Consider the following 65,836-nt stretch of genomic DNA (forward strand, 5'->3'; position numbering starts at 1 on the left):
CATGGCCAGGAGGCTTCTTGGTCCACCAATTCCATGTCCGTGTCAGCAGCCCCAGCAAAAATCCCTGTCAGTTCCATAAATGTCGGACTTTTTTTTGTTTTGGTCCCAAAAGCCCTTACATCATGCAGTAAATTGTTTATGCTAGCCCCACATTACAAGATATCCGCCACAATTTTGGGTCATCTCAATGATTCTAGCAATCACAAAAGGTGTCCTGATTTCAGGCAGGTGTCCTCTTCCCAGATTATTGTGCGATGTGATGCACAGTTTAATGTTAATCTCCTGGATTTACCAGGGTGGTCCAGTTCTAATTATGCAACTGTTCGACTTGACAACCGTCTCCCCGCCATTTTGGAATGCAGGGCAGGTGCTGCCATCTATCGGCAACAAAAAGATTTTTTAAGTGAAATCTCTATGTGCAGGGCAGGTTCTGTGAATTCTCCATGTAATAAAGTTATAGCGTAATAAAAATTGCATAATTAGATCTGGACCACCCTATACTCGTAAGCCTTTGGGAGCCATCCCTCGATTTCAAATTGTAATTATTAAACCGTTTCAATATTTGTGACTCTAAATCCTAACATGGAGCTCTTTGTATGCAATTCATCTTGATGTCAAGTGAAAGCTGAGGGTGGGAGACAAGCAGAAGAACTTAAAACAATACATAGTAGTGAAGAAGACTTTTCTTTATTTTTAACTACAAAATCACGCACAAGCTATTGCAGTCAGTTGAACTTCACTTGTCTTCTGCTGGACGCCTCTGAATTGTTCAAAGGGTCATTACATGTCCAGTGACATTTTTACTTGCATTTGCTTCTCAACATGTCACTGTTCCCTGGCATCGTGTCTTACCTCAACACTTGTGGAAGAGTTAATCTGTAGATGGATGTAATCCTTGTGTGAATGCTCCAATAATCTCTGTAGTGTAATACATGGGGTTTCTCACGTTTTAAGCATTGGTACAATTTCTGAAATCTTCAGGCATAACTGAGCCATCCATTCCTTGTTTAAGCCCACAGAAGCTGGAACTCATGCCAGCAGCATCAGTCACAAGGAGTTAACCAACTGTGGTGGACCAGGTGCCAGTATTTCTTAAGAGCTGACTTTGTGTAGCCAACAGGAAGTGGTCTTTGGTCATGAGTGGACACAACAGGTTAGTATGAGATTGTGTGACCAGCAATGGTGGGAATGCCAAACAAATTTTTCATATGTGCTTCAGGGAACAAGTTCTCTTAGCAGCACCGACTGCTTAAAATGGTGGCTGAGCTCCTGTGTGCATGTCATTCAGCAAATGTCAGTCTTTTGAGTTGTAATCATAATGGCCAAACTGAGGTCACACCAAGCCCTTTTGCCATCGTTGACAGCCACACTACTCTTCCAAACAGCCAGTTATGTTTACCAAGTGGGTGTAGAACGTATTTGTCTTCCTACCACAAACACCTGTGTCACCCCAAGAGTTACAACACGCCCAAGTTGATTGGTTTGTATGGTCAACAGAACATTCTTTACATTTGAAGGACTATGATCAACTTAAGTAATGGCAACCTTTATACGTTATACAACCCTGTGACGGTGTGATTTATCTGCACTATTATGTGCTGACCTGGTCATATCACTTTAATAGAGGACAACCAAATCAACAAGCTGATGAAGAAGGCAGTCATGGAAGACCCTCTGAAGGTAGTAGTGGAATGCTGCATGTCCTCTCTGTTACACATCAGCACTGATGGCTTTCACCAATAAAATTATTCAGCAGAAGTGTGAAGAAACGCCACTGAGGTCATTCATACCAGCCACAATATGCCTTTATGGTGGCTGCCCTCGTGTCTTTAGCCAAGTCAGTTTTCTTTTTTTTGTAATTTTTATGTGTTTGATGGGTGGTGGTTGGTGTCATATTTCCTGAGCTTCTGTAGAAAGCTTTAGTATATCTAAAGTCTATGTAGCCATCTCTCCAGCTATGTACTATGTGGTGCCTTTCACATCCGATTAGAAAGGTAAATGGATAAATAAATGTGAAAGGCATTATATATCTGTCATATAGTGGGTCTCACTCTTTCTATTATATAGTGCCTTTCACATCTATCACTTATTATAAAATAAAAAGTGTGTTGTAAGTTTTAGTTGTAATACAGAAAATGATGGTAGCAGGTGGGGTGTGGATGCTTCCTGCACCCACAGTGAGCTTGAGTCTTCAGCCATGGAGAACTATGAACAGGTTTGTGCCTTCCTAATAGGCCAGATCTATGGTTTCCAGCTATAGATTTGTGAAAATAAAAATAGTTCAATATTTGGTGATGCAGCATTTGTGCAGTGTCCGTATCCTTCAAACCGTTTTGTCTTCTGTTTTCACCTTCAAGTCAAGGATGCAGCGTACTTTACGAGGTTCATAAACACTTTTATTTTTGGAGCTTGAGAAAAGAATTAAAAAAAAGGAAAAAACAGCAGTGTAGATAGAGTTCATAAAATTAAGGTGGGTAGCAGTCTGGCCATCCTACAGGTGGGGAGTCAGCGCACATTGTAGTGGATGCTCCCAGAAGTGGTTTGCAGGGCTTTCTCTTCACTAACAAAATGACAGTTCTCCAGGAGAACACCCGCCTTTGTTTTCTCCCACTCGGATCTATGATGGACTCTTCAGCAGGTTGACCAGAAGTTCAACCTTACAATCTTTAAAAAGTGTAACTAGGGATATGGAGTCTCTTCCTTTTTAATGCCATGTCCCCTTTCTACTGTTAGCTGTGGTGCAAAATAGACTTGGTGAAAATCCGCACTAAATTCAGGCACTCTGATACTCTAATACAACTATTAAAGAAAAAAAAGGCAACTGTGTGCTAAAGATGAAAACTTTCCATCCCTCGTTCTCATCTGCCATGAGACTCTTCCTATTTGCTAGCATCCCGAAGATGCGGTTTTTGAGCCTGTGAGAACAGCTTAGCCGTATACGATCTTGCAGTGGTAGCTAAGAAGAATACACGCCTCAAGGGATACAAAAAAATGAAAATGTATTTACAGGCACATCATTAGGTGTATTCCATCCAACAAAAGTGTAGAGTTAGGCGGAATATGGACAGAGGCTGTGGTGGATCTCCTTGTATTTCTCTGAACCACTGACCCCCATCCCTCCCTCGTTCCATGATGCATTGTTTCTGTTCATTCACACACTGGTCTCTTCTCTCCAAATTTGCGAGTGTGCTCCTCTGCATTCCTGATGAACTTTTTATGGTCCTTGGAAAATTCTTCTGCGAGGTCAGCCCTTAGAGGATGTTCAGGCTCCGGTTCATTTACCAAGGTAATTAAGGACTGGATCACTGCAAGAGAGAAAGCAGCCGTCACCATCCAGAAACCTGCGACTCCCAGAGCTACACGCAGACGACACTGAGGTGAGGACTGAAAGTCAGCAATACGTAAAAAAAATAAAACTAAATTATAAGGTACACACACTGAAGTCACCAATTAATAATCTTAACTCATGTTCAATTAACGTTATTCTATTTTTAACTGTATTTGTTTAGTGCAAATACACAAGTATACCCGTGTAGTGGCGTCGAATTGATAGTAAACTTTTGACTTCAGTACTAAAACCAGCATTCTTGCAGGAGTATCAGAATGATACCAAAGCAAATTATGGAGAACTTCTCCAGCCCCCCGTGCATGCAGAAAAAATGTGTCTTTACATGGAAAAAAGCTTTTGAAGTACAAAACTCGTGAGGAATGAATGAGGGGGAAAAGGTGGGTTCCAGAATCCCAGAAATCTCCTGAAGCTGAAAGATTCTGTTGTTCTGCTTTCTAACTGTACTTTCACCCAAGACTGCTTAGTTTGAACAACTAGGACCGCCTAAGGCGTGTGACCTGTACGTAACTTAGCAACTGAACAGCACTACCTGATCGTACAGATAGCTAATTACAAAGTATTATGGCTAGATATACCTCAGAGTGCCGGAGTTTCAGTTTCAAGTACTCGATGGCTATAGAAAAACAAGAACTGGATGGATCTGGTGAGAGCTGTGGAATTACTATGTTGCTCTCCTGGCCAGCAGATTTCTGTCAAAGGGGTATCTTGATATCAGCATCTTAATACAGAGTGAAGCTTATTAGCCTGCTTCTTTCAGTTCATCTTATAAAAAAAACAGAATTCTCTAAGGCCCAAATGAACTCTCTATTACAAGAGCAATACAACGTGTGGATAATAGGACTGCAGTGGCACTTAAGGACTCAACATTGTGATTTCTACATAAAGGTAGGTGCCAGCAACTTAACTTTTATGTTATCATTAGTTGTTGTCCAATTACAGTCAGCAATAATGTGATACACTCCCAATAGAGTCCAGCTGCAGTCAGGACAGTTTCAGCGACCTGAGACATTCTGAGGCCCTTGTCATCTCTTTTGACTCCACCCACTTCCACCACCCCCGTGTTTGCGGTACACTTTTGTGCTAAATGTACTATTATAGTAATGGTGGCAAACTGAACATGTGTGTAAAAAAAATATTTACTATAAAGCTTCACCGGGATAAACTGTCATGCTAATGTAATAAACGTCTCTTCGTACTTGCTGCGAGATAGCAAACCATCCCCAATGGGTACACAAAGCCGCTCGGCTAACAGAGATGGTCTTAGCTGGGCAACTCAAATGACTATACCTCTTTGTGCTTCTGAGGGTGATTGCGTCATTCCTCTGGAGTATAAACTCCACCACATTAAATACATCATTAATATAAATATTAAAATTTTGTACATCAGTAATGATATAACAGAGCGATGGACCACAAAGACAGTACTCTAAAGAGCTCCTAAACGTTCAGTATGTAGTATTGCATATTTTGACTGTTTACACAAATAATTGATTTATTCAATTCAGAGTCTATAATATGTTGTGTTAATCGTAACTGAGTGCAGCATATAATTTATTCTTCTTAGTCTTCTTCCTTAGCATTTCCCATTTTTATATGGGGTCAGCCTTCTGATTACCAGTGTAGATCCTTAGCCACCGAGCCACTACTCTGTTGAGTGCAGCATATAACTAACGTATTAAAAAGTGCAGTCTCACGAATGAGACATGGCAAACGCAGATATAAAACATATACAGTATTCCCTCCTCCATCGCGGGGGTTGCGTTCCACAGCCACCCGCGAAATAAGAAAATCCGCGAAGTAGAAACCATATGTTTATATGGTTATTTTTATATTGTCATGCTTGGGTCACAGATTTGCGCAGAAACACAGGAGGTTGTAGAGAGACAGGAACGTTATTCAAACACTGCAAACAAACATTTGTCTCTTTTTCAAAAGTTTAAACTGTGCTCCATGACAAGACAGAGATGACAGTTCCGTCTCACAATTAAAAGAATGCAAACATATCTTCCTCTTCAAGTCAGAAGCAGATGTCAGAGAGATAGAGAAAAAAAGCAAACAAATCAATAGGGCTGTTTAGCTTTTAAGTATGCGAAGCACCGCGGCACAAAGCTGTTGAAGGCGGCAGCTCACACCCCCTCAGTCAGGAGCAGAGAGAGAGAGAGTGACAGAGAAAAACAAACAAGCACAAATCAATACGTGCCCTTCGAGCTTTTAAGTATGCGAAGCACTGTGCAGCATGTCGCTTCAGGAATCAGCTTGCACAGAAGATAGCAACGTGAAGATAATCTTTCAGCATTTTTAGACGAGCGTCCGTATCGTCTAGGTGTGCGAACAGCCCCCCTGCTCAATCCCCCTACGTCAGGATCAGAGAAAGTCAGCACAAGACAGAGAGAGAGAAAAGTAAGTTGGGTAGCTTCTCAGCCATCTGCCAATAGCGTCCCTTGTATGAAATCAACTGGGCAAACCAACTGAGGAAGCATGTACCAGAAATTAAAAGATCCACTGTCCGCAGAAATCCGAGAACCAGCAAAAAATCCCCGATATATATTTAAATATGCTTACATATAAAATCCGCGATGGAGTGAAGCCGCGAAAGGCGAAGCGCGATATAGCGAGGGATTACTGTACTATAAAATACACAACGTTAAGATTTTTTGTTCAATTTGTTTCTAATATACGACTCCAAAACAACTGCTTCGGATGAAGAACTGAGAGACATCGATAGTTTAGAAGTATAAATGCTGAACATTTGAGTGCAGGAACTAAAGGGACTTGAGATCATCATGAGGGGCGTGTAATATAGACGTCAGGTCACCAGTGAAACGGGGAGTGGCTCCAGTAGGGGGCATCACTTTATGGACCTCATAGTGTCTGAAGTGCTTGGATCTGTCCGAGGCCTAAAACTGTCCTGACTGCAGCTGGACGCTTGGCACAGTGAACTGAATTGTTTCCTTGTGGATACAGTGCCCTGGGTTTAAATTCCTTGTCTGTGTGGAGTTTGAATGTTCTCCCCTTGATCAGAATAGTTTTCTTACAGATGCTCCAGTTGTCCTTTCCACATATTAAAGAGAAGCATGTAAAGTCAAAACAAATTTCCATTGAAGGTTAATAATGTGCACCTAGCTGATAACTCTAAACTTGCACTCTATTGTTTAGGAAGTACCTATAGAACTTTAAAAAGACTTCACCTCTAAGCAGATTTACGTTATGCTTGGTCCTGGTCTAATGTGTGCTCATTAAATGCTACCAAATATGAAAAGTTGCCTCTATGCTGTAAACTTTAGAAAGTTTGCTGACTCTGCATGTGCATTGTGTGGTGATGTCTTGCATGTTGATTAGCACAAGCATGTAAGACTTTTTCTGGACTGTGTACAATGACCTTATAAACCTACAAATGCACATATGTTTATGCATATGCCTCCTGAGGATGTCAGTCTCTGCTAGAATCTCAACATGTCTCACTGACATCTAAACTTGGATGAAGGAGCACCATCAACCTGGAAAAGGCAGAGTTCATGGTTATCCCAGCCAGTCTGTCTATTCAACATCATATCTTGATAAAACTCCTCTCATTATCACCAGCATCTACCAGGTAAATACGCAAACCTGGGGTGATGATTGATGGTCAGATATCCTTCACTGACCGCTTGCAACTGTCTCTCACTCGTGTTGATTCACTCTGTACAACATCTGCAATATCAAAACCATACCTGACAAAGTATGCGAGACAAATCCTGAACCAAGCATTGGTCTTGTCACGTCCTGACCACTACAACTCCTTACAGACAGGTGTACCTTCAAGCACTACCAATGTATTTACTGCAGATGAATGACAATATGGCAGCATGTCTAGTATTCAACCAGCCAAGATGGATGCATGTCACTGCTCTTTCCAGGTCACTCCACTGGTCACCACTTGCCGCAGCATGCATTAACTTCAAATCCATGATGCAGAAATAAACTGATGGACTGGCATACAGTACATGCATACAATGGCACTCTTATTTCCTATTTTCCTGCTCGCACACTCTGGTCTGTTAGTAAATGGTATCTGGTGACGCCACCCCTGTGTGGCATCAAATCTCAGTCCAGACTCTTTTCACGTGTAGCTTCTAGCTGGTGGAACATGCGGCCCACCTCCATCTGGACTGCAGACTCCCTCACTGAGTTTTAAGAAGCGTTTGATGACTCCCTTGTTCTATTAATGCATGTGTGACTGATAACGGTTTTCATTTGAGTTCTTAATAGCTAAGATAAGAGTAACTAGTCTTGTGTTGCCCGGTTTGGTTTATGTCTCTTCACTTGCAATGGTCAATTTTTGTAACCTTGTCCTGTTTAAAACTGTCTCCCAGACTGACGTTTACTTGATTGTGTTGACCTCTTGCGTGAGTTGCTTTGGATAAAATGTCTGCTAAGTGCAGAAATGTAAATGTATGCTTTGATGGTCTAATGCCCAGTCCAGGGTTCACGCTGGCATTGCACCTGATGCTGTTGGAGCAGACCCTGGGACCCTACAACTCTGAATTGAAGGTTGGAAAATATATCTGTAGGTAAGTATGTTTGTTATTGTAACCCTTATAATAAAAACACATTTCTAAAAATGTTCAAAAATCAATAATTAATTAAAAGATTAATCAATAAATTAATTTGGTAAGCCCTTCACTTTTAGATACCAGACGGACCATTATTTAATTAATTGTGTCCATCAGCAGTTCTTCACTATTATTTATGGGTACATTTGATGCATGATGTGTTTGTCACGACTGGTCTGCTGGAGTACTCAGATGTCTTAGTGTTTGTATGATCATGCTAGAACTGACACGTCTTTACTACATTCTCAGCTTGCTTTGTGGGGTGACAAAAATGGGAGTGATCCTTTTTAAAGTGCATTTATATTTATCAAATTGTACTTGCTGAATGAATGAATTTAGTGTTATCAAAAATTACTTTTTTGTCACTTACATACACATAAATATTCTGTCAGAATTAAGTGTGTTAATTAAAGGTTCAAGTGCTTCTTCCTCACAGATCTAGCACCCTTGGTTTGAATCCTCCGATTGGTGGAATTTCACGCTCTCCCTATGCATGCCTGGATTTTCCTCCCACATCTCAAAAGATGTCTTGAGTTTTTTAGCTGCCAATTCTAAACTGCCCGTGTGTGTGTGTGTGTGTGTGTGTATAAAAGTGGGATCTGCAATGGACCTGTGCCTCATTTTGTGAGGTTGGGCCCCAGTTCCTCTACAACCCTCAATTAGATTAATTACATTTAGAAATGTTGTATTTTTATTTTATTAAAACTATATGAAAAATGTTACAAAGTCTATAATGTGCATATCCTATTTTATTTGGGGTGTGGCATGGATTTATAAACTGTGCATTCTTTCCTGTGTGCTCCAATTTTGTGCCCAGGTCCTCTCCCATTGGACGATGCCTTGAACACTTCCCAAGAGGCATCGTTACTTTATGTTTTACTCTAAGATTCTTAGACTCTAATGTGGATAGTGAATCAACTAGCATGGGATGGAACCCAATGTCACAAAGTTGTATAGACGTAATTAGGAAACTCTTACAACCCATCAAATTTCCCCTTAACCGAAAAAGACCAGGCCCATGCTCCAGCCAGGACAAAATCCACTCCTGAATTGAAGGTTTGTCTGTAGTGTCACTTCCACAGTGCAGGTGTTGCGTTAACAAGGTGTGCATGATAACAGTATCATCAATCACTCCAAAGTCAAACTGACCAATCAAATGCTCTGAAGGACTGGGTACACAAGCCTTAGTGTTTTGATAGATAGACATGAAAGATGATAGATAGACAGATAGATAATAGACAGACATGAAAGGCGATAGATAGAAAGACATGAAAGGCACTATATGATAGATAGATAATATCCCTAAAATAAATGCTTTTTGTAAAAAAACGCCTTTTAAAATCAAGAAATTAGATGTCATGTGGGGTTATTTTCTCATCCTCCCGTTTCATATCATCCTAATATTCTGCCCCCTCTATCTTATTTGTTTCTGTTGGTCCCTATGAATGTGTCTTCATATTGTGGGGGACACCCACACATACACGCTTTTCAAATCGCTCTTCCTAACAGTTGTCTCCCTCTCACATATCAGGTTCTGTAATGGTTCCTAGCTGAGCTAGGTGGTCCCACTACCGCTTGTTAAAGAACGATTTCACTCTGGCCAAGGGTTCTGAAATGTTTGAACCGCACAACTGAGATGTGAAATCACACACGGTCTCTGTAGACGTTCCCAAATACTCACCTTGGTCAGTTTTTGTTGCTGGTTTCCAGTTCTCTGCACTTATGATAGGCAGACACACTTGTCCCTTTTCATCAATGTTTGGGTGGTAGATCTTTGTTTTAAAGGTAATTTTTGGAGGTTTGAAAGGGTACTCTGCTGGAAAGTTTATCTCAATCTTGAATGCCCCTTTGTCATAGGGAGGGCTGTCCTGAACATAGACGGGAAGAGAAATAGGAGACGTTGAAAACAGTGAACGTAGATATTATTCACATATATAAGGCAAAAAAATAAATAAATAAACATACTGGTACCAGTAGGCCTTGCCATGTTAGTAGGTTTGCATCATCAACAAATATATTTCGGAAACATCTCATTCCAGACTTCTTAATTTCTTCCAGTTCCTAGAGTAATGTAAAGCAAATAGTCAGTGACATTAGCACTGAGTTTCAATGGATAAAAAGACAAAAGGTTTTGATCTAACTCAGTAAGAGCACCTCAGGCTGGCAAATGCAACTTATCTCTCTTTTTCTTTTGGCAATTAAAATAAACATAATCTAATGTACCATATGTGATATTTAAACAGACTAGCTGTCCCCCGCGGCTCCGCCCGCAAAGCCTTAAAAAGAACATACTTTAAAAATCAATGAACTACAGGTATCGCTAGCTACTTGGGGGGCTGGGTGAGGGTACACTCCAACACAAGGCGAGAGGAGGCTGCCACGTGAATGAGGAGGGTCCCGCCAGGCTCCTCTCTCCTTATGTCACGTTTCCCCCTCCCCTCGGCCCACTGCATGTCTCTCAGGTTAGCACAAATAAATTGGTGCCGCAAGTAAACTGTGATACTTAGCACAATGAGAGAAGTTGCAAAAATAACCGGAATGTTCTAGCAAATCATATAAAAAAACCTGATATAAATCCGTTTAGTTCTCTCATGAAAAGCAGACAGACAGATGTTGGATTTTATATATATATATATATATATATATATATATAGATGATTTATTTTTTTACAGAACACCTCTGCTTCAAGACTGTGGGATTTTTCTCATAGCACTATATATGTGTGTGTATATATATATATATATATATATATATATATATATATATATATATATATATATATATATATCAGTAATATGAAGAAGTTTGGGAACTTCTCAGCCTGCATAATAATTGACTCTACTTTCAAAAATGAAGATAACCGTGGTATGTCTTTCATTTCCTAGGAACATCTGAGTACAGGGGTGTTTTCCGAACAAAGATTTTTAGTGAAGCAGTATTTAGTTGTATGAAATGAAATCAAATGTGGAAAACTGGTTGTGCAAAAATGTGGGTCCCCTTGTAATTTTGCTGATATGAATGCCTGTCACTGCTCAATGCTGATTACTTGCAACACCAAATTGGTTGGATGAGCTCGTTATGCCTTGAACTTCATAGACAGATGTGTCCAATCATGAAATATAAAGGTACTAGCAAAATACCCGCGCTTCGCAATGGAGAAGTAGTGTGTTAAAGAGGTTATGTAAACATATATATACATATATACATATATATACATATCTACATATACATATATATACACATATACACATCCACATATATATATATATATACACATATCAACATATATACACATACATATACACATACATACATATACATACATATATATATATACACACATACATACAGACACATATATATACATATCTACATATATATATACACATCTACATATATAGACATACATATATACATACATACATTCACACACATATATATATATATATATATATATATATATATATATATATATATATATATATAGCCAAATCCGAGCGCTTCGCAGCGGCTAAGTACTGCTTTTAAATTTTTTTTAAGAAGAAAAGAAAACCTTTTTAAATTGAGGGAAAATATACCAATAACAATTTGTTAAGGATCTGTTTTTTTGTGAAGCTGCCTTTACACAGCCTCTCCGTCTGTATGGCAGGGTGATGAGAAAGAAGCCCTTTCTGCACCCACACCACAAACAGAGTCACTTGTTGTATGCAAATGCTCATTTAGACAAGCCAGATTCATTTTGGAACAAAGTGCTTTAGACTGATGAGACAAAACTTGAGATACTTGGTCATAACAAAAAGCACTTTGCATGGCGGAAGAAGAACACCGCATTCCAAGAAAAACACCTGCTACCTACTGTCAAATTTGGTGGAGATTCCGTCATGCGGTGCTGCTGTGTGGCTAGTTCAGGGACTGGGGCCCTTGTTAAAGTCGAGGGTCAGATGAATTCAACCCAATATCAACAAATTCTTCAGGATAATGTTCAAGCATCAGTCACAAAGTTGAAGTTACGTAGGGTTTGGATATTCCAACAAGACAATGACCCAAAACACAATTGGAAATCTACAAAGGCATTCATGCAGAGGGAGAAGTACAATGTTCTGGAATGGCTGTCACTGTCCCCTGACTTGAATATCATCGAAAACTTAAGGGATGATTTGAAGCAGGCTGTCCATGCTCGGCAGCCATCAAATTGAACTAAACTGGAGAGATTTTGTATGAAGAATGGTCAACAATACCTCCATCCAGAATCCAGACACTCATCAAAGGCTATAGGAGGACAGCGTCTAGAGGCTGTTAGATTTACAAAAGGAGGCTCAACTAAGTATTCATGTCATATCTCTGTTGCGGGGCCCAAATTTATGCACCTGTCTAATTTTGTTATGATGCATATTGCATTTTTTCTGTTAATCCAATAAACTTAATGTCACTGCTGAAATACTACTGTTTCTATAAGGCATGTCATATATTAAAAGGAAGTTGCTACTTTGAAAGCTCAGTCAATGATAGATAAAAATCCAAAGAATTAAGTGGGCCTCCCAAACTTTTTCATATGACTGTATATCACATACACACACATAAACATATATATATATATATATATATATATATATATACACACACACACACACACATATACACATACCTTCTGTTTAATTACTTCTATTTACTTGATTCCTTACATGTTCTAGAATGGAAGGTTAGACTGAGAGGTGACAGTATGAGCCAGTTATAAGGACACATTGTGGTGTGCCTATGTGTGCCATGTAATGAGTTAGCATTCAATTTACAAATGGTTTCTTAACACCCTGTTTTTCAGCTTACTAGGGGAAATGGGGGGTCAACAGAGTGGAATGAATGCACAAGCTTGTGCTTTCCTATCTGATGCTATAGCCACTACAAATGTTATACTGAATTATCTATTTGACCTGCTCAATGCAATATCTTTTCAACAATGCTACTGACAAAACACTGGCTTAGAGCACTGTACAGACAGGAAAATTCAAAAACATCAATCAATTTATACTTCAGACAAACATATGAAAGAGCTATCCAAATTGCTGTGACCTCCACACAAAAATAAAAACCACTCACAGTATATAATGTACCATAAACTTTGAGATCTAAATCAAATGCTGCCATACATTATAGGATTTTAACTACCTCAGGGCACAAGCTGTTTTTACACTTATGATGTTGAAGGTGATATTTACCCACAAGCAGTTAAACCACAGTTTATAATTACAAATCAAACAATTCAGACCTGATTAAAGTGCAGATGCTAAAGGGTAGAAGCAAGCTTAGGTACCTTATGCCTGCACTAAAGAAGAAATGAAACCCACCTGAGGGTGATGCCTGCGATGCCAACTGTCCCACAACATTACGGTCCCCTGAATTGGAGGGGACAGTGTATAAAAAGTGTTATCATTTCTACATGGTGTGACCAAAATGTATGCAAATACCCTTAAAGTCTGCAATGTGCACTTTAATCACAATGTCTGAATTGTCTGATTTGTAATTTTAAACAGTGGAGCAGAGGAGTAAATCAAGGAAAAAAATCTTTTTTTGACCCAAACATTATGGAGGGCGCTGTATAGAACAAAACAAACAAAAACAAAAAAATGTTTTGGTTTCAGTTAAAAGAAGCAAAAATCTTTAATGGTGTAAGCCAGGGGTCCTCAATCACAGTCCTGGAGGGCCGCAGTGGCTGCAGGTTTTCCTTCCAAGTGCTTTACTACTAATTAGAAGGCCATCCTTGCTGACAATGAAACTTGGTATTTAACTACAGTAATCCCTCGCTATATCGCGCTTCGCCTTTCGCGGCTTCACTCCATCTTATATGTAAGCATATTTAAATATATATCGCTTATTTTTTGCTGGTTCGCGGATTTCTGCGGACAATGGGTCTTTTAATTTCTGGTACATGCTTCCTCAGTTGGTTTGCCCAGTTGATTTCATACAAGGGACGCTATTGGCAGATGGCTGAGAAGCTACCCAGCTTACTTTTCTCTCTCTCTTGCGCTGACTTTCTCTGATCCTGACGTAGGGGGATTGAGCAGGGGGGCTGTTCGCACACCTAGACGATACGGACGCTCGTCTAAAAATACTGAAAGATTATCTTCACGTTGCTATCTTTTGTGCAGCTGCTTCCTAAAACGACATGCTGCATGGTGCTTCGCATACTTAAAAGCTCGAAGGGCATGTATTGATTTTTGATTAAAAAACAAACTCTGTCTCTCTCTATCTCTCTCTCTCTCTACTCCTGACGGAGGGGGTGTGAGCTGCCACCTTCAACAGCTTTGTGCTGCGGTGCTTCGCATACTTAAAAGCCAAACAGCCCTATTAATTTGTTTGCTTTTCTCTATCTCTGTGACATGATCTGCTCCTGATGCGCACTCCTTTGAAGAGGAAGATACGTTTGCATTCTTTTAATTGTGAGACGGAACTGTCATCTCTGTCTTGTCATGGAGCACAGTTTAAACTTTTGAAAAAGAGACAAATGTTTGTTTGCAGTGTTTGAATAACGTTCCTGTCTCTCTACAACCTCCTGTGTTTCTGCGCAAATCTGTGACCCAAGCATGACAATATAAAAATAACCATATAAATATATGGTTTCTACTTCGCGGATTTTCTTATTTCGTGGGTGGCTCTGGAACGCAACCCCCGCGATCGAGGAGGGATTACTGTATTTGGCTTGTTGGTCCTTTCATTCATCTAAAAGACACTTTAGTTGCACTGTAGAGTTTCCTTCTATGAGAACATTGTCCATGTGTTTTGTGGACCAGAACAGATTTAAAAATCAATGCTCCTTCCAATTTCCTTCTCCTTTATTTCTAAATATTTGCAACACAGATACTACATGGTGCCTGTGCACAGGTTTAACTGGACAGCTGCTGGTTTATTGATTATCTGAATTTCATTACTAACTAATGTCTGTTTAAGAAAACAGGCAACAATTAAAACTTAAATGCAGCTGCTAAAAACTAAAATAGGCCATTAAATTAGCGATTCTGAATTGTAACAAGCAAGATAACAAAAATTTAGGCCAAAAAATGTATTGCTTTAGTAGTAAATAAATGGAAATGGAAAACTTGCAGCCACTGTGGACCTCCAGGACTGTAATTGAGGACCTCTGATCTACAATGTAATTAAAAGTTGTCTTTAATGAATGAAAGCACTAACAAGGCATAGAGTTAAATGCCAAATTTCATTATTAGCAAGGACAGAGTTCTAATTAGGGCCCTCCAGGGCCGTGATTGAGGACCCCTGGTGTAAGCCATCCTAATTTGGGGAGTATATAAGAAATGTAATACTTTACTTAATGAGACAGTACATAATAAAAAAGAATAGTTGTGTCAGATATTTGAAATATTAATATGTGTGCTTCAATTTAAATGTCTATAAAGTTTAAATATTCTCGATAATAATAGAAATTTGTCACTTTGTGTTTATGTCTGTGTCTTTTATTAGAGGCTGAGTGGAGCAGTGGCTTGCAGATTGTCCAGTTCAGCAAATTTGTAAGCACTAAAGGGGGTGCTTCATCTACTCCAGAGCTTTTACGGTTTCTTGGAGAATGCAATTTACAGGATATTTTCCCCAAATGTAGACGCTGCTTTCCGGCTTGATTGTCTGTCACAAATGCAAGTGGTGAGTGGTCTTTCTCCAAGATCAGGCTAGTGAAGAATAGACACAAATCCACAGTAGGGCATGAGCTACTGGATCATTTGACTCTGATGTCAACTGAGAGTGATCTGGTTTGGAGGTTCAATATTAGTGATTTCATCAAGGACTTTGCTGCAAAGAAATCCTGAAAGGTACAGTTTTGAAAAGCAAGAACATGTCTGTGTTAATATGCAGGATGACCTATGTAATATTTGACGTTCCTGCTTCTGTAGGCATTTACAATGGGGTTCTATAGTTGAGTATTCAAACCTAAGTTTGGGATGGTTACTTGTCATTTGTAAGGCAATGGCTAATTGAAGATGTATGCTTTGATACAGCACACTTTACCTCTCACAATTTCAGACAATAAGCCCATATTTTTTTTTCTGTTCTTCAGATTTTTTGCTATTCATTTTAAAGCAAAGACTGTCTAGCAGTCGTTAACTTTACTATGTGTGACTCTGAGATCTTTAAGTTCATGTGTATAGCACTCATAGTATTTTGTGTAGGTAGGGCCCTAAAAATATCTTCTAGCCCAAGGGCCCCCATCCTTCTAAATCTGGCTCCAACTACAGTGCATCCGGAAAGTATTCACAGCGCATCACTTTCTCCACATTTTGTTCAGTTACAGCCTTATTCCAAAATGGATTAAATTCATTTTTTTCCACAGAATTCTACACACAACACCCCATAATGACAATGTGAAAAAGGTTTACTTGAGGTTTTTGCAAATTTATTAAAAATAAAAAAGTTGAGAAAGCACATGTATGTAAGTATTCAAAGCCTTTGCCATGAAGCTCAAAATTGGGGGAGGTTACAGAAAAATTTCTGCTGCTTTGAAGGTCCCAATGAGCACAGTGGCCTCCATCATCCGTAAGTGGAAAAAGTTCGAAACCACCAGGACTCTTCCTAGAGCTGGCCGGCCATCTAAACTGAGCGATCGGGGGAGAAGGGCCTTAGTCAGGGAGGTGACCAAGAACCCGATGGTCACTCTGTCAGAGCTCCAGAGGTCCTCTGTGGAGAGAGGAGAGAGAACCTTACAGAAGGACAACCATCTCTGCAGCAATCCACCAATCAGGCCTGTATGGTACAGTGGCCAGACGGAAGCCACTCCTTAGTAAAAGGCACATGGCAGCCCGCCTGGAGTTTGCCAAAAGGCACCTGAAGGACTCTCAGACTCTTAAGAAAGAAAATTCTCTGGTCTGATGAGACAAAGATTGAACTCTTTGGTGTGAATGCCAGGCGTCACGTTTGGAGGAAACCAGGCACCGCTCATCACCAGGCCAATACCATCCCTACAGTGAAGCATGGTGGTGGTGGCAGCATCATGCTATGGGGATGTTTTTCAGTGGCAAGAACTGGGAGACTAGTCAGGACAAAGGGAAAGATGACTGCAGCAATGTACAGAGACATCCTGGATAAAAACCTGCTCCAGAGCGCTCTTGACCTCAGACTGGGGCGACGGTTCATCTTTCAGCAGGACAGGACAACTCTGTGAATGTCCTTGAGTGGCCCAGCCAGAGCCTAGACTTGAATCCGATTGAACATCTCTGGAGAGATCCTAAAATGGCTGTGCACAGTGCGCATCCAACCTGATGGAGCTTGAGAGGTGCTGCAAAGAGGAATGGGCGAAACTGGCCAAGGATAGGTGTGCCAAGCTTGTGGCATCATATTCAAAAAGACTTGAGCTGTAATTGCTGCCAAAGGTGCATTGAGTATTGAGCGAAGGCTGTGAATACTTATGTACATGGGATTACTCAGTTTTTTTATTTTTAATAAATTTGCAAAAACCTCAAGTAAATTTTTTTCACGTTGTCATTATGGGGTGTTGTGTGTAGAATTCTGAGGAAAAAAAACTAATTTAATCCATTTTGGAATAAGGCTGTAACATAACAAAATGTGGAAAAAGCTGTGAATACTTTCCAGATACACTGTACTACTAGTACTATTCTGTTACACACACACAAACACATTACACTCATCCTATCAAATAACACGCATCTGTACATTTATTAGAATTACTGTACTTACATTTTGTCAGTGAATGATTTTGAATAGTAAGTGTACGAATTAACCTGAGAATACTGAGAAAGGGAACTGGCATGAAGAAAGACAGGGCAGTTTAAAGAGCACCAACGCCTCTGCTGCCATTTGCTGAAGAACTTTTAACACACCTGTGCTCAGGTAGGAGACCTCAGGGCTCTCAAGAGCGCATGCGTTCCTCTCGTGTCTTTTCCCCGAGGACCAGAAATTCTTTCTCGCCCCTCGCATCCTTTTTAGCTCGGATGCTCACTGACTCGCAGTGCTGCATTGAGCTCACCGTTTTAATTCTGAACCGCGGTAAGGCGTGTCAACTCACACGGTGCATCAGTAACCCAACGCCACCTTTTCTCCGTACTCTTCAAATTGTATCCATCCTAAAATGTTATCGTGTGAGAAGTAAAACCCAAGGCGTCGTATCTACTAGAAATCGAAAGCGATAGTTCCAGAAGGCATGTCTATGGTTTCGTACTAAAGTTAAGGTTACGCGACACTATAGCCGCGCCGAGCATCCCCTGCTATTCTGTAAAATAGGTACAGCATATCTAAATGTCCTCGAGTTGTCAACCGTTTAAAACAATTTTCTGATTTCTCACCTTGTACAGCCGTCGACTTGCTGCCATCTTGAGTGGAATAATATCAAGCGCAAAAGGCGTGGTCTGGCTGAATGACTGGAGAACTGGCGCGTCATGTGAATAATTGGAGCCAAAATGGCTGACACGAGACTTCCCGAATGGGAGTGGAGTAATCGAAAAACTCCCACCGACGCAAGTGCGCATGCGCACGAAAACGAGGCTATGGCAAGCCGGTAGGGTCATATAGCGTAAGACTGTGTGATACCTGCACTCGGCATTTGTTGATGGATGGAAAACGCGAGTCGGTATAATGGCGATATTCTTTACGAGTTTAAAAGAGAACGTTAAGATAAAAAAAATTAATGAATTTAAAGTTAATTGAGTGGGGCGAAAATAAAAATAGTCACCATATAGTAGTGGTGGGACTCCTGAAATATGGTGGTTTGATAGTCTTCATAGAGAGAGACTCCAGTGAGAGAGTCACAGAACAGAGCGCAGAGAGTTGACAGTACATTTAATTCTGTTATTGCCTACTAACTGTGCTTCCAGCTGGCATAGGATTCGTAAAAGCAGTGTTAATGTTTGTGATGTGCCATCTGTTTTAATGACAAATGCAATGCATTTTAATACTAAAAATATTGTGATGCACAATCTTTTGGAATGACAGAGACATAGCACCCAGACGGACACACGGACACAATCTTTAAACTATACTTCTTTTCTGTTTTCTTCTCCAGTTCTTCTGTCCACCACCTGATCAAAGTCCTGTGCAGCCACCTGTGACACCTGAATGACAGTGGGTACCCCAACTTGTGAGAAAACCCACTGTGCCGAGTCCTGTAAGATTAAGTCTAAAAAGCACCACGACTTAAGTACATTTATGTCCAGTGAGGGCCTGGTGGTCCTTTAGTCTAGAATCCCCTGCAGATTTTTTTTCTCCAACTTAATTGGAGTTTTTTATTATTATTTTTTACGTCCACCCTGGCCATCAGACCTTATCGTCGAAATGTCATTTAGAAACTTAAAGAAAAAATCAATTTTACATTTTAAGAACTCTGTTTCTCTTAATTATATATCTTTCTTTTGTATGTGTACGTTATTTATCTCTCTGTTGTATACTATTTATTCATTGTTATTCTTATCTAAATGTAATTCGTTTTTCTTTGCATGTAACATCTTCTTTGACATCTTGTAAAGCTCTTTGATCTCCATCCTTTATGTGACCTGGGATGGCGCAGTGGACTCATCACTATGTACAGCCAGACAGCGTGCAGAAGCGATCAAGAACGCTAATAGGGTGTTAGGTTATATAGCGCCCTGCTGTGCGGAGCTCAAGTCAAGGGACGTTACGATTATGGTATATAACTCACTAGTGAGGCCTCGACTGGAGTACCGTCTTCAGATGTAGTCTCCATATTACAAAAAAGACACAACAGTGCTACAGGAGATGCAGAAAAAAGCAACTGGGCTGATTCAGGAGTGAGAGGTGTGAAGCTCTGAGGAGAGATGGAAGGAGTTGAAGCAGAGATTAAGGGGGACATGATGAAAGGAACTGGTGCAGCGGGTCCCTGTTGTTGCTTTAAAATAAATTCTGCAACAAGAACATGGGGACATGGTTGGAAATTTGTTATAGGACACATTTTGATAATGATGATGGTATATTTTATTAATCCCCGAGAGGAAATTGTTTTTTAGTAGGATCTTTGGGGGTGAAACTGTTAGAAAGTTTTTGTTCATGAAAAGAACCATAGACGCATGGGATAAGTCAGCAAGTGTTGAAGTGGAGAGCAGGTGGAGAGTCGGACTTTAGGGACCAAGTTGTGGGGTAGAGAGTAGGTCTACAGGGACCAACAATTCTCAACGTGATGTTATTTTGGACAATCTAAGTCAGTGATTCCCAAACTCGGTCCTGGGGACCCCCCTGTGGCTACAGGCTTCTGTTCCAACCAGATCCACAATAAGTGATAATACTTGATAATAACTGATCTCATTTAGTAAGCTGGGCATTTTTTTCTCTTTTCTTAATCTGAATTCAGAAAAGCACAGCAGTGTGATTTTTACATTATAGGCCACTTAGACATAATTCTATTCTTTGTTATAGCTGGAAATGCTGAACTCTTTTTTGTTGTTTTCCTATTATTTCCCCTTATTCTGTGTTAGTCTGCACCCGGCATTGTATCCTAATAGTGACAATTAAAATACAAGCAAAGCAGACACCCGGGTGAACAACACTAAATGATGAAAGGCTGCAACATCAGCATCAGACCCGTTAGTCAATAATAAAAAAATCAGGATGAACATAAAAAAAATACATCATCCACATACTATATAATAGTTTGTATTAAAAGGCATGAACATTTGTAATTTCTTCACCGATCCCAAAACACAGAAACTGGGAAATATGAGCTCATTTAATTAGTCTAGGGCAGTGGTTCTCAAACTGTTGGGCGCGTAGGGGGCACGAAGTAACAAAAAAGGGGCGTGAATGTTGCCATATGTGGCGTAATTTCATTATTCGTAGGGAAATTTTAAACTTGTAACGGTGCATCGGCAGCAAAAAATATAGGAATAAATTTTATTAGGGATTCAAAAAAGGTTAGGGGGGGGGGCGCGATTAACACTGTTATGAAAACTCAGGTCGCAAATACTTAAAGGTTGAAACGCTGGTCTAGGGGTCCAATTGCTTTCCCTGTAAGGTGTATGGTGAGTTGTGATTTAATATCTCCTCCTTGGTGGTGCTATCAGGGTCTCAGGGTGCACTTATTTATCTATTACCTTTGTTGCACACTCACATTTGCTGGTCACTTTCCCCACCTACTTAAAAGAATTAGGAATGACAGTAACTGTATGTCACATAAGAGGCATCAAACAAGGCACAGTCCAAGTTCTTCATATGTGGACAGAATTCACAAAATCAGGAGAGCACTGGGCACAAAGAGGCGGACAAAAGTGAACGTTTAGGTGACTTTGGTTGAGGGGTTTGAAGATTAACTAAATCTGAGTGGATGATCAACAAAAAAACCCAAAGGTGTTGCCAGGGCTTGCTGGGAAATTGCTTTGATTTACAGGCACAGGAATCAATAGCCGCAGTCAAGGGTCAACACGCTGGGGCAAACTAAACAGACAGACGCTAAAGAGGAGTCTAGAGAGAACCAGAGGAGCGTCAAGAACCGAGGAGACCAGAAGACATGTGAGTTTCTGTGGTGCTGCCCTGGCACTGCCATCGGCTGATTTCTGTGATGGGGGGCTGACTGGTTAGATGGGTAAAGGAAACCAAAAAAATGGCTCTGTGGGGTCTTCTGTACACTTTTCATTCCTAAGCCCCTTAAAAATGTCCTTAATTATTTCTTTCTTTTTTTTTTTTTACGTTCTTTACTGTGGACACTTTAATATTTCGGGTGGCAGTTTGTCAACTGTGCCATTTTTTTTACATTTTTTTTTTTAGCTGTGTCAGGCAGGGGATCACAGCGGCCTTCTTGAGAGAGATGGTGTCATGTTATGATTCCTAATCTACTTATTGTATTAAAGTTGTGTATATATATATATATAATATATATATATATATATACAGGGTGTCCATAAAGTCTGTGTGCAATTTAAAATAGTTGTAACTGTGTAAGTATATGTGATAGAAAGAATCTGTAAAAGGATTAGAAAAAAGAAACATGTACATTTTTTATTGTTCTTGTTAATTTTGTTAATTTTGTTAATCTTGTTAATTTTCGACAATTCCATCATCATTACTAATACAAAGGGTAATATGATTCTGTAGTTCTCAGAAAATATTTTCAAGCTGATTTTCAGCAACAACAATAATCACATCAGTTATCCTCACTTGCAAGTTTTCTAAAGATCGAGGTTTGGTTGAATAAACATTCATTTTCACATGTCCGCATAAAAAGAAATCCAATGGAGTTACTGTAAATCTGGCGAACGCTGAGGCCATGAAAACAGACCACCTCTTCCAATCCATCTGTTAGGTAATTTCTCATGTAGAAACTGTCTAACATGCAAAGCGAAGTGACAAGGAGCACCATCCTGTCCTAATTATTCAAGTTGAGGAATAAAGTAATTTTGCAGCATTTCTAAATAGCTGTCACCATTAACAACACGCCCTTCAAAAAAGAATGGCCCTATGACTTGATTTTTTCCCAAAGCACACCACACATTAACTTTGGGAGAATCTCTTTCATGTTCAACAGACTCATGTGGATTTTCAGTTCCCCAAATACGGCAAAAATAAAACTTCTAAAGACAAAAAAAAACTAAGCTTTCTAATCCTTTTTACAAATTCTTTCTATCACATATACTTACAAAGTTACAACTATTTTAAATTGCACACAGACTTTATGGGCACCCTGTATGTATATATATATAACCGGAGCGCCAGGAGGAAACCCACGCAGACACGGGGAGAACATGCAAACTCCACACAGGGAGGACCCGGGAATCGAACCCAGGTCCCCAGATCTCCCAACTGCGAGGCAGCAGCGCTACCCACTGCACCACCATGCCGCCCATATATATATATATATATATATATATATATATATATAATATATATATATATATACACTAGGGGGCTTCGCTCGCCAACCCCCGTGTTTGATTTTCCGGATACACACTTTTAAGATTTTTTTTCTTTGAATTGTTGCTATTTCATTAGTTTCACTTTTATTTCAGAACTTCTGTAAAAACAATATTTGTAATCTTGCGAGTTCCAATATGCTGAATCTTTTTAATGAGGTCAGGACAGGTTTCTCGCTTTGGAATTTCACCACAGACAAAACGATCGACGTCATCAGCAGTTAATAATTTTTTTTACAAAGTAAAAAAGTAAGTAGAGTTCTGCATTGGACTCCTGTCTGTAAAGTCGTGTTATTTTCCTCTCACAGTTCCAAAACTACATGAGGTTACCAAGGTGATACCCCAGCTTTTATCTAGGTTTTTGTACAAGGGCTAGACAGAATGTTTTTGACTCCTGGGGTAAATGTAGCTTTTTAAATAAGCAGACAGATAAATATATATACATTAACAAAGTAACCAATAAATGCATGTGCGGTAAACTCTGTTTTTGAAATTCTCAAGATTCTTTATTTGTCATATGCATAGTTATACAGGACAACACGCAGTGAAATGCATCCTGAACCGCTTATCAAAAACTGTGCAAAGTTAGAAGAATATCAGTTAGATTAACAAAAAGTCATAGATCGAAAGATAACAGTATAGTAGAACATAATAAATAAGTACAATTATGTGAATAAAGTAGAATTAAGTGTTAGGGTGCAATAGTGTAGTAATTATTGTGCAAAACCAAAGTTAGACTGGTGCATAGTGCATAGCTGCCTATTGTCCTATTTGATAGATTGTAAGTAGGGCGTGTCTTTGGTCTCGCGGGTCTTTAAAATGTCTTACAAGAACATCACGTATCGTAGACTTGCTTTTTGCTTTCAATAAATAAATAATGTTACAGCCAAAACCCGAAGTTCGGTCAGTTCCCAACTTGGCCGGCCATTTCGCATTTTGGCCGAGAGGTGTGGCCAAAGTCCGAATTACTAGAAATGACCAGAGTATATGCTACTTTGGCTGGCCATTTCGCGAAGTGGCAGGAAATCCCTGGCCAAAATTCGATGTGTTGATGTAAGACTGTCCGCAGGTCTTGTTCAGAAAGAGGATGCCTTCTTGAGACGGCTTTCCCCTCACCCAAACACTAACCTTAAGGTCAATAAAATAGGCCCCTGATGTTAAGTTACTATTTTAGGGCTTAAATGATATCAGAAATGTGAAACCTACTTATATACCTAATCTTAATTATTGTGAAACAACCAAGTGGTGCCTGCTTTCTGAACAAGAGCCGCCAAGGCTACAGTCGATGTAATTGCACTACTAAGTGCACAACAAATCACTGCTCATGCCTTTTATTTTTCGACTTGGGTTGATTGCCCCATGCTATTTCACAAACTGGCTGGCCAAATCCCGAAATCAAGGAAAAGATCAGACATTGGCTGGTCACTTTACAGCGAAATTGGCCATTTCCCAATTTGGCCGGACACGTCCTGCTTTGGCCGATTTATATATATATATATATATATATATCTGATAACATGCAAGTTATAGGCAAGAAGATTTGCTTTAAAAGGTAAAGAGGGATGAACTGAACGCAAATAATCAAAGTCAAAAGTCAAAGTGTCAAAGTGAACTTTATTGTCATCTCAACCATATACAAGTATACAGATAGACGAAATTGCGAAGCTCAGGGTCCACAGTGTAACAACATGACGTGCAAATAATAATTTAAAAATAGAATTAAAATTTAAATTAAAATTAAAACACAAACAAGACAAGACATTGCGCAAAGACAAGACAAAGACAAAGAAGTAGCAGCAATATTGATGTGTAAGATATGTAATATAATAAATAAATAATAAATAATAGATATAGATAATACAGAAATGATCAGTGTATGATAATAGTTGTTTAAGACATGTGTAAACAATGACAGGTCAGAATGTTTCACAGCAGAAGGATAACAAGAGTGAATCCTTTCTTGTAGCTGAGACTCAAGGTCAGAGGATCCTTCCTAGAGATGTGTCTCCATAACTTAAAGCAGATAGACCAAAATCAGTATGAAGTGCCTTTTGTTATATTAGTAACCTTATGGCATCCTTTCAAGGATAAGTTGAACACAGCTGCATCTCTTTACAGAATATTCACTATACAACACAGTTAGAAAAACCTTGTGAGCCTCACAATCCCAGATGCTAAAAGGGCATTTCAAAGAGTTTCTCCAACAGGACTCACAGCACAAGCCGTTCCAGTTTGCAGATTTGCTCTGTGGTTGCTGCAGCTGTGAACCCACAATGTCAGGATAGCAGCAGCTCTCAGAAGCAGGTTCTAATCAGCATGAACTAAAGGAGACTCCTGGCCTTGGTCGAGCAGTCACTTCTTCTGAACAATGGGAGTGGTGTGCTTCTTGGTGACGTCAGCTCAGACCCCAACTTGAATACATAGCTATGCCGCTACACCCCACCCCTCCACAGAGTAAATCCTGCCGACTATACCATGTATATTGCAATGGAGTGACAGGGAAACAATTTTCAACCCTGATTTTTCTTACTCAATAGTTGACTTTGTTAATAGAACAGTTCTGAGGACTCCAGCATGTATATAAGAAATTTATTAAACAAAGATATCTCTGGACGTCAAGATATGTTTGTTGCCCTGTAATCACAGATATGCTGACAATTCTTTGTTTGGACAAAGCTTTTATAGATATGAATATACAAGAACAGCTTCAGCAAACAGCTGATAGCATGCAATTTTCTTAAAAAGGTAAACTAAACATGAATAATGGAATTCATTTTGTTGTTGCGACTCCTGGTCAGAGGCTCCTTCTGAAGAGAAATGTCTGCATACTTTAAAGCAGATGGACATACAGTATGTCATTTGTTGTACTGGGGATCGTAGGGCAGCCTTTTAAGGAGAAGTTCAACACAGCTTCCTTTCTTAAAACAATACTGACTTATCTGACATATTCAGAAAAATCTTTCGAGCCTAAAGGTTCAATATGCTACAGGGTTATTAAATGATTTTCTCCAGTGCCCCAACTCCTTGGGCTCCACTTTAAGGAGACAGGGCAGATAACTAAAACTAACACATCCAATATTAACACAAAACGACAAAGTAATTAATGGACACAATATTGTTTAAAAACACAACAAAGAAAAGACAAAACCAAACCAAAATTAATAACAGGTCATGTCAGGTCAGGCGTTGCCACACCCAACACACTACGAAACAGCTCAGGATCTCAGGTGGCAACCCCCCAGGCAGACACACGGTCCAGTCCCACCCAGCAATGTGTCACGAGGGTATCCCCTTGACCTGGTCCGGAGGGGGATCTGTGACGGTGTGAGTCCAGCTCCATGTTCCCTCTTCTCATCTGGGAGCCTCTTGAACCCGACACTGTCAATAGTCATGACGGGGATGAGCTATACAAATGAGAACGGCACATGAAGCAAGGGGAAAGTGCAAAAGTATTCAGTGCTTTTATTAAAAACAATCACAAGTGCAGTGCTTCATCAAAAATAAATAATCAATAAAAAGGTGAATCAGTGGTGGATAAAATCATCCATCCATCCATCCATTGTCCAACCCGCTGAATCCGAACAGGGTCACGGGGGTCTGCTGGAGCCAATCCCAGCCAACACAGGGCACAAGGCAGGAAACAATCCTGGGCAGGGTGCCAACCCACCGCAGGACGGATAAAATCATCATAAATAAATCCATTCAAAATGAGGTTAAAATCAACTGGCAGGAAACTGTCCCTCTATTATATAAAAAAAAATCCTGGGATGGGATGAGGCTTTTTCAGAGAGATAATTTCAAGTCTCACTAGACGAGACTTTGTACCAAGAGATTTAACCTCTTATAATCAGCCTGGACCAAGTGGAATTGAAAACCTAAAGGGTCCAAGCAGGGGTGGAAATGAAAGACAAAGAGTAGAAGACAAAGTAGAACGTCGTAGAGGGGTTCAAAAACGTTGCCGCGATTCAAAAGTCTCAAAAAACTGGTAGTAAAGATTGCATTAACACTAACAAACGGAAATTATTACTCGGTGAAATAATAGAACAGCAAAACATAGTTGATCTGACAGAAGTATGTAGATATTGTTTGGCTTTAAAGTTTAAGTTAGAGACTTGTAGATCGTCTAATTCGTGTTGCTATCAGAGAAAAGTAGTGTTTCTTCCCAATGAAGAGGTGTATCCTTGAGAAATGAAAGATTTGTTATTTCGTGAAATTGAAATCCGCAAACACTACAAGCAAAATATCCGAATCTACAATAATCTGTTCATGTTCACATCATTCAATACTGAAAATGTAGATTTACACAATTCAGTACCATACACTATGAGAAACTGTTGTCCTGCAACAATTAAAGCTACGACAAGTTTAATTTCAAAGGAACCACAATTCGGTCAGGTTTGTATTTATGATCACAGAGAAGCGATGCAACTTAGAATCAAAAGAGTTAAATGATCGAACGTATTAGAAATTCTACCGCCAATAATGGATACAAATCCATACGTTCAAAAGTATCGCACTTTCCATGAAATTTATCTGAAGGTTTCTTGGATTTCTGTATTAATCTGAAAGATCATGCTCGCATATATAATAAACCAACATGTGACGAATTGTCAGCGATAATAGTTTCGAAAGATGGAGATATCAAAGACAGAGTTGATATTCGTGTTTATCCAAAAGCACGGCACGATTCGTCGCAAGCAGCAGAACCAGGAAATGATTAGCGTGTAGGGTCTGTACAGGGAGTTGGCAAGCAAAGCGAGCAGGGGGCAGAGCCCCCTAGTCTTTTTTTAAAAAAAAAAAAAGAAACCTGGTGCCTTCTTCCTCACTTGCGCCTCCTCTGCTTGGCCTTGCAGCTGAGGAGTCGCCCTACTGACACAAGCAGCTGACCTTCCACAGGTCCGAGTCCCTGCCGTCCCATGGCCTCTCCGGACCTAGGCTTGGGACCCCAACGGCCATGGTGCTCATGTTGGAGTTCTCCTCCCAAGGCTCCTCGACCTCCATGCTGCCTTCCCGGTTTTCCATGGCGAGTCGCTCCTCTTAGTGCACATCGCTCTGTCTCCCCGAGTTGCTCAGCCAGTGTGATCACTCCTTCAGCCCCCAGATGTCAGCCTGTTGCGCTGCTCAAGGGCCTCTCCTTCCCAGCTGTCTATTTTCTCTCCCTCAAGCCTGCTCCCTTCTGCTCACTCACGCTGGCTCCTTCTGCCTCCTGCCTTTTCTTTCTTTCTTAGTTTAACCTCCATCATTGCTTCTTTCTCGATTCTCCCCTTCTTGCACTCACACTTCACTTTTTAAAATGGGGACATGGCACGGCTGGGTGAATAGCAGCTCCCAGCACCAATTAGGGTCATGGATGATCCTACATCAGTGCACTTAGTGCATCATGCCCGAGAACCGCTCTCGCCATACTGTCACACCCCCTCCTACCAAGATGTGAGTGTGATGACTATTTATTTAAAAAAGCTGCGGATCTCACTTTACCACAGGATCCTGAGAGCTGGATGACCCTCAGGTAATCGTGCCACATGGCCATAGTGCTATAACTGAAGCAGGTAATGTACAATGTACCTCATTTGGGACTCCATGAGCAACCGCTCATTAGACACAAAGTCAAACCAGCGGTACCCAAGGATTCTCTGAAGAGACACAGTACTGAAGGAGTCCAGTCTTTGTCTCAGCTCACTGGATAGCGTCCATGTCTCCTACCATACAGCAAGACAGGAAGCACCAGGACTCTAAAGACTTGGACCTTCGTCCTTTTGCAGATATCAGGAGTGCCATACACCCCTTTCTAGTGACCTCATGACCCCCCCATGCTCCCCCAATCCGTCTACTGACTTCATAGGAAGAGTCACCAGAGACATGAATGTCACTGCCAAGGTAAGTAAACCTCTCAACGTGGTCGACACTCTCTCCGCAGACAGACACACTGCTGATGGCCGTACCCAAGAGGTCATTAAAGGTCTGGATCTTGGTTTTTATCAGGACACTCGCAAGCCCAGACACTCAGACGCCTCGCTCAGTCTCTCGAGCACCCCGATCAGATCCTCCATTGACTCCGCGAAGATCACAGCATCACAAATCTCTCTGGACCAACAGATGCCACACAGCCGCTGGTCCCCACGACCCTGCCCAACACCCAGTCCATGCAAGCACTGAACAGAGTAAGAGCAGAACACACCACTGACGAACCCCAGAATTAACTGGGGTTAATCAATAAGAATTAATAACACAATATACAAAATAATATGCAAAAGACAAGCAAAACATGAAATGAATAAAAACATGAGCCACAGATGAGACCCTGGCTACAACATAACGTTCTTTAAATATGTGATGTTACGTTTTGGTCTCTTTGTTACAAAAAAAGGACTGTGGAGTATCATCTCTGAAGAAAAATTAAAGGAGCTCACCGAGATTATGAGATATCATGAGAAAGTGTTTGGAATTATGAATGGAATTTCTAGGACGGATGCCAGCTGGTACTTTAGCATCACAAAGAACGCAGGCACAGATGGAAGTTAGTTAAGGTTACATTCGGCATAAACACTGCACAGTTGTTTATCATAAAAGAAATCACACAAATGAGAAATGAGTTACCACGTCACATAGCAGACAGAAGTGTTTTAAAGACTTTCATGTCTCAGTTTGATATATTTAAAAAAATATAGCTTTTCAGTCCCTATTTAGTTAATTTACATCTGAATGGCGTTGATCTCCTTAATACTCTTCTTGTGTTCTTATATATGATAAGCAAAGCGGGGTACCGGACTCCTAAATTCCTGCATACGTATTCTCTGTTTAAACACATCACCTGACAAAGCTTTTTGCTTGTATAGTTTCTTCTTGTAAAATAATACTATCTCATTGAAATTCTTTTCATAAATTACACCTTTAGCCAAGTCAGAAGGTTTTCTTTCCTTTTAGTCATTCGTTCATTGTAGTTGTTTAGTCGTTGTAGCAGTGCTAATTAAAATTGCCTACAGCTCCCAGCAGCCCCAGCACTATTACACTATTAAGCAGATTCAGAGGGCTGGGAAGAAGGTTAATTCAAAAGGCGAAGCCAAAAAGACACAGAGGGGATCACGATCAACACTCTGTAATTGTCTCTACTCCTCACACACACACACACACACGCACACACACACACACACACACACACACTATTGGATTATAATTTTACCTACCATGGAGTACAGTTTCTTCTGGATGTACAGTATGTGTTCTCCTGTGCCTGCTTATCCGTGTGATTTGATCTTGGTCGCATACATGTTTGTGTGACAAGCACCACCTATCACATCAATCCTTCATGCTGCAACAGGAACCTGGTAGGACAAAACTTTACATTTCCTTCAGAGAGCTTGTTCACATGGGGTTTAATTCCACGCATTGTCATCTGCACCACTGTTCTAGACTGCATTGGACTTTGTCGTTAGTGTTAATTGTTTACTGTGTAGCATATGAAAATAATTACCACCGGTGGGGCACTGGGGAGGCCTATTGCGTACATGTTTTTGTGTAGTATTGTTTTTTTTTCCTCTTCATTATTTGATTAATATATTCTTTATCTATTAATTAATTGATCCACTTATCAGTCTCTCTGTGTGTGTGAGTGTACGTGCCGGGTCAAGGTTAAGTGTTTTCCTGTGGTCACCACGATAAAATAAACAAATCACTGTCTTCGGACAGTTTGAGTCTTAGCGTCCAAGGTGTGTATTTGACAGGCGGGCTGTTGTTTGCTATCTTACCGCCATAAAAGGACAAGTGTCTGTGTGTCCATCTGGTTGCTATCTCTTGTTTTTACAACAGATGCCACATCACAAACCTTAAAACTGTTTTTATGAATCCTACACCATATGATACAGAGACACATGCTTTGCAGTTGTCATTCCAACAGATGACACCTCAGTAATTTTTGTAATAATAAAATGCATTGCATTTGTCATTCCAACAGATGGTGCATCACAAACATTAACACTGCTTTTACCAATCTCACACCAAATGATATAGAACAGAGACGCATGGTTTGCATTTGCCATTCCAACAGATGGTACATCAGAAACATTAGTAGTAACAAATTTAATTGCAAATGTTTGTGATGTGCCATCTACTGAAATGACAAATGCAATGCATTTTATTACTATATGCATTACAAAATACATTCTAATAAATGATGCACTAAAAACATTAACACTGACATCTATTTTGATTACTTACATTGCAACCTGCCTTAGATGATTAGCACAGCTAGTAAAATACTCTTTATTTATTTATTGAACTTCTGTAAAATGCCAAATTCCCCCCTTGCAGAATGTAAAGTGCTATCTATCGATCCTTTCATATCTATCTATTATATAGTGCCTTTCATATCTATCTATCTATCTATCTATCTATCTATCTATCTATCTATCTATCTATCTATCTATCTATCTATCTATCTATCTATCTATCTATCTTGCCTTTCATTCTTACATATATATTAGCTCTTCTAAAAAGCACATCTTCATTCATACTGTACATCTAATGTACATTTACTGCTTTCTCCCAGTTTTCCCAAGGCAAGACAAGTCCAAGACCAGTGATGGCCCCCGCCGTGCTCATTCTCCTTGCCCTGGGTTTCCAGTTGGTTAAAGGATATCAGACCAGCCAGGTATGTCCACTGTATGGATGCATGCATAATGCCATGGACGCCATGAGGCACTGACTGTACTTTCCACTCTCCGTGATGTAGTCCTCTTTCACAAGGACACATGCAGTGATGTGAATTGGTGGTGCTTTTGAACTTTGGACAGAGAAGTTGGCTGTTCTGTTAAAGATATGGCGAGTATTTTCAGACTGATATTATCGGTTTCCTTGCATGTTTGGTAAAGAAAGCATTTGTTTAGGCAGGTCATTTGTTCAAATATTAACATCTGCCAGTGAGAGCAGGATGGCTGGTAAATATTTTTCTTACTAGGATTGTTAAGAGAGTGGAAAGGAATCGTACTGAGCCGTGTGTGGTGGTCATTAGCAACATTTAATGAAATTAAGTTTACAGTGACGTGTACCAACTCTGCCCAAACCCACCGACTTTAGAGTTTTGAGGTAGCAATGTAGAGTTACAATAATGAGCTGTGAAACAGGCTGGATGGATGGATTATGCGGCGTCATTGACTGAGGCAACACACAAGTCTAAACAAGGAATGTTGGGGTGCCAACCAGGTCACCACTTTTAATAACTGCATTGTCAGGTGCACAGTGGTGTAAAATAGGGATGAAAGCACAAACAAACTGAAGTGTGTCTGGAGTAAAGGGAGTCAAGCTGATACGAGACTCGGGGAGCGTCTCGGATTTATGGTTCTTAGACTGGAAGGGGTGGCATCATATGCAGTTATTGGGCATCTTCTCAGAGCTGTTGGTGGACAAAGAGACAGTACCATCAGCGATATTGCCCCCTTGTGTCCTGGAGTGGTAGTGCTTATCTCTGATGAGCCCAGGGGGTGATCTTCTAACGCACATGCGTGACAGTGGGATATAAAACAGACGTATGGTGAGATGGGCTAATGAGCGATGTACACTCTTTATTTTTATGTTTAAAATGTGGGATGAGATGTCCTCCTTGACTATGATTTTAGTGTAGTGAACAGGGTGTACCGTCTGTAAACTTTAGGAAATAATATGATATTATTATTATTATTATTATTATTATTATACTTTTTCTATTTTTATATCCACTTGCATTAAAACATCTCTACAAGGTGGCCAAAAAGCAAATGCACAGCGATGCAACTTAATTCTCGCATAGTTCACAGTCATTGAATTGAACTTTTCATGGAGTTTGTATATCAGTGGGTTTTACTTATTTTCTATTTTCTTTTGCAGAATTGGATTCTCCCTTTATTGTTATTCTTACTTCTTATTTGTCTGATGTTTTTAATTCAAGGCCACTTAAAACATTTGAGATACAATCGCTTACATTTCTTTTGTTTCTCCAACTTGGGGACAGGCAGGTGAAGTGACTCTGTCGGCGTCACACTTGTGTCAGTAGTGGGATTTGAACCCACAACCTCATTGTTTGAAGTCCAAAGCCTTAACAGATTTATACAAATCTTTCCTAACCCAAACAAGGGCAGAGTTTGCTGCGGTCCATCTTTCCATCTTCTAAGCTACATGTCCAGTGTGCTGCTGAAAGGAGATGGTGCCTGTCCTGGGAGTAAAGGGTACAAGGTGGGAACCATTGCTGGATTGGAAATAAAATATTTGTGTTTTTTAATCTCTTTAGATTCCTACAGCAGCGATCACTGCTATGGCTGGTGCCACAGTTAACCTGGAATGTAACCTGGGAAAACCTGCAAACAACTTGGAAGTAAAATGGTATAAATCGAGTGAAACGATGCAGAGATCCATCATTAATCCTAAAAATGACAAAAGCTCTATTAACAATTCTGAAAATATCTCCACACTCGTCCTTAAGAATGTCATGGAAAAAGATTCTGGAGAATACATATGCACATTACAGCCCAGAGCTGCTCCCGCTACTGTCAAAAAGAAGATCATAATGAGAGTACAAGCAGGTAGGCAAGTGTTACTCACTCTGAATCACATTTCGTATGTCTGTGTGCTTTATTGGTCAGAAGTGCGACTCTCACCTTCTGCCACATGAAGGAACCAAAATGAAACATTTCACTGAACGTCTGTGTATTTCTGGAGTCAAAGACAGGAGCAAACCCTGGATATAATGGCAGCCCTCCAAGTTTTTTGGAAATGTTAGAACCACCGATCAACTCCACATGTACAGAGCCCTCCATGATGTTTCGCACAAAGACCCGTGTTACCTTCATTTGCCCCTCCGCTCCACAGTTTAAAAGTACAAATCACACAATTCAGACATCATGATTAAAATGCACACTGCGGACTTTCATTGAAGGGGATTTGCAGAAATTTCGGTCACACAACACTTTGTCTACACGGTCCCCCCATTTCAGGGCACCATAATGTTTGTGACACAGCAATGGCAGGGCTATTAAGGCCGTTGTCATATTTAGTTCTTTGTCGCGTATCCCTCACATGCAATGACTGCTTGAAGTCGGCAATTCACAGACATCACCAGGTGCTGAGGGTCTTCTCTGGTGATGAAGCCTCTAATGTGGCCATCTTCAGCTCCTGCTTGTTTGGGTGGGTTTCTCCTGTTAAGTGTTCTCTTCAGCGTATGGAAGGCCCGCTCAATTAAACTGAAAGCAGGTGACTGGCTTGGCCATTCAAGGATTGTCAATTTTTAACCTTTGATAAACTCCTGTGTGGCCTCAGCAGTGTGTTTGGATCATTCATTACCTTGTAGAATGAAGTGCTGCCCACTGAGTTTGGAGGCCTTTACTGGAACTTGAGCAGATCAGATGTTTCTACACACCTCGGAATTCATTGTGCCATCAGCAATTCTGTCATCAATGAAGAGAAGTGTGCCAGGACCTGTTGCAGCCATACATGCCCAAGCCATAACACCGCCATCACTGCCATGTTTAACAGATGAGGTGGTCTGCTTTGGATCTCGGGCACTTCCTTTTGGTCTCCACACTTTGCTCTCGTCACTACTCTGATGAGGTTCATCTTTGACTTGTCTGTCCACAAGAATTCTGTAGGCTGTTTGAAGTTTTTTTTCCCAAACTGTAATCTGGCCATCCTGTTTTTGTGGTGTTCATCTTGTAGTCCTCTGTGATTCCGTTCATGAAGTCTTCTGCTGATAGTCGTCTCTGACACGCACACATCGGCCCCCTGTAGACTGTGTATGATCTGTCAGACAGGCGTTTGGGGATTTTCCTTTACCACAGTGAGGATCTATCTATCTATCTATCTATCTATCTATCTATCTATCTATCTATCTATCTATCTATCTATCTATCTATCTATCTATCTATCTATCTATCTATCTATCTATCTATCTATCTATCTATCTATCTATCTATCTATCTATCTATCTATCTATCTATCTATGTTGTGTTTGAATCCGGCCTCAGCTACAGTCTGTGTGGAGTTTCTTCATCCTCTCCACGTCTGTTTTTTTTTTCTTCTCACGTCACAGCATGGTTGATTTCTAATTCACCGCTGGCCCACTATGAGTGAATGACACATTTCTTTTTTATTTGTTTGTGAGTTTGCCTTGTGATGGAGTTGTTGGTTTCCTGGTGTTGGTTGCTGCCATACACCTGATGCTGCCTGGTTAGTCTCCGTCCCCTGTGGCCTAATTATCAGAGTTACCGTGTGGATTCTCATTATTATTGCCATTTTTGAATTGCTTCTTAGAGACATCTAAAGTTTAACTTCTTCTCAATGTCCAGTGCACGGCTATCCACCTTTCCCAAGAAATTCCTACCACCTTCTACATGCTGTGTCTTCTGGATCATGTGGTGAGGTGATTAGGTGTTAATAATAATGAAGTGGAAGAGAAGGACTTTACATTCCAATATCTCCAAAAGGAACACAGCCATCAAAATTCTGCGTGGTATACGGTCATATGCTAACAAAATTAATATGTGTGTTTTTTTTTTTTAGGAACAGTAAAAAGCATAGAAATAAATATAATCCAGTCTCCAACAATCCTGACAGCGCCTGTTCATTCAGATGTCACCTTAGCTTGCTTTGTCTACACCAATGCCAGCGGTGGACTTGTGCGCTGGTATCGGGAGGTGGAGCCAAAAGGCAGGAGTTACTTTTTCTCCGCAAAGGAAATAAATGACAATGATAAACGGGTGGATTGGGTCAATGAACATAACTCCATCGAAAAATCCCTAAAATTCAAAACTGTGCAGGCTGAGGACTCTGGAAAGTATCACTGTGAATATTACATGAAAGTGGCTAAGCCAGAAACGGGGAGCCAAACAGAGAGCCAGGAACAACTTGTGTTGGCGGGGTATGGGACAGAATTACGTGTGCGAGGTGAGTGTACAGTGCGGCCGGATGTTTTGAAGGGAGTGCAGTGATCAGTGCTGCTGAGATTGCAGATTCAGGGACCTTGGGTTCACATCACTGGGATCAGCTGGCACGTTCTCTTTTGTTCATGTGAGATTTGTCTGCTTCCTGTGGTCTTTTTTCCACATCCCAAAGACCTGACATTTGGGAATTCTAAATTTGTAATGAAGGAATTGGAAGTCATTATGGAGGATGGAGTGGCTTAGTCTGTTCATCCCAGCTCATCGCGAGCATAGCCCTCACCAAGGGTCCCGTTTATAAAACTTTGCGTGAATTTGAGTGTGAAAATATGCACACAGCAAAGTAACAAGAAAACGTGTACACCAGAAAAAAGTCATATTTATTAAACTTGGCTTAAGCACATTTCTACACAATTTCCCCTTTATAAATCACAATTATTGGCTCCCTGAAACATCCATATATGGAGGATGCTAATCAGCCTCATGCATATGAAGTTATTATGCTGCAGAATGTCATTGGCTGACAGAGCAGCCTCGTTCCTGACATGTCGAGACCACGCCCCCTGCATTCTGACTATGCCCCACAACTGAGAGTTGAAGATCATGTGCAGAATTACAGCGCCTCTCCTCTGCATTGTGGGAGTTGATGGTTCAGTGTAAGGTGCCAGTGTCTGGGTTGGTAGCCACTATCACCTGGCGGATGTATTAATGTGATTGCTGTTACAATGAATAGCTGGGCCGTATGAAGCACTGAGGGCTCAGCCAGTCAAAAACAGCCACCAGGTACAGGACCATCATGTCTGCCAGAGCTGCTTTGGCTCAAAATAAATAATTCACGGATTGACCCACACCACTGTGCATCTTGGCATGTCAGGTGACTTGTGCATTAATAGAATGTCACAGCTTACAGTTAACAAAAGCAGCTTCATTCTCGCTAGGTGCCCTTATTACAATAAGAGGGCAGTAAAGTGCTGCGATTATGTGAGGTGAACTGGACGCCGCTGCAAATGGAGTTCTTAGGTTGGCAAAACATGTTGTATTATGAATGTGCATCTATGACATATAAAAACAGGATGTAGTGCCTCGCCAGTCAGTTAATGGTGTCCAGCACAGCGGGCATGATGGAGCGAAACTTAACTGACAAATTCCTGACCATATCTCCTTGGGGTGCATTCAGCCCCCCTCTTCACAATGCGAGCAGCAGAGACTCAAAGTGGTTGATGCGTAGTGCAGACAGGGAGGAAAGGGGGGATGGGCAAGCGAAGTCAGCAGGTGGCGAAGAATCCTAGTAAAGAATTATTATAATTATAATAATAATTATTATTATTATTAATCTCTGCTCTCTCCACCATGTCTGAACAGTACTATGCCCACATAAACACAGACACCTCTCTGATCCTCCTGTTGATTTCCCGCTCACTTCTTCCCTCACTTGTGACCAAGACCCCAAGATATCTAAACTTGTCCGCTTGAGTAGCACCTCATGCCTGAACTGTGAATCGTGAGAGCCATGAGAATCATGACCTCTTGTAATGCAGTTAGTCAAAGAGTGGATGGCTTGGTTGCCTCCCATGGAGTTTCTTGCAGGTCGTTCCTGCCTGCCAGAGACTGTAATGAGCTGAGCTCTAGAAGATCGGGGACTAAAACCCCGGAAATGCCGGCAATGGTGAATGTGGCTTCCAGAGAAGGGATCAGCACTTCGATAATATTCTCCGCTGACCTCACTATGCAGTCTTTTGCAGATGGACGTGTTGCAATGGCTGTATCAAAATGTAATGCCGCTGGTCAGAATGCTCTTGATGTTTGCTTCTGGAAAGCGTGGTGAGAAATGGGAGACTGGAGGATCATTTGCTTGAGTCGCCTCAGAAAGTGCGCCATATTAGTGCTCCTTAGTTTTGGAATGGGGCGTCCAACAAGCTCATATCGGTTTGATGGTCAGGTGTGCAGGTGGTCAGCATGTCCTATAAGAGACTGGGGTGAAATAAGCCGATGAGTAAAAGGTGCTTCAGGACTAAAGGTTATGGAGAGTAAGGCTGTCATAGTGTCCCTAGTTTTGCTCCCATTATTTTTTTCTGTCACTGTCCTGTTCTGCCTGGAGTGTTTTCCACATCAACTGAAAGGACAGCAGGTGTAGTAGCAGCTGTGATCACACAGAATCAGAATTCTTTCGATGTAACCTCCATTTTTCTGATTCTTTTCCAGAGAAGGTGAACATACGTATAGACTATATTCCTGAAACTGTGTCCGTCACAGAAACATCAAGTGTAACTTTGATCTGCCTCGTTTATCACCATACCAGCTATGTGGGCGCATTGCGGTGGTTTCGGAAAACTGAAGATGGTGAGGAGGCCCACTTCTACTCTGAAAGTCCAAAAGATGGCATGAAGAATGACCCTCGTGTTGTAGGGAAGCAAGAAGTCAAAGGAGATGTCTCCAATTTCACTATCACTATCAATGGCGTAAGGCCTCATGACTCCGGAAAGTACTTCTGCCACAAATACAAGAAGGTGGGAGGCAGCAAAGGGGAGGAGCTGCTACTCTCTGGTGTTGGGACCACCCTGACAGTGGACGCGCTGCTCTCCAGACCAACCACAGGTAACCTTATTAGTTCTCTTTTAACTCTTTTAACTCTCACTCTTTGAGGGTGAGAATGTTCACAATTTTCCAGTCACTCCCCTGTGTTCACCTCTTTAATAAGGGGCTTCTGGAGAAGAAGTGTAGCCGGGGAACCATGGCGGGATCATTCTTCTTTGTAAAAAAAAAAAAAACCTCTGGCTAAAGAGAGCAGATGTCCTTAGATAATCTGAAATGAGAAATATTCCCCTGAATGCTGATTAATGAACCTTTTAAATTTGATTTATTTTTATACTAACTTTTCCTTTTCAGGATTTATGGAAAGGTGGAGACTGTAACAGGTATGGGTACAAGGTGATAGGAGTCATTGCTGGTCGGGGCACCATAGCACTAAACAGCATGCCTTGTGCATGTAAAAGGCACTATATGGATAAAATATATTATTATTAGTAGTAGTAGTATTATTAATAAATACAATTTTAAGTAAACCTTTAGAAGGCCTGGGACAGAAAACACACTGAAGTGAGTCAATCTGTTATACAAAAATGAATGAATTGGGGTCCCACCTGGGGTTGATTCCTGCCTTAATTAAACATGTTGCTCTTACGGTAAAAAATAAACAGGGATAGAAAACCATGAAAGCCACCTGGTGTCCATTTGCCTGACATTCTTCACGTTTTAAGGAACATTGAGGTGACATAGAATGGTGACACAGACACCAACATACTGTACCTGGTGGAAATGAATTAGTTAATCCTTGTTTCAGTATATGCAGTGTACATGCCAAGGCAAATGGATGGGCATCCCGATTGGGACAGAGAGCGACTCCTTACCCAGGTTGAGAGGTCATAATGTAATGGAAGGATGGCGTGAAGGACCTGTAACCCGGCCGGGATGGTTAATGATCTTTATCCCAGTCAGGGTAAAAGGACAATGGATGAACTGGGTAAAACATGGATCCTGGAGGCAGTTCATTCTTCCACGCAGATAGATAGATAGATAGATAGATATGAAGGGCACTATATGATAGATAGATACTTTATTAATCCCAAGGGGAAATTCACATACTCCAGCAGTAGCATATTAATAAAGAAAATATTAAAGAGTGATAACAATGCAGGTACAGGTGCTGGTCATAAAATTAGAATATCATGACAAAGTTGATTTATTTCAGTAATTCCATTCAACAAGTGAAACTTGTATATTAGATTCATTCATTACACACAGACTGATGTATTTCAAATGTTTATTTCTTTTAATGTTGATGATTATAACTGACAACTAATGAAAGTCCCAAATTCAGTATCTCGGAAAATTAGAATATTGTGAAAAGGTTCAATATTGAAGACACCTGGTGCCACACTCTAATCCGCTAATTAACTCCAAACACCTGCAAAAGCCTTTAAATGGTCTCTCAGTCTAGTTCTGTAGGCTACACAATCATGGGGAAGACTGCTGACTTGACAGTTGTCCAAAAGACGACCATTGACACCTTGCACAAGGAGGACAAGACACAAAAGGTCATTGCTAAAGAGGCTGGCTGTCCACAGAGCTCTGTGTCCAAGCACATTAATAGAGAGGCGAAGGGAAGGACAAGATGTGGTAGAAAAAAGTGTACAAGCAATAGGGATAACCGCACCCTGGAGAGGATTGTGAAACAAAACCCATTCAAAAATGTGGGGGAGATTCACAAAGAGTGGACTGCAGCTGGAGTCAGTGCTTCAAGAACCACCACGCACAGACGTATGCAAGACATGGGTTTCAGCTGTCACATTCCTTGTGTCAAGCCACTCTTGAACAAGAGACAGCGTCAGAAGCGTCTCGCCTTTGGACTGCTGCTGAGTGGTCCAAAGTTATGTTCTCTGATGAAAGTAAATTTTGCATTTCCTTTGGAAATCAAGGTCCCAGAGTCTGGAGGAAGAGAGGAGAGGCACAGAATCCACATTGCGTGAGGTCCAGTGTAAAGTTTCCACAGTCAGTGATGGTTTGGGGTGCCATGTCATCTGCTGGTGTTGGTCCATTGTGTTTTCTGAGGTCCAAGGTCAACGCAGCCGTCTACCAGGAAGTTTTAGAGCACTTCATGCTTCCTGCTGCTGACAAACTTTATGGAGATGCAGATTTCATTTTCCAACAGGACCTGGCACCTGCACACAGTGCCAAAGCTACCAGTACCTGGTTTAAGGACCATGGTATCCCTGTTCTTGATTGGCTAGCAAACTCACCTGACCTTAACCCCATAGAAAATCTATGGGGTATTGTGAAGAGGAAGATGCAATACGCCATACCCAACAATTCAGAAGAGCTGAAGGCCACTATCAGAGCAACATGGGCTCTCATAACACCTGAGCAGTGCCACAGACTGATCGACTCCATGCCACGCCGCATTGCTGCAGTAATCCAGGCCAAAGGAGCCCCAACTAAATATTGAGTGCAGACGCCTCTTGTCCGTTCTGGCCAGAAGCCAACCTCCATCCCCGCCAGGATGCCCATCCGTCCACTCACACCCACTAGATCCTCGTTCACACTGTCATATTTACCTTTGTAAAACATGTAACCCGTACCACACTGGCAAAATCAGTTCTATTTAAGCATCTTGTTCACATTATTGTAGAGGAGTGAAATGTGTTTTTTAGAAATGTGTTGTTCCGCGGATTCTCCACATGAAGACACCATAAAATGCACCGCCGTGCAGAATACCGCGTTCTCTCCCGAATTCTCTTTCCCGAATTCATTTTCACACAAGTCGTCTGGTTTTTAATTGAATTTTGAATCTCATTTTTGAATTTTTGTCCTTTTTGTTTGTTTAAACCTCTGCCTGTTTGACCTTTTTTGCTTGTTTCCTTTGTATTGTCTTCATCTCCTGGCCAATTCCCAAAACCTGTTTTTTACCATAAACCCTCCTCTTTATCCATCGTGTTCACATCAGTATAGTAACGGGTAGTGAACTAGAAAATACCCCTTAAGTTCGTCAATAGGATGAAGAACCAAACGAGGGAAATAGAAATGAATTATCCCAGTGCTACCTAAGGGACCAGTTTACGTTGGACTGATGCTGACTGGCACTTCATTCTTCTTCCATCTCTGACCTTACTGTGTTCTTCTTCTTATCTCCTTCAATCTGCTCAGAGCCACCAGCAGTTATTCTGCAGCCTTACCAAGAGGTCTGTGGTTTCCAGAACGAGAAAGTCACCTTGCACTGCTTTGTGTCGGCTGGGATTGTCAACAGAATAATAAGGTGGTATCGAATCACCAGTAGACAGAAAGAATACATTTACTCCTCCATGGATGCCTCCTCTGAGAAGGTAGACCCCCGTGTGCATCGGACTGATCATCACTATTTTCACATCGACTGGTCCATCACCATTGAGAATTTGACTTTGAAGGACAATGGGATGTACTTCTGTGAGCTGGAAGATGGACTTGAAGAAAAAGTTGCAGTGGGTGGTGGAACCAAACTGATTGTTAAAGGTAACAAGAGGCTAAGATGTCCTCTTTAAGTTTATGCAGCTCTTCTGACCAAAAACCACTTTTATCTTTTTCATTTCCAGAGCCTCATGGAGAAGCTGAATTAATAACCAAAGCAATGACTCCAGAGCCTCACAGAGTAGCTGATTTAACAACCGAAGCAATGACCACTACTCCACCATTGCCCCACTGCTATGAACATGCAGTGCCCTGGCAAACATGCGATGAAATGCCCTCTTCTACTGGCGTGGGTATCCTAAGTAAATCCATTACAGAATTTGGGTTCAATGTGTACCGCATATTAAAGGACACCTTAAAGGAGCCAAATGTGGTGTTTTCTCCACTCAGCATTGCCATAGCTTTATCAAACCTCCTGCTAGGTAAGTACCACAGATACACCGGGTGATACCACTCCAGGAATGGGGGTTTAGATTTCAGTGTGGGTTTGTACCCTGAGAGAAACAGAGGAGAAGTAATGAGCATCCACTGATACAGCATATTGCCGCACCCACCACATGGCAAACCACCTCAAGATCCCAGATTAGGACCCGAGTGCAGCTATGCAACGGGTGACACCTCAGCACCACACTAGTTTAAATGGAATGAAAAAGTGTGAGGTTTTGTTTACGGTGTCTGGAGTTCCAACCCCCAAGTTTTCCCTGCTTGCATGGCTGGATGCAGATTAACTTCATACTCAGGACGGAGCAAATTACAGGTTAAGGGCCTTGACGGAGTGGAATCACTTCTGGCATTTATGGGATTTGAACAGGCGGTGCAGATCCCTACCCTCAGAGCTACCACTTCCTCCCCTGATTGGGGTCTAAATTGATGTTTTATGTCTCTTTTCTTCATTTGGCGCAGTGGTAGCGCTACTGCCTCGCAATAAAGAGATCATGTGTTTGCATCCCGGGTCCTCCCTATGTGGTAGCGCTTTGAGTAGTGAGAAAAGCATTATATAAATGTAATGAATTATTATGGTGATGATGATGATTATTATTATTATGATGATGATGATGATGATGATTATCACGGTGGCACAGTGGTGCCTCGCAGTTGGGAGACCTGGGAACCTGAGTTCGTTTCCCGGGTCCTCCCTGCGTGGAGTTTGCATGTTCTCCCCGTGTCTGCGTGGGTTTCCTCCGAGTGCTCCGGTTTCCAACCACAGTCCAAAGACATGCAGGTTAGGTGCAATGGCGATCCTAAATTGTCCCTAGTGTGTGTGTGTGTGTGTTTGTTCCCTGAGGTGGGCTGGCGCCCTGCCCAGGATTTGTTCCTGTCTTACGTCCTGTGATGGCTGGGATTGGCTCCAGCAGAACCCCGTGACCCTGTGTTAGGATATAGAGGGTTGGATAATGGATGGATGGATAATGATGATGATTATTGTTATTATTATTCTACATGGGCGACACGGGGGCACAGTGGTAGCACTGCTGCCTCGCAGTTAGGAGACCTGGGTTCGCTTCCCAGGTCCTCCCTGCGTGGAGTTTGCATGTTCTCCCCGTATCTGCGTGGGTTTCCTCCCACAGTCCAAAGACATGCAGGTTAGGTGGATGGGTGATTCTAAATTGTCCCTAGTGTGTGCTTGGTGTGTGGGTGTGCGTGTGTGTGTCCTGCGGTGGGTTGGCACCCTGCCCGGGATTGGTTCCTGCCTTGCGCCCTGTGTTGGCTGGGATTGGCTCCAGCAGACCTCCGTGACCCTGTAGTTAGGATTGAGCGGGTTGGAAAATGGATGGATGGGTTATTCTACATAGTGAGGGGCATAGCATGCTGAATCCAGCAGTGAAGACACAGCGTACGATGGATCTGTGCAGAACACCAACATTTGTGAATTTCTCCTTGGGATTAATAAAGTATCTATCTATCTATCTATCTATCTATCTATCTATCTATCTATCTATCTATCTATCTATCTATCTATCTATCTATCTATCTATCTATCTATCTATCTATCTATCTATCTATCTATCTATCTATCTATCTATCTATCTATCTATCTATCTATCTATCTATCTATCTATCTTCATGATAGTTTCATTATGGTCAGCTAATGCCATGATTCTCAAGTTGAGCTCCCAGCACTGCTTGGTTTTGTTCCAAACCAATTTCAACTTTTACGTTAATCAAGCAAGATGTCACTTCTCAGTTTGTGTTTTTGTATCACTTCAGAAATGACAAACTGGAATTTTCTTTTACTGAATAAGTGACGCATGAATTTAGATGCAAACAAATCCTTTTTTTAGGTGTTCTGCTGTTTTGATCCTGATAAACGTTCTGGCTATTTATGACATTTACTAATTAACACACAGATGGGTAACACGAAAACAGCTTCCCCTTTAGCAGTGAGTGTTGCTTGCCCTGATGACTGCCATGTTTGTCATGATTTGTCAGTATTTATATATAATTAAGGTAGTAAGTGAATTAAAAGCATGACAGAGTTAAACATCAAAAGATATGGCAAAAAATTACTTCATATAAATTAAAAAACACTAATGCACTTTTTCTAATTCAAGATATGATAAATAAAAGGACAGCTCATTAAAGAATGCATCTGGCATTTTTCAGGTTGAACTTATTTCTTCTCAGACATGGAATATATGAATGTGCCAAGCGTTTTCTACACATTTTAAAAAACACATTTCTATGTTTTATAATGGAGTCTATGGGGCATGGGGAGCCACTGGAAAATGAAAATCCTAAAAAAATATTGAATATTATCCTATTTGAAGCAGCAAATGTTTCAATATAAGAAAAAAGAATGCCTTCCAACAAAAGGGATCTGGAAATAATCCTTTTATCACATATCCCTGGTTCTTTTTTTCTTGTTGTAAGGATGCGTTTTCTAATTGCTTGTGTGACAGAAGTGGCCTTCCCAGTGGGATTTCTTACACAAATACGGAAATAAGTCCACGTGATACCAAACATGTGACAGAAACAGTTTACTGTGATTTAGTCTTTTGAAGGGACAAGACAAGCCCTGAGGTAGCGCACACACAAGTTTGGCTCCTTTTAAAATGGCTGAATCTCGTAATATTGTTGTATTTTTGCTTGAAAATTACATGTTTAAGCTATTTTACAATGTGTGCGTAATCTCAAGATGAGGATTAATGCTCGACACCTTTCTTTTCTTAAAAAGTGAACATTTTTGATAAGTTTTTAGGCTTTTTCTTTCCATGGATCCCATGCCCTATAACCCTCATTATAAAATGAAAGAACAAGCTGTGTATTTTTTTTTTCAATTTATAGAATATGTTTAACTTTACAACACAATCTCTCATGGCAAATGCATTTACATTATGTCTGTGAAGTTTGGAAAACACCAAACGTATTCATTAAACAATGAGATCTGTTTAAGATAAAAATGATTTGCTAAATGTAGAAGTGGTTGGAACAAAACCCTGAAGCCACATGGAGACCCAAGGACTGAATTTGAGATCCTCTGAGCTAATGTACCCCTCAAATGGATATACTGCTATTTTTGTTAACCCATGTGAAGTGCAAATCCAGCTTTCCACAGATAGGACAGTGAGATCATGTATACATGGAACAGAAAGGGCAGCGACTTGAAATGTAAGTGAAAGGTCTGCACATGGTTGCCACAGCTCTGTGATGTCACACTGGCCTCACAAAGCATCATGGGGCTCTGGGAAAAAAAGTTTGTCTAAGCAGGCTGTTTGGCAAATTTCCAGGAAAACAGACAGCAAACAAATAATTCAAAGCAATAAGTCTTAGCCCTAAATATGTTCACAACTCATTTCTAATGGCTCCCGTCCTATCAAAAGGGAACTTTCTTGCTCTTTAATTTAATTTCCCGTTTCTCATCTCTCTTATCGTTCCAAGGGGGACCAATTTTGATTTCACTTACTGATTCTAATCGATTGCGTGAGTTCCTTCAAGGGGTTCCCTGGTGGGGTTGTCTAAGATTTGTGTAACTCTTTGGAGGCTTCATTTTCTTTGTTTTGTCAAACTCCATTTTATTACCAAGATTGTAAAAAAATCATAAAACTAGCAAAAACGTTTTTTCAGCAGCACTCTCATTGTCACTTTCCTCTGACAGCTCAAAATCCTCATCTGACAGTGCAGAACCCAAGTCATCGACACAACGTGTTTCTGGTAAAGGATTTCTTTTGATGACATTTGACACCATGTTGGAATAAAAATAAATGGCGATTCATCTTTATCTCATTGTTTTTGCTGCCATCTAGAGCATAAAACTATATAATACATTCCAGGTGTTTTGCCTTCACAGTTAGCCTGCAATTGTTTATGTGTCGACTGTTATCTAAATTGGCCCTAGTGTGTGCTTGGTGTGTGGTGTGTGAATGTGTTTGTGTGTGTCCTGCGGTGGGTTGGCACCCTGCCTGGAATTGGTTCCTGCCTTGTGCCCTGTGTTGGCTGGGATTGGCTCCAGCAGACCCCCGTGATCCTGTGTTCGGATTCAGCGGGTTGGAAAATGGATGGATGGATGTTATCGACACCCGCCTTGAAAGTGTAAATATTATCCAGAGTCTTGGACATAGAACTACTTGAAGTGCCAACTTTTATATCATCACACTGACAAATGTCACATGATGTGACTTTTAGGACCACACCCCCTAGCACCAGCTCATCACATGGCATATCAACGGCTAGTCAAAATGGCGGTGCCCATATACAATGATAGAAAAATTAGCACTGCTTAAACAATAACATCATAAGAAAGCAAAAATAAAAGTGTCACTGAATTCTCTGTGGCTCAAAACTAAAATTAAAAATCGGTAGTGGCCTCCCCTCGACGTTCTCGTATACTCAGATATGGGGATGGATATTTGAGGAGTAAACTGCAAGACAATGATTATATTTTTATATTATGTACATTAAAAACCCATCAACAACAAATCAAATCAAATTAATAATATTGAACAATTATTATAAAAGTAAAGTTTAATAAATCGGACTCTGCAGCTGCATGAATAAAAAGGTAAAGTACCACTTCCGGTTAATGGTAGTAGCCCAAAAGTTGATAGAAATCTATGTTTTGTATCTAATACTTGTACATAAAATTTGGTTGACCTAAGTGAAAGCGTACTCAGGTTATCGTGTTTACACACACACACACAAACATAATTCCCCGAATGGTATTTTCAGGGAGGTCTAAAATGTCGAGATTCATCAAAATCTCAAAATTGAATTTTGGGAGGATTCCAATACTTTCCCTATATTCCGTATACAAGAAAGTCAGGGAGGTCTAAAATATCAAGATTCATCAAAATCTCGACATCGAATCTTTGGACGATTACAATACTTTCCATGTACTTTGTATACGAGAAAGTAAAAATGATCAGGCCTCACAGAAAAAAAAAATTACAAAGCTCAGAAATCATTTATAAATTATCAACTATCATAAAAAATATGATAAAGAATTTTGCTAAACTGTGTTTTTCTTAGGAATATGATTCAAAAACGAACTAACCAGAGTGTGATTATTTCATGAGGACTGTGACACCCGGTGATCTCCTTTGTGCTGTCCTTACAGGAGCCCGAGGTGAGACTCTCTCCGTCCTGAAGAAGGCCTTGAACTATCCGGAACATTTCACCTGCGTTCACCAAGAGATGGGCAATCTGATCCAGTCGGATTCCAATTTGCTTATCGCCAGTGCAATTTACTACCAATCAGGTGATCCAATTCCAGGGTTTTATTTTATTTTTTGCACTCCCCTATACGTATCTCTCCACACTTTCTATCAGACAAGACCAGACAAGTGTTGGTAGATTTTAACTGTGATTATCTTCTCAACCAGGACTTAAACTCCATGACTTTTTCTTGGAACAATCGAAACAGTATTATGGAGTTGCAATGCCACTGAACAATGACATGGCTGAGAATGTTCGGATGATCAATGAGTGGGTTGCTGAAAAGACCCAAAACAAGATTACCCATCTGGTGGATGAGATCATGGCCTCCCCTGAGATGCTTCTACTGAACGCCATTTATTTTAAAGGTAACTAGATAGATAGATAGATAGATAGATAGATAGATAGATAGATAGATAGATAGATAGATAGATAGATAGATAGATAGATAGATAGATGTGAAAGGCACTATATAATGATAGATAGATAGATAGATAGATAGATAGATAGATAGATAGATAGATAGATAGATAGATAGATAGATAGATAGATAGATAGATAGATAGATAGATAGATAGATAGATAATCAGGTATTCTAATATATTTTTAGATGGAAGAGCAACAAACTCATGCAAATCTCATTGCTTTAAAACAGTCCTCATGGGTGCCTGAATTGGAGTTATCTGCACACAGAGACCACTGTGTTAGCCGGTCTCTCCTGATCAGATGTTTGGTTTTTGATGTTTTGTAAGTTGTCATTGACCTGTAGAAATTATTTTGATCTTGTTTTAGGGGTTTTAGATGTTGTGGTCACATCTATTTTGGTGCTTTTTCTGTTTAAATAAGTAGCGCTCTTCCTTAACACCATCTTGTTTTTCTTATGGGTGCCGTCATTTTGAGGAGTATTTGTAGATGGTTGATAAACTGGAAGTGTGTGGCACATAACATTTGTTGGTTAAAATTTTCATGTCTTTCCCTCACTGGTTGTTCTTGATGGCCAAAAGAGCCTTTGTGTCCATTCTTTGTAGTTTGTGAACTTAACAATGTAAAAAAAATGACAAATGAGAGGAGCCCATTCACTCTATGAAGCTTCTTTGTTTAGCTAATAGCTAAGCTGGCCCAATATCTCATCCAGATCCATCTTAAAGGTTCTCAAGGTTTCTGCTTCCATTCCATGTCTTGGTGGTTTGTTCCAGATTTCCACGACTGTTTGAATAATGAATTGTTTCCTGGTTTTCTTCAAGGACCTCTCTGCATTTGACTGCATTTATCCTTCCCTCAGTTCTGACCCGTCTCCCTGCCTCTGACTCTGAGGAGCACTCCCATAGTGTGACGTTGCCACCACCATTCTTCACTGTAGAGATGGTATTAAGTCTTGGATTTTCACCAGGTTTTGTGCTTGGAATTCTGCTCAAAAAGTTCAATTTTTGTCTCATGAGGCCAAAGAATCTTCTTCTTCACACTCTCAGAGTCCTTTAAACTGTCATATGCCTTTTACTCAGAGGTGGTTTTTGTCTGGTTGCTCTATCATAAACACCTGATTGAATGGAGTGCTGCTGAGAAGGCCATTCTTTGAACAGGTTCTCTCATCTCGGGCAGAGGACTTCTGAAGCTCTGTTAGAGTGCAGTGACGTGCGGTGAGGTTCATGGCTGGTGACTCCTTCAGAGTTAGATATACAAATATATGAGCCCCAAAGAGTCGTTTATTGACTATTCAGTTGGCAGCCTGCACATTGACTACTGGTTATGTTTCATATCTTATCAGCATTCTTTACACACTGTAGCAGTAGGGGGCGCTAGTGCTCCCTTGAACCCTCAGGTACCACTCCAAACACCAGGTAAAAATCCAATTGTTATTTATTTTATAATAATAATGTGCACAAAGCACCCTCCACTCCACACTACTCATACAAATCAATAATCAATACAATAATCACCAATCCTCCTCTCCCAGACTCATTGCCACCCTTCCACCCAGCTCAGCTCACGCGTCTGGGGTTTCCCAGAGTCCTTTATAGTCCCTGACCTGGAAGTGGTTCCATCCCAACAATCCATAAGTCCTCATCACTTCCGGGTCATATTAAAAGTCCTTTTCTTCAACCCGGAAGCACGCCGTTCCTTCCGGTCATGTGATCATGACGCACTTCCGGGTTATAGGGCATGTAACACTCTGTAAGCCTCCCTACAGCGGCTCCTGGTGGTCCCCATGGTATCCAGCAGGGTTGTTTATAAAAACTACAATGTCCATAATACCCTGCTGGAATTTGGGGACCTTCCATGCTGCTGGGAGGACTCCATCTGGCGGCCTGGAGGTGTGGACCGGAATATTTGGCCGGCCATCCCTCACAACACACATAGCTAAGGCGCATATTTGGCTAAGACAGAACGTTACGTCTATAGCGGCGAGAGAAAGCGGAGAGAGCGCATTTGCTCCTCACCCTCCACGTGTTCTAAATTTGCCGTTGCATTTCCACAATTCAAACTCATTCAATACAAATGAAAGTATAGAGTGGTGTATAAATAAACAGATTTCAATTTAGACCTTAATTGAAATATTTAGTTGTTTTTAAAAACTTTTAATTGTGATGCTTTAATCAACTTTAATACAGACTGTTCCACAAAAGGATAACAAGAAAAACAAAAGAATATTTTATTTGAGGTCAAAATTTAGTTCTTAAATATTGGATTGTTTTTTTTTTCTTAGTCTGATCCAATTTTTTGTAAAATTGAAAATAATAATAATTCATTACATTTATATAGCGCTTTTCTCAGTACTCAAAGCGCTATCCACACAGGGAGGAACTGGGAAGCGAACCCACAATCTTTCACAGTCTCCTTACTGCAAAGCTGCAGCACTACCACTGCGCCACCCGTGAGGAAAACCGCTTATGGTCTTACCTTTATTTGTAAATGAAGCCCATGCGCCTATCCTTCTCCACAAAAATCTCCATCGCCTTCTTGTAAAAATCCTCCTTATTTTCCTTTTGTTTTAAAAACCTTAATCTTTCATTTTGGCAGTCAGTCGGAATAAAAAATACAAATTAACGGGTCGCTGCATTGCACTTGACTTTCTGATATCGCTAACTTATTGGTGCCGAGAGCCTCTGAGTAGAAGAACAGCAGCAACGAGTGCCTGTTGGGCTCACATGCGCCCCCTTCAGGGCGGCACGGTACTGTCTGCCTCACCTTGTGCCTTCTCACTGCAGTTTTATGTCCAATCAGCAAGACTAAATCTGTCACACACATTCATTAAAGATGTTAGCCAGACTGTGGAAAGTCAGGGTGCGTAATAAACGTGTCTGCACACATTATATTGGTGACACACAGAGAGACAGCGACGGGCACGCGGCAATTGCCTGCATCAGCCCAGTATGTGAGGAGAGCGCAGTCTGAGGGGAGGTGAGGCTCGTCGCACCGCACCTCGAGTTTCTCCCCAGTATTTGAACAGGAAATGTGCAAATTTAGAGATTTTAACTATAAAAAAATATAAAAATTATTAGAATCATACAGATAACAAATTTATAGCACAGACCAGTGGACAAATTTATTTTATGTTATCATTATTATTTTTTCTACTTTTCATGCCTCCCCTGACCACACATCCCTGCTGGAGTGGTCTTTGGGTCCAGGCCCTTTCTTGCACGGATTCTCAGTCTGGCCAGAGAGCCAACTCTCAGAAGACTCCTGATGTTTCCAAACTTTGTGAAGCCACTTTGCTCAGTGGAGCACTCAAAACTTTTCAGATAGTTTCATCCCCTTGCCCTGATCTCTCTGCCTGCCCATAATTTGATCGTGGAGGTCTACAGAGAGTCCCTTGTACTTCATGGCTTGTTTAGTCCCAAGCTAGATAATTTACAATCGCTCCGTTAATGTTTACAACACTTTGCATTTTCTTTTCTATGCAGGGAAGTGGAAAGTAAAATTTCAAGAAGATGAAACAAAGCCGAAAACATTTATGCGTTTTGGACATTCCTCAAAAAAGTTTGTGCTTGTACCAATGATGGAACATGACAAGTACCCACTGGCAATAATACAGAGCAGAGCTCTGAATGCCAAGGTGAGCGCCTTTATCTGTACTGTATGCAGGCTGCATGTGTACGGGGGTCCTGATCCACAAGCTTGTGACTGGAGTCATGAGGAGCTAGCAGGATAACAGCTTTATTCCGCAGGGTAACAAAAGAACCCCCTCTGGCATGGTGGGCACCTGGTTTTATAAAGTAAGGTCTGCACTGGGATCTGAAAGTGCCTGAGGCTGCTCTCCTGTTTATGTTCTTTGCAGAGCATGGAAGTGACTTGGAGGAATTCATCGTGGCATGGGGTGTAAATACCCATTGCATGCCAAATCATTTGGAATTGAGAATAGAATGGTGGATTAATGGTGAAGATTCACCCAAAAAGAAGTGGCACGGAGAGATGGGAGTGTCCTGGAAAATAATGCAGTGAGGGCTGGCCTGCTGTTTACAAGGGGAAGATGGGATTTGAAGTTGTGTTTGATGTCTTGTGGTTCTCCCTGTGGCCATCCCACTCTTGCAGTGCCCTACATAACATTTGGAACAAAGACACATTATTCCTTGATTTCCCCCTCTGCTCCACAGTTTTAAATTACAAATCAAACAATTCTGACGTTGTGATTAAAGAGCACATTGCAGACTTTCATTTAAAGGGATTTGCAAATATTTTGGTCACACAGTACTTTCTCTACACGGTTCCCCCATTTCTGGGCACCATGATGTTTGGGACAATTGACGTCACAGGTGTTTGTGATTTCTCAGGTGGGTTTCATGGCTTCATAAGATACCTTGGCTTGTTTCTACCCTTTGGGGTCTGTAGTTGCTGTTGTTCAACGTGAGGACAACAGCTGTGCTAATGAAACTCAAAGATGCCATTATGAGGCTGAAAAACAAGAACAAGACCATTGGAGCCATCAGTAAAATCTTAGGATGACCAAAATCAACTGTCTGGAATATCATGAAGAAGAAGGAACACACTAGTGGGCTCAGTAATCACAAAGGGACTGGTAGGCCAAGGTAGACCTCCACTGCCGATGACAGAAGAATCCTCACTATGGTCAAGAAAAAGCCCCCAACGTCTGTTTGACAGATCAGAAACAGTCTACAGGGGGCAGATGTGTGTGCGTCAGAGATGACTCTCAGCAGAAGACATCATGAACAGAAACACAGAGGACACACTGCAAGATCAACACCACAGAAACAGGATGGCTAGATAACAGTTTGTGAATAAAGAATTTTAAAGAGCCTGCAGAATTCTGGGAAAAGGTCTTGTGGACAGATGAGACAAAGATGAACCTCATCAGAGTGATGACAAAGTGTGGAGACAGAAAGGAACTGCCCGAGAGCCAACGCAGACCCCTTCATCTGTTAAACATGGCAGTGCTGGAGATGTTCTGTCTTGGGCATATATGGCTGCCACAGGTCCTGGCACACTTCTCTTCACTGATGATGAACTGCTGATGGCAGCGACACAAAGTGTATAGAAACATCTGATCTGCTCGAGTTCCAGTCAAAGCCTCCAAACTCACTGGACGGCACTTCATCCTCCAACAAGATAATGAGCCAAACATACTACTGAGGCCACACGGGAGTTTATTAAAGAAAAAATGGAAAATTCTGAAATGGCCAAGACAGTCACCCGATTGCAATCCAAATGAGCAGGACTTCCATATGCTGAACAGAAAACTTAAAGGGACAAACCCCCGAAACAAGCAGGAGCTGAAAATGGCTGCACTAGAGACTTGGCAGAGCATCACCAGAGGAGACCCTCAGCACCTGGTGATGTCTGTGAATCACAGGCTACAAGCAGTTATTACATATGAGAGATACGCGACAAAGAACTAAATATGGCAACTATGTCATAAAACATTATGGAGGGCACTGACGATAGATAGATAGATAGATAGATAGATAGATAGATAGATAGATAGATAGATAGATAGATAGATAGATAGATAGATAGATAGATAGATAGATAGATAGATAGATAGATAGATAGATAGTGTGAAGGACAGCCGGGTCCCATGCCCAGCAGGGACGCCCCTACTGCATCTGTTCCGGGGGAGCTACCATGGACAGCTCAATACCTCCCCCGGGACGCTTGGTGGCAGCCTCCCTGGCAGACGATGATTCCCCAACCTGGCGCATGGCTCCATGGGAGATGGAGTCCTCCACAGCCTGGCTGGGGGCTCGGATGGCCGAAGGGGGAGCTGCATGGAGTCTGCAGCCCGGCTGGTCAAATCTTCAGCCCCACCCGGAAATGCCATTAGGGCCAGGTGATCAAGCACCTGGAATGCTTCTGGGTGGGGTATAAAAAAGGCCAGCCACCACCACTCAGGATAGCCAGAGTGAGGAGGAGTAGGACTAAGCCTGAGGACGAGTGGTGGAGCCAGAAGCAATATTGTCGTTATTGTGAGTGTTTTGGGACTGTGTTGGGCCTGTGGGACACGAGGAAGGCGTGCCCCACGGTTGAAGAAAAATAAAAAAGTGTTTATTTAAGTACGTGCCTCTGCCTCAGTCTGTGCCGGGTTGGGCGCTATATAGCGCCTTTCACAATAGATATGAATGGCACTATATGATAGATAGATAGAGAGATAGATAGATATGAATGGCACTATATGATAGATAGATAGATATGAATGGCACTATATGATAGATAGATAGAGAGATAGATAGATATGAATGGCACTATATGATAGATAGAACTTTATTACTAGATGCATATTAGCAGTAGGTTTGGTAAAAATGAATGGACTGACTTTGAATTTGAATTGGCTAAATTAAATATAAATTGCTGCCAATGCTGGCACTGGCACATACGCAGCACTCTGTTCAGGCCTATTGACTCAGCATCAGACCAGCTGGGCGATGACAAGGAGAAAAGTTTGCAGTTTACCATTTGAATAAAGAAACACGTGGCAGCTTCATCTGATTAAACGACGTGCGTTATTTTTAAATGTGTATTGCTGACAAAGTGCCGCCTAGTCAGGCGTGAAAAAGTGTGACACCCAGGGAAAGCAAGCGGCCGAACATGTGAGCTCTTCCTGAGGCGATCACATGCAGATGCAGCTTCCCAAGGTGAACATCAGAGAGGAGTGTTGCTGGCCTGGCTTTGTTCAAGCTGTACTCTGAGGCGGTGTCATCTCACAAATGAATGTCTGCTTTCGATGCAGTAAATTGCGATTGCTCCTCTGACCCAAACTGAAGGGGTTTTGTTTTACTTGCAGGTTGCCAGATTCCGCCTTTCCAATGAGAGCAGTCTGGTTCTTATACTGCCTAACAACCTAAGTCCCACGGGTCTTTCACAAGTCCAAAGTAAGCTGAAGACTGAGGATTTCCTGGACATGGTCAAACAGCTTAATAAAGAGGACGAGAGCGATGTGATAGTGTCCATACCTAAGCTGAATCTTAAGACCAAAACTGATTTGAAAGGTGTCCTGGAAAAGCTTGGTAAGTCACCAGTCTGCTCGAACTTCTCTTCTTTGTTGCTGATGTGCTTTGAAGGATTCACATCAGATATTGTCATGCTATTTCCAAGTACAATCTTTAACCATTCATTTTCTCTGTGGTTTGCTCCTTCTCTTTCTCAGTTGTCCCTGAATGCTTCAAAATGTCCATCATTGTCAACTCTTCCTAATGTTGGTACAGTAACATACAGTGCATCCTGAAAGTATTCACAGCGCATCACTTTCTCCACATTTTGTTATGTTACAGCCTTATTCCAAAATGGATTAAATTCATTTTGTTCCTCAGAATTCTACACACAACACCCCATAATGACAACATGAAAAAAGTTTACTTGAGGTTTTTGCAAATTTATTAAAAATAAAAAAAATTGAGAAAGCACATGTACAGAAGTATTCACAGCCTTTGCCATGAAGCTCAAAATTGAGCTCGGGTGCATCCTGTTTCCCCTGATCATCCTTGAGATGTTTCTGCAGCTTCATTGGAGTCCACCTGTGGTAAATTCAGTTGACTGGACATGATTTGGAAAGGCACACACTTGTCTATATAAGGTCCCACAGTTGACAGTTCATGTCAGAGCACTAACCAAGCATGAAGTCAAAGGAATTGTCTGTAGACCTCCGAGACAGGATTGTCTCGAGGCACAAATCTGGGGAAGGTTACAGAAAAATTTCTGCTGCTTTGAAGGTCCCAATGAGCACAGTGGCCGCCATCATCCGTAAGTGGAAGAAGTTCGAAACCACCAGGACTCTTCCTAGAGCTGACTGGCCATCTAAACTGAGCGATCGGTGGAGAAGGGCCTTAGTCAGGGAGGTGACCAAGCACCCGATGGTCACTCTGTCAGAGCTCCAGAGGTCCTCTGTGGAGAGAGGAGAACCTTCCAGAAGGACAACCATCTCTGCAGCAATCCACCAATGAGGCCTGTATGGTAGAGTGGCCAGACGGAAGTCACTCCTTAGTAAGGGGCACATGGCAGCCCGCCTGGAGTTTGCCAAAAGGCACCTGAAGGACTCTCAGACCATGAGAAGGAAAATTCTCTGATCTGATGAGACAAAGATTGAACTCTTTGGTGTGAATGCCAGGCGTCACGTTTGGAGGAAACCTTGCACCATCCCTACAGTGAAGCATGGTGGTGGCAGCATCATGCTGTGGGGATGTTTTTCAGTGGCAGGGACTGGGAGACTAGTCAGGATAAAGGAAAAGATGACTGCAGCAATGTACAGAGTCATCCTGGATGAAAACCTGCTCCAGAGCGCTCTTGACCTCAGACTGGAGTGACGGTTCATCTTTCAGCAGGACAACGACCCTAAGCACACAGCCAAGATATCAAAGGAGTGGCTTCATGACAACTCTGTGAATGTCCTTGAGTGGCCCAGCCAGAGCCCAGACTTGAATCCTATTGAACATCTCTGGAGAGATCTTAAAATGGCTGTGCACCGACGCTTCCCATCCAACCTGATGGAGCTTGAGAGGTGCTGCAAAGAGGAATGGGCGAAACTGGCCAAGGATAGGTGTGCCAAGTTTGTGGCATCATATTCAACAAGACTTGAGGCTGTAATTGCTGCCAAAGGTGCATCGACAAAGTATTGAGCAAAGGCTGTGAATACTTATGTCCATGGGATTTCTCAGTTTTTTTATTTTTAATAAATTTGCAAAAACCTCAAGTAAACTTTTTTCATGTTGTCATTATGGGGTGTTGTGTGTAGAATTCTGAGGAAAAAAATGAATTTAATCCATTTTGGAATAAGGCTGTAACATAACAAAATGTGGAAAAAGTGATGCGCTGTGAATACTTTCAGGATGCACTGTATCTAAATGACTGGCCCCCTGTTGCACTGCCCCCCACTGTAAGTAAATCTTTAGACACATTGGTCACAGACTTTATTTATTCCATGCTACCTGGCACATTAGATCCACTGCAGAAAGATCCACTGATGGAGCTGTTGCCCTGACATCACACGCCATCCTCTCCCACCTGGACAAAAGAGACACATATGTGACAATACTTTTTGCAGATTACAGCTCGCCATTTAGCACCATAATTGTCTCTAAGCTTCACAGCGAGCTCAGGGCTATTTGTATGTAGCAGGGTCATGAACCTCCTGTCGAATCGGTGCCAGGGGGTTAAACTGGGTGACACCACTTCCTCCATAGCCGCTCTCAATACGGGAGCCCCCAAGGGATGTGTACTAAGTCCTCTCTTATATTTCTTCTACATCCAACTGTACAGCTAGGAACAGGTTATTGAGAAATTTGGAGATGACGCAATGGTGGTGGGTCTTATTTTCAAAGGTGATGAGACTGAAAACAGAGAGGTGTGACACACTCTTGCTAGAAAAGATTACTACAGTGGCCTTCAGGAAGCAAGGTGGCCTACACTATCCTATTGGCCATCAATGAGACCACTGTGGAGAAGGTGAACACTTTTAAATTCCTCGGTGTGCATGTCCTCATATGGACCGTGGTGAAGAAGGCACGACAACTCCCTTTTTTATCTCAGATGGCTGAAGAGGTTTTGGCGTGAACCCTCAGACCCTCAGATCATTTTACACCTGCACCACTGAAAGTGTCCTAAGTGGTTGTGTCACTACCTGGTATGGGTGCTGCGCTGTTCTCAATTACAAAGCCCTGCAGAGGGTAGTGCCTTCTGTCCCAAAGGTGACTGGAGGTGATGGTCGTAGCCTACAAGACACACATGATAGGAAGTGTCTTGGAAAAACCAGGCAGATCAACTATGGCTCCAGTCATCCAAGTCATGAACTGTTCACATTACTACCTTCAGGTAGACAATACCATAGCATCAGGTTTTCTGGACCAGCAGGCTCTGAAACAGTTTCTCGCATCAAACTGTTAATATCTTGAACTCTGCATAATGACTAGAACAGACCCTGATCCAGCCCACTAGTCCATGTTCACACTGCTGTTCCTTTATCCCTACATTCCTTTGCACATTCCTTTCCTTTCATGTCATTGGTTTGCAATGTACTGTATAGTGCATGAATGGTCGCCATGTCTGCTTACTCATTTATTGAGTTTAGTTTGTTCAATGTCTTACTATTGAAGTGATATTTAAATGTATCTATTATGTGTCTACAGCGGTGGGCTGGCGCCCTGCCCGGGGTTTGTTTCCTGCCTTGCGCCCTGTGTTGGCTGGGATTGGCTCCAGCAGACCCCCATGACCCTGTAGTTAGGATATAGTGGGTTGGATAATGGATGGATATTATGTGTCTACTCTATTGTGTCAATATGATAATACTCGAAGGCCCTGCTGCTGAGGATCTTGAACATGTGTGTTAAGTGATGTGACAATAAAGTGACTTGTTTTCTTTCTGTCTTTCTTTTTATTTTTTGTACTAATTAGGACTGTCTGATCTGTTCTCTTCTCCGAATCTGTGTGGTATGAGCTCAGAGAATGGCCTCTTTGTCTCAGATGCCAGTCACCAGGCGGTGATTGAACTCCATGAGAATGGGGTGGAGGCAGCCGGCTCAACTTTCATCAGTCTTTCACGCACGATCTTAACATTTGAAGCACACAATCCTTTTATGTTTGTCCTCTGGGATGACCGTCATGGGTTACCAGTGTTTATGGGGCATGTCACCGACCCTTCTTATGGTCAGACGTTTGTGTAAAAAAACTGAAACGCTGGACCCTTACAAAGAAATTATTCTGCCTATGACTGATTAGCAACAACACAAAAAAGCAAAAACCAGGATATAGTACCTTACATATCTATCTATCTATCTATCTATCTATCTATCTATCTATCTATCTATCTATCTATCTATCTATCTATCTATCTATCTATCTATCTATCTATCTATCTATCTATCTATCTATCTATCTATCTATCTTGCCTACTATACTAAAAGTAACATCTATCTATCTATCTATCTATCTATCTATCTATCTATCTATCTATCTATCTATCTATCTATCTATCTATCTATCTATCTATCTATCTATCTATCTTGCCTACTATACTAAAAGTAACATCTATCTATCTATCTATCTATCTATCTATCTATCTATCTATCTATCTATCTATCTATCTATCTATCTATCTATCTATCTATCTATCTATCTATCTATCTATCTATCTATCTATCTATCTATCTTCTTCTTTTGGCTGTTCCCATTTTGGGGTCACCACAACAGATCATCTGTCTCCATCTATCCCCATTTTCTGCCACCTCTACTGCCTTCGTGTTCTCCCTCACCACATCCATAAACCTCCTCTTTGGCCTTCCTTTTTTCCTCTTACCTGGTACTTCCAGCCTTAACATTCTTTTCCTGATGTACCCCTCATCTCTTCTCTGCACCTGCCCAAACCATCTCAATCTAGTGTCTCTCACTTGGTCACCAAACTGTCGCACCTGTGTTGTCCCCTCTAATATACGTTGTTTCTAATCCTGTCTACCATCGTTACTCTGAGTGAAAATTGTAGCATCTCCAGCTCTGCCACTTCAGGCTCTGCCTCTTCTCTTTTTGTCAGTGCCACCGTCTCCACACCATGCAGCATAGTTGGTCTCACTGTCATTTTATAGACCTTCCCTTTCACTCTTGCAGGTGCTCTTCTATCACAAATCTCTCCTGTCACTATTCTCCACCCAGTCCACCCTGCCTGCACTGTCTTCATTACCTTTCTGCTGCACCCTCCATTGGTTTGGACTTTTCAACCCAAGGATTTAAATTTGTCCACCTTCACCACCTCTGCTCCTTCCAACTCCTTCCCTCTCATTCACTCACATGTACCCCTTCTTACTCCTACCGACTCTCATTCCTCTTCTCTCCCATCTGCCCTTCATTGTTTCTCTCCCTAACACCATACCTGCCCATCGCCTCCTCATCACCATTGTTCTCTTCACCAACGTGCTACCACTTTCTCTTCTTTTGGTATACTTTTCACCATTTTGTCTATCGGTAGAAAATTCCTACAGAAAATGTAATTTTACAAGCCTAAAGGCTACCTAACCTTAAAATTCTAAATAAATGGTTACATTAAACTTTTGAAATTTACTTATTTCAGAGATAGGTTACGTGTAATAAAGCAACTATTTGTTGAGGTTGGGACAAAAGCTGAATTAATCATTCAACATATTTGCTGTTATTCTGCTCTTAAGAGTGAAGGATGTTCAGGAGACTCTTCATCATCTGCTTTTGGTGGGGTCAGAGGTAAGTCAAAGTCTTGTGGTACCATAACACACATCATTTGTGCCATCCTTTACATGGTCCTCATGCGTCACCTTACACTGGGTTTAGTATACATGATGCTCAGAACACTTACATGCACACATCATGGCTGCCACATGTTCCCGGTGCTCTTGTGACGCGTCCTCTGAGCACGTTATCAGAGATTAAAGTGACGTGTGCTTTTCTTGCATAGACAATACAAGCATTGCATATTCCCCATTGTAATGACGCGATACATTTAAAGGTCTCACATACCCTCTTCTGTGCCGCTGTTGGCATCTTGTTTTTTTACTTTCTTGTATACAAAGTATTGCAATCATCCAAAGATTCAATGTCGAGATTTTGATGAATCTCGAATTTTTAGACATCCCTGACTTTCTCGTATATGTAAAGTATTGGAATCCATCAAAAATTCCATTTCGATATTTTGATGAATCTTGACGTTTTAGACATCCCTGAGTCAGAAAATACAATTTTTGGAATTATGTCTGTGTGTCTATCTGTGTGTGTGTGTGTGTGTATGTAAACGTGATAGCTTGAGTACACTTTCAATAAGGTCAGCCAAGCATTAGGAACAAAACAGATTTCTATCAACTTTTGGACTATTTCCGCTAACTGGAAGTGGTACTTTACTTTTTTTTTTTTTTTGCACTAAGATGGCACAGGTGGTGAACAAGCTGAGGGTAGGGAAATCTTCAGGGATCTGTTGTATCCGGGGTGAACTTCTCCAGGCTGGTGGTAAGGCTGTCCTCCTGGCATTGCAAGCAATATAAACCTTATAAACAGAGTCGAACTGTTTTAAGCGAAACAGCTCATCTTTATCTCACTGATGGTAAATGGATTAAGATTCTTCCATGTGAGCAAATGAACAAGCCATCCTAACAGTGTAGAACAAGTTACCACAATAGATACCTGAAGCCCTGAAAATCCTCTCAGGTGTTTCTTCTAATCGTGCTGCTAGATGCTTTATGAACGATAAGAGAAAACGTTATCACAGCAAGGTCTTTATATGGGACTTTCTCAAAATATGGTGTGCAAAAGGCAGGTGCTTGATTTCAGCTGTGGCATATGGCAGGGTAAGGGTCCTGACCAGGACACCTTCATAATGAAAGGACCGTGGAGAGAACGTGCACAGAGCATTATCTCCTCTCTGAGTTGTAGTGGTGCCTCAGATTCCCACAGGGCATGCTGGGAGTTGGATTTTCGTGGCTCAGCCCTGTTGGGTTCTGTGGGTGCCGGCCAAGGGGTGCTGCGGGGACTGTACAGCCCTGCTTTGTGGGGCTTCCACCTCATCCAGAAGGGCTTCTGGACCATTCTAACAGGCCACCGGAAGTACTCCCAGGTGCAACATAAAAGAAGCCCACTGAATTCATTCAGAGAGCCAGAGTCGGGAGGAGGGAGGACAAAGATTACTGGAAGGAGTAGAGGTGAAAAAAGGCAGAGAGAGAAAGAAGAAGAAGATGAGACATAGTGTTGCTGTGCTTTGTGCTTATTGTTGTACTTGTGCTGTGAGAAATGCTTCAGGGAAGAGTTTCCTATAATAAAAGCTTTTGCTGTGTGCTGGACTTGTGGCTGTGCCTATTTGTGTCAGGTTTGGGGAGCTGGAGCGCCCCCCCGGTGACCACGTGGCATTGACAATTAATGGATTTTGCAGGTGGAGATTAATGTGTACAGTGAACTTTTTCAGCTGAATTACTCCATGTTTCACACAAAATGAGTGGCTGATTTAAATTTGTTATTTTTCGGATTCTATTAACAAAGTCCCATTTCCAATGCTCTGCCAGATTATCTAGCAGTGTACTTCTGAAATGAAATCTGGAGATGTTATCCATGTCTACAGTGTGGCATAGTGGTTAAGGCTTGTGAGTTGTGAGGTTCAAATCCCACTACTGACACCAATGTGTGACCACAAGCAAGTCACTTCACCTGCCTGTGTTCCAATTGGAACAAACAAAAGAAATGTCACCAGTTGTGTCTCAAAAGTTATAAATTGGTTTGGATAAAGGTGTCAGTTAAATATAAGAATAATAATAATATATAATAATAATAATATTCATTGTTTTCTTGTAGAAGGTGAAAGAATATTAGGAAGGTCAGTCATTTTTTCCAAAGTTCTGTGCTTCAGAAAGGTTATACTTAGATAGATAGATACTTCATTAATCCCAAGGGGAAACTCACATTCTCCAGCAGCAGCATACTGATACAAAAAAACAATATGAAATTAAAGAGTAATAAAAATGTAGGTAAAAACAGACAATAACTTTATATAATGTTAACGTTTACCCCCCTGGTGGAATTGAAGAGTTGCATAGTTTGGGGGAGGAACGATCTCCTCAGTCTGTCAGTGGAGCAGAACGGTGACAGCAGTCTGTCGCTGAAGCTGCTCTTCTGTCTGGAGATGATCCTCTTCAGTGGATGCAGTGGATTCTCCATAATTGACAGGAGTCTGCTGAGCGCCCGTCACTCTGCCACGGATGTCAAACTGTCCAGCTCCGTGCCAACAATAGAGCCTGCCTTCCTCACCAGTTTGTCCAGGCGTGAGTCGTCCCTCTTCTTTATGTTGCCTCCCCAGCACACCACCGCATAGAAGAGGGCGCTCGCCACAACCGTCTGATAGAACATCTGCAGCATCTTATTGCAGATGTTGAAGGACGGCAGCCTTCTAAGGAAGTATAACCGGCTCTGTCCTTTCTTACACAGCGCATCAGTATTGGCAGTCCAGCCTAATTGATCATCCAGCTGCACTCCCAGGTATTTATAGGTCTGCACCCTCTGCACACAGTCACCTCTGATGATCACGGGGTCCATGAGGGGTCTGGTCCTCCTAAAATCCACCACCAGCTCCTTGGTTTTGCTGGTGTTCAGGTGTAGGTGGTTTGAGTCGCACCATTTAACAAAGTCCTTGATTAGGTTCCTATACTCCTCCTCCTGCCCACTCCTGATGCAGCCCATGATAGCAGTGTCGTCAGCGAACTTTTGCACGTGGCAGGACTCCGAGTTGTATTGGAAGTCCAATGTATATAGGCTGAACAGGACCGGAGAAAGTACAGTCCCCTGCGGCGCTCCTGTGTTGCTGACCACAATGTTAGACCTGCAGTTCCCAAGACGCACATATTGAGGTCTGTCTTTAAGATAGTCCACGATCCATGCCACTAGGTATGAATCTACTCCCATCTCTGTCAGCTTGTCCCTAAGGAGCAGAGGTTGGATGGTATTGAAGGCGCTAGAGAAGTCTAGAAACATAATTCTTACAGCACCACTGCCTCTGTCCAAGTGGGAGAGGGATCGGTGTAGCATGTAGATGATGGCATCCTCCACTCCCACCTTCTCCTGATATGCAAACTGCAGAGGGTCAAGGGCGTGTTGAACCTGTGGCCTCAGGTGGTGAAGCAGCAACCTCTCCATGGTCTTCATCACATATGATGTCAGAGCAACAGGCCGGAAGTCATTCAGCTCTCTAGGACATGATACCTTTGGGACTGGGGTGATGCAAGATGTTTTCCAAAGCCTCGGGACTCTCCCCTGTTCCAGGCTTAGGTTGAAGATGCGCTGTAGAGGACCCCCCAGCTCCGATGCACAGACCTTCAGCAGTCGTGGCGATACTCCATCTGGACCCACTGCTTTGCTGGCACGAAGTCTCCTCGGCTCTCTGCTCACTTGTGCTGTTGTAATTATGGGTGGGGATGTCTCTCCTATGCTGGTATCAGCAGAAGGATGTGTGGAGGGTGCAGTACTCCAAGGTGAGAGTGAGAGTGGGTTAGGGTGGTCAAACCTGTTAAAGAAGTTGTTCATTTGGTTTGCTCTCTTCATGTCTCTTTCGATGGTGGCACCCTGCTTTGAGCTGTAGCCAGTGATGATCTTCATCCCATCCCACACTTCCTTCATGCTGTTATTCTGCAACTTCTGCTCCAGCTTTCTCCTGTACTGCTCCTTCGCCACCCTGAGCTGGACTTGGAGTTCCTTCTGCACGCGCTTGATCTCATGCTGATCACCGCTTTTAAAAGCCCTTTTCTTCTGGTTTAAAAGGCCCTTGATGTCACTTGTAATCCATGGCTTGTTGTTAGCATAGCAGCGTACAGTTCTTACTGGAACTACAATGTCCATACAGAAGTCGATGTAGTCAGTAGTGCAGTCAACAACCTCCTTAATGTTCTCACTATGTGACCCCTGCAGGATATCCCAGTCTGTAGTTCCAAAGCATTCTCTCAAAGCCTTCTCTGCCTCCGGGGACCACTTCCTGAATGAGCGTGTGGTTGTAGGTAGGAGATATATTATAGTTTATAGCACAGTTGTTCAAAAATGCCAATGTCTGTAAAGGTCACAATGCCAAGCATTACAAATTGTGGGGTTTAAGGATGATGGCAATCCTGTAAAGGTGCAATTGATATTAGCAGTGCCGATGTAGAACTGTCTCGTAAGTAGCTGCTGCATTCTATAGTGAGTATTGAACCACTGAGTTTCTTTCCAGCAGAAGACATGGACAAGCTTCAGAAAGGGGCCAACACTTGGAAAATGCACTTTAATGTAGAAAAGTGCAACGTGCTAGACGTGGCTGAAAGGAGTGTCAGTTCTAAATACAAAATGTGAGACATGGAGCTATAGGAAGAGACTTCTGAAAAGAGTTTAAGGGTTGATGTTGATACCTACATTCACATCATCTAAGCAATTCACAGAAGCAATTAAAAAGGCAAATAAAATGTTAGGTTACATCGTTAAAATTGTTGAATTTAAGTCAAGGGATATTATGCTCAGACTGTACAATGCACTAATAAGACCTCATCTGGAGTATTGTGTGCAGTTCTGGTCACCACATTAGAAGACAGACATAGCAGCACTTGAAGCTGTACAGAGGAGAACCACCAAGGGCACCTCAGAGCTTGAGGACATGGCCTACTGTGACTGACTTAGAGGAGACTGCATGGGGACCTAATCCTGGTCATCAAAATCCTCAAAGCTGAAATACTTTGATCTTAACGGTGAATCATATACTCAAGGACGCCAGTGGAAGTTTAAGCTGAAGATCGTTCAGGACTGAAAACAAGAAGCACATCTTTACGCAAAGAGTTGTGGGAATCTGAAGCAAACTACCGAGACGTGGAGTTGAAGCAGAAACCCTGAGGTTCTTTAAGAAGTATCTGGATGAGACTTTGGGACAGCTTAGCTATTAGCTAAACAAGCAATCTTGATGGACTGAATGGTCTCCTCTCGTTTGTTACATTTCTTCTGTTCTTATGAGGGTGAAGAGTGGCCTCTGAAGTGCAGAGCAAAGCACAATCGGGGACATTATGGCTAAGCAAACTAAAATGGATTAATGATGTCCTGAGTCCTTCCGTAATCTTATTATAAACATACTTGCAACCCATTAGATGACTTGATGACTGCGTAGTGCCTGCCATGACACCTGCCCATACCCGCTAAGTATGCTCAATAAATGGATGCCCTGGCATAGCGCAAAATTTGTGGGCCCCCCCTTCTCTAAAGTCAGACATTATTCAAATAAATGTTTATTCAGAGGCGGTGCTGTGCCCAGTTAGCTGAAATTCAAGTGAAATGCTGCGGCGTTAACACGACAATAATGAAACATATGGAGATTTCAGTGTTTCCTTATTTTTGTTGAAATAGTGCAAGTCGTTATTTTGACCTCGGCACGTCTTTAATAAATGTTTCATAGTCTGCGTGTGAAACATCCCATGGTAATCAGGGGAGTCCTGCTGATACTGTTGAATACACAATGAATTAGATACGCAGAATGTTATCATTTAAGATTTGCACATTTTAAGCATTTGAATTGCATTATACAGACATGGACAAATTTA

At 41.5% G+C, this 65,836-nt stretch overlaps 2 protein-coding genes across 2 annotated transcripts; one reads left to right on the forward strand and one right to left on the reverse strand.

The window, feature by feature from the left end:
• Positions 1-2,359: 2,359 nt before the first annotated feature.
• LOC114659629 (ubiquitin-conjugating enzyme E2 L3-like) lies at positions 2,360-18,386 on the reverse strand. Its single transcript, XM_028812210.2, has 4 exons — positions 18,241-18,386; positions 9,907-10,002; positions 9,623-9,809; positions 2,360-3,305 (listed from the first exon to the last, which is right to left on the reverse strand). Exons 1-4 carry the CDS (start codon positions 18,265-18,267, stop codon positions 3,148-3,150), a joined length of 468 nt encoding a protein of 155 aa, XP_028668043.1. The 5' UTR covers positions 18,268-18,386; the 3' UTR covers positions 2,360-3,147.
• Positions 18,387-21,272: 2,886 nt separating this feature from the next.
• Positions 21,273-59,833, forward strand: LOC114658466 (uncharacterized). Its single transcript, XM_051932547.1, has 12 exons — positions 21,273-21,409; positions 31,352-31,453; positions 33,065-33,356; positions 35,329-35,712; positions 37,908-38,300; positions 41,406-41,747; positions 41,828-42,124; positions 47,257-47,397; positions 47,522-47,722; positions 51,260-51,411; positions 54,592-54,814; positions 58,191-59,833. Exons 2-12 carry the CDS (start codon positions 31,385-31,387, stop codon positions 58,457-58,459), a joined length of 2,763 nt encoding a protein of 920 aa, XP_051788507.1. The 5' UTR covers positions 21,273-21,409; positions 31,352-31,384; the 3' UTR covers positions 58,460-59,833.
• The last annotated feature ends 6,003 nt before the right edge of the window (positions 59,834-65,836 follow it).

Source organism: Erpetoichthys calabaricus, chromosome 10 (genome assembly GCF_900747795.2).
Source record: "Erpetoichthys calabaricus chromosome 10, fErpCal1.3, whole genome shotgun sequence".
In the NCBI taxonomy this organism is placed as follows: domain Eukaryota; kingdom Metazoa; phylum Chordata; class Cladistia; order Polypteriformes; family Polypteridae; genus Erpetoichthys; species Erpetoichthys calabaricus.

Coding starts and splice junctions, on each gene's coding strand:
- LOC114659629 (XM_028812210.2), bottom strand. CDS start 18,267: ATGGCAGCAAGTCGACGGCTGTACAAG. Junction 10,003..18,240: donor CAAGTCGACGGCTGTACAAG/GTGAGAAATCAG, acceptor ACATTACTCTAG/GAACTGGAAGAAATTAAGAA. Junction 9,810..9,906: donor GGCAAGGCCTACTGGTACCA/GTATGTTTATTT, acceptor GTCTATGTTCAG/GACAGCCCTCCCTATGACAA.
- LOC114658466 (XM_051932547.1), top strand. CDS start 31,385: ATGGCCCCCGCCGTGCTCATTCTCCTTGCCCTGGGTTTCCAGTTGGTT. Junction 31,454..33,064: donor AAGGATATCAGACCAGCCAG/GTATGTCCACTG, acceptor TAATCTCTTTAG/ATTCCTACAGCAGCGATCAC. Junction 38,301..41,405: donor GCTCTCCAGACCAACCACAG/GTAACCTTATTA, acceptor CAATCTGCTCAG/AGCCACCAGCAGTTATTCTG.